At 31.9% G+C, this 72,089-nt stretch overlaps 5 protein-coding genes across 8 annotated transcripts; 4 read left to right on the top strand and 1 right to left on the bottom strand.

Annotated features, from left to right (window-relative positions):
- The first annotated feature begins 23,926 nt into the window (after positions 1 to 23,926).
- Positions 23,927 to 27,771, top strand: LOC140873343 (putative transcription factor bHLH041). Its single transcript, XM_073276438.1, has 7 exons — positions 23,927 to 24,163; positions 24,264 to 24,398; positions 24,534 to 24,654; positions 24,799 to 24,861; positions 24,979 to 25,686; positions 25,817 to 26,239; positions 27,537 to 27,771. The coding sequence occupies exons 1-7, from the start codon at positions 24,036 to 24,038 to the stop codon at positions 27,603 to 27,605; spliced, it is 1,647 nt and encodes a 548-aa protein (XP_073132539.1). The 5' UTR covers positions 23,927 to 24,035; the 3' UTR covers positions 27,606 to 27,771.
- A 4,895-nt stretch (positions 27,772 to 32,666) lies between these two features.
- Positions 32,667 to 38,915, bottom strand: LOC140873167 (DNA repair protein recA homolog 3, mitochondrial). Of its 3 annotated transcripts, XM_073276170.1 has the most exons (9): positions 38,655 to 38,915; positions 38,065 to 38,122; positions 37,047 to 37,264; positions 35,215 to 35,302; positions 34,958 to 35,130; positions 34,707 to 34,853; positions 34,203 to 34,334; positions 33,187 to 33,583; positions 32,667 to 33,072 (listed from the first exon to the last, which is right to left on the bottom strand). In XM_073276170.1, the coding sequence occupies exons 1-8, from the start codon at positions 38,712 to 38,714 to the stop codon at positions 33,191 to 33,193; spliced, it is 1,269 nt and encodes a 422-aa protein (XP_073132271.1). In that variant the 5' UTR covers positions 38,715 to 38,915; the 3' UTR covers positions 32,667 to 33,072; positions 33,187 to 33,190. The 3 variants fall into 3 exon arrangements, with proteins under 3 accessions (XP_073132271.1, XP_073132270.1, XP_073132272.1); XM_073276169.1 differs by having other exon boundaries at positions 32,667 to 33,583; XM_073276171.1 differs by lacking the exon at positions 38,655 to 38,915 and adding an exon at positions 38,383 to 38,405 and having other exon boundaries at positions 32,667 to 33,583.
- Positions 38,916 to 53,705: 14,790 nt separating this feature from the next.
- On the top strand, positions 53,706 to 56,795 carry LOC140873301 (uncharacterized). Of its 2 annotated transcripts, XM_073276394.1 has the most exons (6): positions 53,706 to 53,906; positions 54,283 to 54,342; positions 54,435 to 54,509; positions 54,709 to 55,246; positions 56,356 to 56,424; positions 56,538 to 56,795. In XM_073276394.1, exons 4-6 carry the CDS (start codon positions 55,058 to 55,060, stop codon positions 56,754 to 56,756), a joined length of 477 nt encoding a protein of 158 aa, XP_073132495.1. In that variant the 5' UTR covers positions 53,706 to 53,906; positions 54,283 to 54,342; positions 54,435 to 54,509; positions 54,709 to 55,057; the 3' UTR covers positions 56,757 to 56,795. The 2 variants fall into 2 exon arrangements, with proteins under 2 accessions (XP_073132495.1, XP_073132494.1); XM_073276393.1 differs by lacking the exon at positions 56,538 to 56,795 and having other exon boundaries at positions 54,283 to 54,509.
- A 395-nt stretch (positions 56,796 to 57,190) lies between these two features.
- LOC140873288 (uncharacterized) lies at positions 57,191 to 58,933 on the top strand. The gene is made up of 2 exons (XM_073276376.1): positions 57,191 to 57,351; positions 57,473 to 58,933. The coding sequence occupies exons 1-2, from the start codon at positions 57,241 to 57,243 to the stop codon at positions 58,517 to 58,519; spliced, it is 1,158 nt and encodes a 385-aa protein (XP_073132477.1). The 5' UTR covers positions 57,191 to 57,240; the 3' UTR covers positions 58,520 to 58,933.
- A 1,671-nt stretch (positions 58,934 to 60,604) lies between these two features.
- LOC140873109 (heat stress transcription factor A-2-like) lies at positions 60,605 to 62,652 on the top strand. The gene is made up of 2 exons (XM_073276088.1): positions 60,605 to 61,045; positions 61,897 to 62,652. Exons 1-2 carry the CDS (start codon positions 60,605 to 60,607, stop codon positions 62,650 to 62,652), a joined length of 1,197 nt encoding a protein of 398 aa, XP_073132189.1.
- Positions 62,653 to 72,089: the final 9,437 nt, after the last annotated feature.

The following is a 72,089-nucleotide window of genomic DNA, read 5'->3' as shown; positions in this document are numbered from 1 at the left end:
AACATGCATAGTGGTATTTGTATTATTTTGTAAAGAAAGAGAGAAAAGACCATCAATAATTGTACCATTTCCAACAAGATTGGATTTATAAAATATATTTATTGAATTATTCAAAAACTGAAAGGAATAACCAAATGGTACAAGTCTTGATACAGAAATTAAATTCCTAAAGAAACCAGGAACATAAAATGTCTTTTTCAATTTCAAAATATAACCACTATCCAAAACTAGGCAGCAAGTCCCAATAGCCTCAACAAGCGAAGACATCTTGTTTCCTGAATAGATGTTTTGCTCATTTTCCAGAGGTTTCCTTAGGTTTTGCATACCCTGCAAGGTATTTGTAACATGGATTGTAGAACCAGAATCAATCCACCAAGTGTTATAAATCATATCAACCATATTAGATTCATAACTGAAAAATGAAATTGAAATACCTTTTGTCTCAAGTCATTTCTGGAATTTAGAGCAATCCTTTCTCATGTGCCATTTTTTTTTACAGAAGAAAAACTTGGATTCTTTTTTAATTCCTCCTTGGGGCGGTATTTTACCTTTTCCTTTCTTATTGGCCTGATTCTGATTCTTTTCTTTTATCGTCAGTAGTGCATTTTCACCCGATTCCATTAACAACCTCCCTTCTTCTTGAACACACATGGTCATAAGTTCATTAATTGACCATTTATCTTTATGTGTGTTATAAGAAATTTTAAAAGGACCGTATTGTTGTGGAAGGGTATTCAGAATGTAATGCACCAAGAAAGTTTCAGATATATCCACCTCAAGTATCTTCAGTCGAGCCGCTATATCCCGCATTTTCATGATGTGCTCGCGCACACCTCTCACATTGGTGAGCCTTAATGAAGAGAATTCCATAATTAGGGTGCTGGCAAGTGCCTTATCTAAAGACTGAAATTGTTCATCAATAGCCTTCAGTAATTCTTTGACATTATTATGCTGATCGACAGAACCACGCATACCAGCAGAGATCTTGGTCTTTATGAACATTACGCAGAGTCGATTAGATCGCTCATACTTTTCATAAAGATCAACATCATTCGGAATGCTGTTTTCAGTAATAGCAGATGGTTCGTCTTTTCGAATAGCATAATCAATATCCATCCACCCTAATTGAAGAAGAATTCTTTCTTTTCATATTTTATAATTATCGCCCTTTAATTCAGGAATATCACATTTCATATCAGAAAAACTCGCAGGTTGCATAACTGCATAAAAATATATATGCTTATTAACTTAAAAATTTTGAGGCAAATATCATGTTTAAAAACATGTCATAAAAATCTAGCGACATAAAACTTGCCTGTGGGCTAAAGTTTTAATTCAATTAGATTTTTCTGTAACTTTATAATAAAACTATCAAAAATAATTTTCCTTAACTCCTGTGGGTAAATTAAAAAAAATATATAATTTTGATATTTTATTCTAATTAATCACATAAATATAGTAAATATCCCCGTGGGGTAAAATTTATCATATTTATGCAATTAATTACAATTTATGTCCATTATGTGATCCAAATCAACTTAATGCATAATTTTGCATAATTAAGGGTGCTGAGGCAAAACCATAATTATTTAAAATTATACGGTTCACCGGACAAAAATTTTGGCTTCACTTAATGTTTTATAATAATAATTACTTAGTAACATAATCGACACTTTCTAAGAGTGCTCCCAGTTGATAGGTAGGGCGAGGCCTCTTTAAAAACCTATTTTTTAGACAGAGCAATGTTCATCAGGGAGATCAGTCGCAAGTCAAGGCAGTTTAAACCGGTCTGTAAAGAACTCTCTTAGATCATGTTTTATAATGTTACCTCATATAATTATTATTCAACTCCATAATGTGAATCTTTATGCCAATTTTTTTTATCAAAAATTTTATTCACATTTTTAACATTAATTGTTCATATAAATCATAAATATCATAATAATAATTTAATATGAACATAATGTGAATATAACCAATATTTTACAATATAATTGCATTTAAAAATTCAAAATATAAATGCCAAACATAATATTAATTTTGCATGTTAATCAAATAAATATCCATAATATTTGATATAACATATAACATGCACAATTAAATTCAAACATGTATTGGAAATACCATAACTTGAAAATGAGAGCTAACTCTCAATTTATTAAACTTCAAATTTGAAATTTATATAATATATATATACATATAATTGAACCGATTATGTATATATATGCAATCAATCATTATTATTATTTTTATTAAAAAAATAATAATAATAATAATAATAATAATAATAATAATAAATTGCCCACTTGTCTACATAAAATTAACAATTCAATTGTAGACAACATGACCGATGGCTTCAGAAGAATTGAATGCAATTCAATAATTAATCGGACACTTCATCCATCATTCAGAATTATAATATGAAGCAATCAATACATCGTCTTCTTCATTTCACAATTCGGAATTTACAGAAAGCTTTTCTCCTTCCTCCGAAAACATTCGGACAGAAAAGTTTCAAAATTTTATTTTCTTAAATTTACCAAAAACTTCTGTCCATTTTCGATTCTCAATACATGCTTCAAAAAATATTTGCATATCAAAATTTGAGAATCAATTTTCCGAAGTTTTACCGTACGAAGAATCGAGCAAAATCAAGAACAAATATTCAAGGCAGAGGTATCATGTCTCTGATACCAAATGTTAGAGTTTTCTCAATAATCATGTTTATACAATATATGAACATGATAAATAATATGCGGAAGCAAGATCGAGCGTTACCTCCAGCCATTGAATAATTTGTAAGTGTGCTGCTTTTCTCTCCAATTGAAGTCTTCTAAACACTTCAACTCTCTCGCAGATGGTGTATTTGTGTTGTTATGAGTTGTGTATTTAGGGACCTCAAGAGTCTCGGTATTTATAGGCAAATTCTCATACCATCAATGAGTTCGGGAGCACGAGATTCAAAATATGTGTGTGTCAATGTTCAAGTATGGCGGCATCGGTCGTCACCGCTTTCGTCATCGTATATATCTCGTTTTTAATTATGTACCATATTTTTTTACAAGTGGTTCATGGGATTGTGTAGTTTGTGAGTTTCTTTCTCGGGTAGTGATTGCCCGATCGAGAGAAAATCCCAACGGAACAATACCACGACAGAATTCTGGTGTTGTGCTGGAGACTGGAGTTGGTGAGCTTTTCTCCCGGTGAGTAATGCCCCGGTTGAGGATTGATCTCAATGTAATGCATTATTGCAAGAATTAACCTTGAAATTCATATGACTAGAGCATGATGTCAAAGGTTCATCTTAATAATTTTATATACCTCATAATACATATTAATTATAATTGAAACCTAAAAGGTGCATTCTAAAAACCGTCTTAAATTTCAAAATCTACAACAATGTAATTGAAACAATCTCATATTTGCTTACGAGATTTTCATATGATTCTTAGCTTTTTGATGGTTTATATTATTTTCTTCCTAGGACTAATTATATCAAATAATATTCAACTCCGCCAGCGTACATGTTCGGTTCTTGCCACTCAAAGCAAATACTACAGCTGGCTCTCATTTGAATTACAATTCTTGAACCTATATAAAGGCCGAAGAATGACCTGAGAATACATGTGTACACTTTGTACACTTACAGACAATGAGTTTTCAAACCTGATCAAAGTCTGTCATGTTATGTTAATTTTTACATTTTCATTTCTATTATTTCATATATACCATATTCGTAAAAAACATTAAAACTATTGGGTACTGCTGAATAAAGAATTGACTTTAGTTTGAATAATATAACATATATAGTAAATACGTGCTATGCTATCCCATTATGTAGTAGTAACTTAATATATAAAAAAAATAAAAAGTTGTATCAAATGTTAAAAGAATAACCAATTTTATTGAACTCCTATATATGTTAACCACTCTCTTACCAAATATCCAGCTCGAAATGACTAGGTTAATATGGCCTCTTTAGAGCAGATCATTTTCATATATATCTTATTTATTCCACAGAATAAATTAATGAGAGAACAAGCAAATTGCTGGGTATCTGTTCAAATTATTGTTCAAAGTCTAACATATCTGGTCATTTAGTTGATCCTGAATTACTGGTCAGAGTCCCATGCAAAAGTGCATGTGTTGGTCAGAACTATAAATAGCTACAAACAGATTTGGCAATATATGACTCAATAATACCAAACCACCCAATTAATATAACATTATTCAATTGCCCTACAATGAGATCTTGATGGCCTTTTGTTGTCCACATCGTTGACGTGATTAAGGACTTGGAATAGTATATATTGGATTGGGCGGTTTGGTATATTGAGTCATATATTGCCAAATCTATTTAATTGTTATATGAAATTTGGGAGCAATGTGGTGACCATATTATCACTGTGTTGTGTTGTTGGACCACATAAACATATTTATAATAAAAAAATAGAAGTTATAATTTAATGACGACATTCAGTATTATTTGCTCACTTCACGGGCAATTATATTCTAGTTTTTTTTGAAGAGTATTATATTCTAGTGTTACAATATACTTGTGTCGGTATATTATCCATAGGATGACAATTTCTACAACATAATTGTGATTTAACTTTAGAAGCACCAGAAGACTATATCTATCTATCTATTTATGAATATGTGAGTTTGAATTGTGAATAGTCTCAATTGTCCTTGTCTTAATTATTGTTTAATTTGTATTGCAAAAAGTCAAGGGGGTATTTTGTGTCATTTTCACCAAATTATTAAAGCTAATTTAATTCTTTGTTGTTGCATTGATTATGGTTTTACTATTACTATTATTATTATTATTATTATTATTATTTATTACTACAAAAAATACACATGTTTAAACAATTGTTATCAAATTTGATTGAATTAATAATAACTATTGCTATTATTTAAATATTATTATTAAATAATTTCTAATTGTTCATTTTAAATTGGAGTTAAATTGTTTAATATTTATAATTAATTATGTAGGAAGAAACATGAATTGCATAAATGAATTCGAAACTGGATATGAAATCATATCAATAACGGATTTATCTAAAAATTTAATTTAACTCAAAAAATATCATGCTAATTTTAACTAAATTAATGTTCATTAAAATATTAATATAAAATAAATTTTAATATTTTACTTTATTTTTACATTTTATTCAAACCCCTAAATTTTATAATCTAATCTAGAATGGGATAATTTGAAATGTCTTATCAATTGTCTTTTAAATGCAACAACATTTATTAAAACTTAATCACATTAGCTTATTTTTGTAATACATTTTTCTCAAAATTTTTTTTATTAATAATCACATTAGCTTAATTTTGTAATATATTTTTCCCAAATACTTTTTTTGTAAAATTTTAGTATAAATTATTTAATTATGTTAACATATGCGTTTTTATTATCTCATTGAATATATCTAAAATATACATTTTTGAAATAACTTTTGAATCATGAACATATGTACCATGATAAGATATATTTAAAAAGAAAATACAGTTATTTTTTAAAAATTTCTCGAATGAAAATTATTTCAAATATATTTTTATAGAGCCAAAATATATTTTTCTCTCATAATAAAAATGTATTCATCCCTTGCTACTTGGAGTTTGTGTTAATCTATTAAATTCTTTTGTATTGTCATAGTCTCTCTTCGCTCCGCCCCTCCTTCGGTCGAGTCATGTATTTTCGCTTAATTAATTTTTACATCGAGTAATTATATTAATTTAAATTTTTTACATACATATATTTTAATTTTAATTAATCAATTTTGAACTATCTTCTATTAAATTTTACTTCAAAATTGAAGAGCACAGTCTTTCTTTTAACATTAAATTTTATGCACTTATTATGTTTGAGGAACTGCAAGTTTAATCCATAATTATGTCATTTTTATAATTTTGGTCATTTATATTATCACATTTCAATTTTAGCCCTAAAATTTTTATTTTTGGCAATTTTCGTTCTATTTCATTGGTATTGTTAATGTAACATTGTACACGTCAATCTTCACCAGCACTGTATTTGTTCAATTTCAGTACCAATTTGGAAAAATTAGGGCTGGTAAAATTTAGAAAATTCCCGATCCTACCCGATTCCAAACCCGTTCCCGTCCCGAATTTTTTGTCCCGAAATTTTCCCGACCCGAGTGGTCAGGATTTTTCCCGATCCGATCAATTTTGTGATTGAGATTGGAATTTTGGGATAGAGATTGGGATAGGAAACTCTACCTGACGGGATTCCCGAACCGGCCCAAATATATTACTAATATTTTTAATTAAAAAATAGATTTTTTTAAATAATTTTTAGTTTTAATATTAATTTTTAATAATTACCTACCATATAATTATTTTTTATCTATTATCTTTTTTTAATATTAACATTGAGTTATACTTTTTATGTTGTTTTTTATTATTATAAGAATAATTATATGATTTTATTTTATTAATCAAGTAATTGTCTTAGTTTATTTGTAATATACAAAGAAGATATTTTAGTTTTTAATGGTTATATACAAAAAAAAATTTAATTTATTTGTAATGTACTAAGAAATTGTTTGAGTTTTTTCATACTTTGTTTTTTTAAAAAAAAATATTTTCATAGAATTTTTTTTAAAAAAATATTGTTTGGGATTACTCTTTCCCGACCCGACGGGATCCCGAATGTTTGGGATCTCGAATATTCGGGTCCCGACACATCTTGAGTGCGGGATTAAGAGAAAAAAATATCTTAATTCTTATCGGGACGACAATCGGGTAAGGGGGTGTAAGGCCTAGAAATATTAAATTAATAATTATGGAATTTGAGAATTAAATTCCATATTATGGGATAATATTGATTTGAGAAGGTAAAGAGATTATAGATTTAATTTTCGAGCCGAAAGGATTTAATTTGAGAATTTGTGGCTTTTGAGAATGAAATTCCGAGATTTTTTAAATTAAATGAATAAATATTCGATTTGAATATTTATGAAATTTTAGATTAAATTCCAAGTTTCGGGAATTAATATGAGTTATTTTAAAGGTGAAACCCGATCAGAGACTGATTTGATAATATTGAAGTTTCGAGGACTAGAATGCAAACGGCCGGGATTAATTTATTTAATCCGAATTTAGTTAATTTTAATCCGAATATATTTAATTTTGGAATATTTAGAGTTTTGATTTAAATTCTAATATTCTTAAATTATTTTGGATTGAAATTGAATGAAAAAGAGGGCCGATGACTAAATTGCAATTTATGAAGTTTTTATGGACTAGATTGCAAATTATGCAATACATATCCGATTTTATTACATGTATATCAGATGGATACGTGCGCAAATGAGAAGGAATTCAGAAAAACGAAACAGAGGAGTCGAGTTCTTCATATTTCTTTTGAGTTTGATTATTTCAAACTGCCGTATCTTTTGATCCGCTCGTCCGATTTTAATTCTGAAAAATGTTCTAGAATCCTTGAGACAAGGGCTTCAATCTTGTGTAAGTATTTTGATGTTTCCATGCAGTTTCAAAATCAAATTATTGGAAAAATCAGACGTTGCGTATAAATTTGGATGTTTGACAGTTTATATCTTCCCGTATCGACGTCGAATTGGTTATTTAACATCGTATGCATTTGAATGAATTCTCACAGCATATATCTCGACTTTATACTTCTGATATGAGGATGTATATGATGTTATGTTGACTAGAAATTGGTTATGAAGTGTATGCAATAAATATTGGTTTCGATATTTCGTCGGTTACCGATTTTCAATCGTTACTCGCCGAACTTGAGATTTGACGCTGTTTTGCTAGCCGATTATTGAACTGAACTATTCTTGAAGATGTTAGGATGTTGTATCCATTTGATTCTTCAATTTCATAATTGTATTGATAATGAACAACTCAAGAACTTTGCCTTCGAACCGACGAAGAAATGAGAACGGTTTGAATCATTCTTGTTGAGGATGGAATGATGTTCTTGAGTTGATTTTGAGTTGATTGATCTTGAATAGATGGTGATATGTATTCTTGATTATATTCTCAGCTATTCTTAGATGTGAAGAATTCAAGAATACAGATTCGACTTGAGAATGATTCGATGACGATTTGAAATTATCCTACCTTAAAGCGTAAAGGATGAATTGAGCTGAAGTTGGAAGTTGAATTGTGTGATGATAGTTCAGATATGGAACACCGTCAACTCGAGAATGACATGTATAAGACGACATCGAGATTCAGGACTATGATACTGAAGATTGATGAATCTTGAGTAGTCCGCCAAATCACATATGGATTATGTTTTATTTTGATTAAGAACTTGTTATTGTTCTTGTTGATCCATCACAGGTAGTGGATCTTTATTTGATTATGAAAAGAGATGAGATAAGATATGAATTGATTCTTTGCCAAGGTTGGATAGGACCTTATTTTCTAGTTTGATGAGACGACGATAGATGGATATCCATGTCAAGATCGGATACGAATCTTGATGGCAACGAAGTGATAAGAATCAATTCTTGAGATAGCGCGCTATAGAAATTCGAAGGATAGATTTGAGAGATTTTGATTTTATATCTTGAATCGATATATGCGTTATTTACTCTAATTGTTGAGTCGATTATGATTAGAGTCGATATGATTTATTTAACGCTTTATATGTCGATTATACTGAGAATTATATTCTCACCGGAGTTTATCCGGCTGTTGTCTTGTTTTGTATGTGTGCATGACATCAGGTGGGGCAAGAGCTTGTCATAGATGATGTGATAGCTCACGAGAGAAGATTAGCACGTGAGGACTCGGGTTTTAAGCTGAAGAAGAGTAGTTAGATAGCATCAAATTTAGTGAAGAACTTTAGATTTGAAGTTCGTTTATGACTTGTTGAATAGCTCGTTGATTTGTATTTATACGTTATTCATTCGACGTAAGAATTACATGATTTGATGCTTTAGACTTTGTACATGTATATATGCATGTTCTAGAATTGATAAACCTTGAATTGAGTTGATTTGGTTTGAGATTTTTATGCCTTGAATTGAAGTTGACAGCAATTCAAGTTTGCTGGTTTTTTTTTCGGAACAAGGTACCAGGATCGATCCTGGAAACTTGTAGGATCGATCCTGGCACAAGAATTGATCTAGGCAAAAACTTGCATAAAGTCCCAGGATCGATCCTGGATTTTCCCAAGATCGATCCTGTCCAAAAATTTTAAAAAAAAATAAATTTTTTTGTGCCTTGCTTTGATTATTCTTTTAAATGATTAGATGAATTATGTATTAATCTTTATTTGCCTTACGATGAGATTAGCAACCCGAGGTCCCCACAATAGGTGGTATCAGAGCGTAAGTTTCTTGGATTGAGATAGAAGTTGAGCGGGATAGATTGAGTCGCCTGCATGAATAGTATTGCATGATTATGCATTACTTGATTTGATGATTTGATGATTTAATAAATTGCATGTGAACATGATCTATCTTTGAAATGAAATTATCTGATTTATTGATTTGTAAATTTGAATTTATTCTTGATTTTGTTATAAGATTCTTCGGGTGATGTAAGCACCCAGAATTGAATCGAACAGTGTTCTTTGGGTGACGTAAGCACCCCAGACTGAACAGAACCGTATTGCTCAGTTGAATGAGGTACCTCCGATTGAACAGAACAGTTATCATCAAATGAATAGATGTTATTGCAGGTAGAGGTTGGCTTGGAGAACTTGATCAGTTGATCACATTGTTTTTTTACAATACCGATGAATATCGTATCAGATTGAATGAATACCCACTTTGAAACCTAGCAATCAGCTGATGAATTCTGATGAAGAAATGAAGAGAAGGCAGAGGTATACTGATTGTTGGTAAGTGCTGAGAACAGAATTTTGTTTATATTTCTTTGCCGCAACAGATAGAACTGATGAGAAAGAAAAATATACCCTCTAGAAATTAAATAGTTTGAATTTTGAGGTATGCCTTATGAGAATTTTCAAGCCTATTACGATTCTTTGAATTGTAAATGATGAAAAGCTCAAGATTGAGTGAATTATAGAATGGCTTGAATTCGAAGAATATGTTTGAATAAATGTTGATGACTGAAACATTTTCTGAAAGACATAGCTTTGTCTAAAAGAACTGAAGTTGAATGACGAGGCAGAATGAATGAAATTGTAACGATGCTACAGTGTGTGAGATAAACACAACTTTAGTTACAATTTCTATTCCAGAGCAAGTATGAAGTAATCGATACAAAAATAATTCTATAACTCTAGCGAACCGAGACAGATTAGTCTAGTTCTGAATGTAGAGTATGTTAGAGTTTATTGCACTTCTTGTGATGGGAGATATCTCAGCAATCAGTGTAAAGATATTTGAGGCAGATGTGCTAGAATCTGTTCGAAGAAACATAGATTCTAAGAAGATTCGAATGAAAAGCAGTTCTAGAAGTATACAGAGAATCAGAACGTAATTGCACCTGAAAATGAAATTTCAGGTAACAGATTTATTTTGTTTTGACATGTTTACTATTGGTGCAATAGAAACATAATATCTGAAAGCTTATTATATGATCACCTCTGTATCAGAAAAGAAACTTTGTGAATTGAACTGAAGAATAGAACTATTGCTTCGATGAAATGAAATTGAACATGATGTTATTCATATGTGAAATATTTGGTTACGATGCAAGATAGATGATGAAACTATAACCAAGTACTGATTAGTGATAGTTTCAGATTATTGAATCACTTGATTTTGTGATTTAACCAATTAGTATGCTTTATGCTTTACGAAGTACATGTTTACCTGAATATCTGAGTTGATTGGAATCATGTATTAGGTGAAAATAAAGTAGAACTGGTTCTTGATCAGAACTCGAGTTATTGAGGAGACGTATGAATAGTCTGATCAAAGGAGAACTGAAATAAAATTGATGAATAGAATAAATGATTGAATTAGATCAACAAGAACATGATGTGCATATAAATATGATGATAGTGATGGAATCTCGAATTAGGATTCTGTGATTTCGGTTTGATATATGATGTTTGATTACAGAAATATTTCGAAATCAGTATATTCGATGCACTAGATATTTTCAAGATCTAAATCAGCATTGATAGTTATGCCAATGAGTAGAGATTATAGATATGTTCCAGTAAGATTGTCGACTTTAGTTTAAGGTGTGAACTGGAATTGAATAGCGAATTGATGAGTTTATGAATTGATGAGTTTATGACTTGAATACGGCTTTTGAGGTTATAAGCTAGATGATAGTATGAAAATCAGTTGCAATTGAGTCTTTTCTTTAATTATGCTAAATCGATACATTAAATGGAGATATGATTCTTGAAATAATTGATATTGAGTATTCATGGCGCCTGAATTATTCACTCATTTGGAGTTATGCGATGCAAGTGAGTTGTTTTTACTGTGCCAAGTTTGTTATCCAGAAGTTTTGATTTTTGGATGACCTTGATTGAGGGATTTTCTCAATCTTGATTTATTTCTTTTGATTTTAAGAATTATTGATCCTTTGATGATATTTCAGCGTATTTTAAGATTGTGGCTCGTAACTGATAGAAGAATTTGAATATGATCCATGATTTTTGGGTTAGATGATATGACTGGTTAGTATTTTGGAGATAGAAATGAGGAATGAAATAGGCATCCGATGAATTGATTCCAGATTTCTGTGTAGTCTGGTTTGAATAGTTAGACGAATATATCACCAATAAAAATAATTTTTGATTTGAAATAAGCCAGATCTGTTCAGAAGATGAAAGAAACACAGAAAGTAAACTGAAGCGATGAGAATGCAGTAATGAATGCTAGAATGAGATATGACTTGAAGCCTCCGATCAGAATGAATGAATTCTGTTATGATGGATTAGCTGATTGTGCTTGATAGTTTCGAAAAAGATATATTAGATTTTGAAGAAAATGCACAATAATGAAGTTAAGAGTCATCCGATAATTGTTTTATCAGAAGATAAAGCAAAGAGAGGTAACAGAATTAGTACGTTTTCGAAGTTAACCGTACAAAGAGTTTCTGATGAAGTTGAAAATCGCTTACTAGATTAGTTCAGTGAGAGTTTAGAAACTCTAGAATTGTTATGAGATTATGATTTGAAAGAGTATTTTGTGAAACTACCAAGATGCAGCAGTTTATGTGATGTAAACAGGTGATCGTTATGAACAGATTGATTGAAATTATTGTATACACTGAGTTGTCTGTATGATCAAATCAATGAATCATGATTAGATTCGTTGCAAGATAAACAGTAAGCCAAGAAATAATGTTTCAGATTGAAACATTGGGTTTACTATTACATTGTAATACAGATGATTAGAAGACTTTGAGTACTTTTTGAGGTAAAGGTACAACATATTATCCTTGAATTGGAGGAATAGTCAGAGAAGATGAATCGAAGTTTGAGAATGAATTTTACCTGACATGATACCGATTATCCACAGCTCTGAATACTTTGAACTCTATGAATACAGCATATTATTCTATGATTAATGAATAGTCCAAATAGACTAATCAGATTTTGCAGAATACACTGTACGAAATGTGACTAACAAACAGCTAGCTATTCAGATCTGTGAAGAAGATAGAGATATGATGAAATTACAGGAATGATTAAAATCTATTGTTAGGATTAAGACTTATGATTTATTCGACAGAATGTGGCATCAATTGATTTACTGATGTTCTGAGAGTTGGTTATATGTGATTGCATTATACCATTCTTCGATTGATGGATTATCTGAGTCGATTTTCCAGATGTTGAGAATATTCTCAGAACTTTAATACCTGATTCGGTATTACTTGACTTGATGTGTTGCCACTTGATAATTATAATTCCTGTAACAGCTATCGAGTCGATATTGAGATAGTGCTGTGATGATACGATGAGAAAGAGATCAGATTTCTTTGTGTTGAAATGATATTTCAGAGGTGTCCGAGATCATATAAGATGTGATTTGAGAAACACACAGATTATGAATATGAATCTGTACGGAATGAGAACAGAGAAGAAGAATCAGAGTTAACAATTGAATGATCGATATAACTTTTGAAGCTGAAACTGATTAGTTAAGAGAAAAAGTTATGTATGAAATATAATTCGATTTCAAATCGAGAAAGAGCAGTGTTTGCTATACAGATTTAGAATATGAATGTGAGACACAGATCGTGAAGCGATGAATGAAATGGAAGTGTAGACTTGATCTATGTTTTGCATAAACCTAGAAAAGAAACAAGTCATCACTGAAGCTGAATTTCATTGACTGAGATATCAGACCGAATTGATGATTTGATTAAAAGCTTAATTTCTTTCAGTTTGATATGATGGATCTGATTTTTTCATTTAAATTGTTTGTCAAAGATCCGTTAATCAATGCATATAGATCTAAGAATCGGTTGACGTCTCTGAGGACAATTGATTGTTGTGATATCAACAGATGTAGACTTTAGATCGGTTGATATCTGAAAATTGGTTGACACAATTACGTCTGATATCTTGAAAGTGTTTGATATACTCAAATCGGTTGAGTTTCTTAAAGTAGTTGATGTTTGTATATCGATTGACATACTTATCGGCTTATATGTATATTAGTTGAGTTACTTATGCTTCGGCGGTTGATATACATCTGTTAATACGATGACATGACGGCAATCCTATAAAAATGATATATTGTTTTGTTATCACCAAAAGTTAGGAATTCAACAATATTTGAACTTAAATCTATACGATAATTTTTACTAACTTTAGAATATTAACGTGTGCATCTAATGATTATCATGTGTCACAATAATTTTTTTTGCAAGGAGAAACTAAACTTATTTTATTGAACTTTCTCAATTATAAATTCTTTGAATATTTTTGTCTCCGATCCTCTCAAATAATATCTATCTACTTCTTTTTATGACAATAGTTTTTTTAATCTATTAATTAATCCCTATTGAATTGTCATTTAGATTCACCTAATATGTATGTCAAGTACTTATAATCTTATATAAATAATTTTTAAATTATTATGTACATTTATTTTAATTACATAATTTTTGCAAGTGTTTTCATTCAAATAGAAAATTCTCCCATTATCTATGCTATATAATTAAAACGGAGCAAGAACTTTAGACTAAAGGATATATTTTTTAAAAAAATTATTATACAACATATTTCTAATATAAGCATAATATATTTTAGGGGGAAGTGTAATTTTCATGTAAGTTGGGTTATTTTGATTTTTTTGCATATAACTTAAAGTTTGGATTCCATCATGTAAGTTGTTTTTTTTTTTTTTTGGCTTTTTTGTTATCCGAAATCACTAAATACACTAGAAATTATTTATTTGACAATGATGCTCTCTTAAGTGTCTAATGTGATAAAAATAAAATTTAAGTTACACATTAAAAAATTTACCTAAAGTACATTGATTTTATTACTTTGTGATTTTGGTCTTCCACGTTTCATATTTCATTTTAGTCTTATGCAAAATTTTTAGCTATTTTAGTCCATTTTCGTTGAAAATGTAATTGGTTTACACTGTACATGCTAACTTCACATCAACGATGCATTGATGATGCATTACCACATTCGAGAAAATGACTAAAATCGTCACACACACACACACACAAAAAACAAAATACTAGAACAGAAATCTTACAACATAGAAGACTGAAATCACGAAGTGACTATTTTTAGGGATTAAAAATGCAATTTTCCCAAACAAAATAAGGGAAAAAAACTTTTTCCTTCCTATATTGATGTTTTGAGGATAATTATAATTTTTCTTTACTTTCCTCATTTTTTTAATCTAAATTAATTTAATGTGTGTAATATAAACTTTGTTTCAACACACGTGGCATGTAGGAAACCACTGGTTTCAAATAAACCATATTCTATATACATAGTGTTTCAGATTAAAAAAAAAAAACTAGAAGTTATTGGATAAAAACTAAATTTTGACAAGCCACATAACTTAAGGCCAAAATATGCTAACTTATAAGGATAAAATTGTAAATTTTTCGTACTTCAGTTTTTAAGTTTATTTTTCTTATATTTAATTTTGAAACTTAACAAAGTACCTATAATGAACATTATGATTTTTCAGTTATTGGTTTATATCCTTTTGTTTAGTTTGAAAATAATGTCTATGACCATTGTCGATCAGATATCATTAATTTTTATTATATATTAATATATATATATATATATATATAATTTTAGGTTTATCATGTGCATCGCACGTGCACTTTTCTAGTTGATTTTAAATATAGTACTTACTATGGTTTAACCAGCTATAGGATTAAAATGTTGATTAATAATTAGAAGATATGTCAAAATAGTTGGAAAGACATAAATATGGTGCTTTACAATTTGTCTTGACAAGTTTAAACAATTAATACACCGCTTTATTAAAGCACTAAAGGTCCTTAAACTACCATCATGTTGTTATTAAACCATACATATAATATATATGGAATGGAATTTAAGCTATATTATCCCTCGGTTAATAATTTATGTATAGGTGACTAAACTAATTCACTTTTACTAAATCCATCCGTTGAGGTTTCAACCAAATGTACATCCATTACATACTAATAAGTAATAACCGCAGCCTTTAGCATCTCCGATCAATTATGATTATTATGATATAATAAAAAGACCTAGATGTATCCATTACTTGGGTTCCGTTTGGACATGTACTTTAAAACATTTTTAGTGTTTTATAAGTGAAAAAATCTTAAAGTATGTGTTTGGATAAAAGTTTGGTAAAGTGTTTTTGAAAACTATTTTTTAAAAAGTGTTCTCTAAGTATAGTTTTTAAAAAACATTTGAAAGGTGTTTTTAGATGTTTTTAGCAAGGAACCATTGAAGACAAAGATGAAAAACATGACTTTTGAAATGTTAAAATATTTTTATAGAATAGTTGTCCAAACACATATTTATTCTTAATTAAAACAATTTTAAAAACATTTTATAAAAAGTTTTTAAAAAATACTTTTATAAAAATGTTTTATAAGTGCTTGTCCAAACGAAGCCTTGTTGATTTATATATGGTTTTGGTCAAGGTTGCATGTTATACTATGAAAGTTACAAAAGTCGAAGGCATGTTTCTTCTAGGTTCAGTTACAGAAAAACTCAAACCACAAGAAGTGATTAAAAGTGTAATCTCAGTTATATGAAAGGAAATGTGTTGAATTGGTGAGTCGATACACCACAACCTAGATAGCATCACAATTTCTCGAAGACATCGGCAAATGAGTCACAAAATCCATCGTGATAAACTCTCATTTCTATTCTGGAATCGGCAAACTATGAGGCAATCCTCCAGGTTGTCGATGTTCTTCCTTAACCTGTTGACATACCAAAAATTTTGAAACATACTGATAAACACTGCGCTTCATTATTTTTCACCAGGTTGTGACCGTTCGGATCTTCAATTGGAGCTCCGACGAACGGCCGGCAAATGGAAGAAAAACTGTAAAGCCCTGAAAATATTAAGTTATTAATTACGAAATTAGATATTTAAATTCCGAATTTGCAAAAAAATATTATTTGAGAATTTATGAAAATTAGAGATTTAATTTCTGAGCCGAAAATATTTAATTTGAGAATTTACGGATAATTGAAATTTAAATTTCGGAATTTTTAAATTAAAAGAATAGAATATTTTGAATTGTCTGTTTATGGGTTTGGATATAAAAAAGGATTTAATTAGAAGCAAATAAGTGATAAAGGACCGAATTGTAAATATTGAGAAGTTTAGGGACCAAAGTGAAAATTGTATTTGAGCAAGTGGGGGACACGTGTGTTCATATATATAATATATGAATTGCATGCAATTAGTCATCTACAGCAAAAGTTTCAGCAGAGAAGTCGAGAGAGAGAGCTTCCAAAGCTGATTTCAATATTTCAAATTCAGAATAAAGATGATCCGCCCGGTAGAATTTTAAATAGATCATATATTTGCGATCACGGCTTCTAGTGCTACACTTTGACATAAGTTTGGATAAATTCTACCATGTTCTAAATTTGATATTTTGTTAGAATTAAGATTTGATTGTATAAATATGTTTTAGTATATACGACGATAGCATATCTAAGTTGAATCGTGAAAAGATTTTCGTTCGGGCATATTTATCAATTTTTGAATATTTTATGAATTTATGAAATTTGGTGGACTGGTATTTCGATATTTGGCTGCTGAAATGAGATTGAATTGAGTTGAATTAGCTAAGAATGATTATGAATTTGCTTTTGGAATTAGCGAATTTGAGCCGTTACACCGTCGGTTGTCGTTTGTTGAATTTCTGAAAAATGTATGTGTTGGTTTCGAAATCTTCATGATGGAAAAAAGATGATATGATTCATAGAATGTTGGATTAATCTCAGTTGCAGGATCAAAATGGTAAATATAAATATATAATACCCTTTCTTAGTTGGTTTGCGATAGAAAATGCTAAGAAGAATGAGGACAGCTCGACTTCCAGGTTTCAAAAAATCAACGAAGCTTCTCAGGGTATGATTCTCCTTTCTCATTTATCCACTGAATGTCTGTTTTCTATACGCTTAAAGTTGTTTTACTCGGTATGTTTTAGATTGGTGCGGATGTCTGTTTTCTATAGGCTTAAAAAAAGTTGTTTTACTCAGTATATATGTTATAGATTATCTATTATCTGGCAATTTAAATTAATTGTTCATAATGATGACGTTCAGTATTATTTGCTCACTCCACGGGCAATTATATTTTAGTTTTTTTGAAGAGTATTATATTCTAGTGTTACAATATATTTGTGTCGGTATATTACCTATAGGGTGACAATTTCTACAACATAGTTGTGATTTAACTTTAGAAGCACTAGAAGACTATATTGATTTAAAATGGATATATATTGTATATAAATATATGCAAATATTACAAAATTTTTAATTATGTACAGATTTATAGTTATTGTTTTTTTGAATTTTAGAGGTGGAATTTTCAATTTTTTGAAAAGCAAATATCATGGATGGAATGCTTAAATCATGGAATTGTTTGTAAATATTCCTCAATAATTTAAAATGGATATATATGTGTATATATATATATATGCATATATATATATATATATAAATATATGTATACAAGCTTCTTCTTCAGCAATTTTTAACAAATTCAACAGCCTGCAAAGAAGAGCACTCTTCATCGGATATATATCTTCCCACTATTTATCAAATTAAGCTCCTTTTGCTCCCACTCGAACGTCAAATTGTGGAGATCATGCTAGCTTTTGACTGTTTGATTGCACTTTCATACCATCGCTATCGTGTTGGGCATCACTAAACATGCTTTCATACCTTCGATCCGACATGTTTGTTTCAGAGCCAAATTCAGATCTTGCTTCTAAAGAAACTTCATGTAAGGCATTAATCTTGCTTTTCTCTTCTTGATCATTTCTAGCATTAATCCACTCATAGACAATGGTTTTAAAAAATTGTTGTATTTGACACATATAAGACAACCTTTTTTTAAAAAACCGTTCTCTTTTTAAAATATAGCTAACAACAACGATTTTATTAAAAACTGTTGTTAAAGGCCAAAATACAACGGTTTTGGAATTATTAATTAAGCACACGACTAGATCATGCTCTATTTTAGAGCATAATTTAAAAATGGCGAGTTTAAATTGAGATAATGTATTTTTATTTTGTTAACAATGTTAACCTAACATTTTTGAACTTTTTGTGTAGGAAACAAATTTGCAAAGAAGAACTGATTTTGGGGAGGTATTTTGCATTACACATTGTCACAAAGAACGACACTATTGTGGCTACTAAATCAAAAGCCTTAGATGTAAATATTTGACTTCTGTCACATTTTTAGCTTTCTATAGTTTGTTTACGTCTTGTCAAATTAATGGATGTTTTTTGTTGGATAATTGACTGAGTTGAGATGTAAATATATGTTCCATTAGAATTTTGGATAAATGGAATTTTAGAATTATTTTCGGGTGTTTTTTGTAACTTGTGGTTGTTCTAACTGATTGATGTGCCCATCTTGATGTTGAGGGTGGTGGATTATTGATCCATTTCGTTGTTAGTGTAATATCATCGGAGTAAAAAAGGTGGTGCCTAGCTTCATGTTGGTTGCCAAGTCCTAGGCTCTCGTTCGCGTCTGCGTGACCGCACAATGGGTCCTTATAGCAAGTACTTCGTATTTGTTCTATTTTTACGAAAATTATTAACTCAAGTTGCTATAGATATCCTTTATATCCCATTATACACTAATTTTAAAGCTTTCATTTTTTTCAGGTGAGACAAGGGTCTCAGAATCACCCTTTTTTTCAAACGCGACGTTCTCGTCACGACCTGACATTTTATCCACCCGCACACGGAATCAAGAGGTGACTCCTACGGGCTCAAGAGGTGACTCCTGTTATGTAGCACTTTTGTCCCATATGTTCAAGAGATGACTCCCACGCATGTATCATTTCGTCCCCTCGCATAGCACTAATTATTTCCCGGGGTTTCTGCTGGTGACCGTCTCTAATACCATTCTATCACGTCTCTGGCCTTCACCTATGCTTGCGCAACTACACAATGAACCCCTATAACAACTACTTCGTATTTATATTCGTTTTACGAAAATTATTAACTCAAGCTAAGTTAGTATAGAAGTCTATTATATCTCATTATATAATATTTATATAAATAAAATACTTTTTTTTAAAATGACAATATTACTTCGGTCCCACAAACAGATTACATCATCATTTAAAAAATCATTTAGTTTATTATCCACACAATAATTCTATAATATAAAAACAGTTAGTAAAAAAAAAAAAAAAGCAGTGCAATCAGGCAGTGTGTGCATACGTTTAATGGTACATTATAATTTTTTGGTCCATTATGGTGAATCCAAAGCGAAATTGTTATCCGATCATGATAGAAAAGTGATTATTTTACGAGTATTTTTTTTTTCTATGATGTGGTCAAATACTAGCCACTAGATCATCAAAATATATTCTAACTTTCATAAAAATACGAAAGACCAACATAATATAATGATATTGACAATAAAGGGTGAAACTCTTCAATGTATTGTAAACTAAGATAAAGTCCGGAAAATCCATATTAAGCCAGATGAGTTACTTGCGGTCTGGTCATGTCGACATGACTAGATTGACATAAGTCGATGGTGCACAACATATACCATATCGTGTATTTTAGATGATCCAAACAAAACTTCGCTTAACGGTGAGTCGCCAACTTATTTAATAGGAAATCCATATGATCAATATTCAACCATTTATATTGTCTAGTATATATGTATATATCTTACTCATATATATTGAACACTCGATCTCAAGATTACATGAAATGAAAACATCCAAGCATTTGTTGCCACTGGGTATCCAGTATCTATGGTACTTTCAAAAATCTTAATTTAATTGTTGCCCGTAAAATATTTTGGATAAACATATATCAAATGAAATATAAAACTGTTTTGAGTGATCAATGTTAGATATATCATACATGTCCCAATATAACTATAACTTAGATAATGTTTGGAAAGACTTTTAAAAAGTTTATAATCACTTTTTTAAAGTATTTTTAAAACACTAATGTGGGATTAAATATGAGCTCCGGATCTCAAAATGATCACAAATTTTTTTTCTTATTCGTACTTATTTCATTTTAGAATAAAAATTATTTTGGTACATGAACTATTGATAAAATGTCAAATTTGTAAATGAACTATTGAAAATAATTTAATTTATACATGATCAAACTCAAAAGTCAATTTTACCCTTTACTTAATTTTTTTTAAGTTGAATGTTCTTATTAAATTGATTAATTAAACTACATACATATTTTTGTTTTTTAAATTATTATATTAATTATAACTAATTAATATTCTATAAAAAAAATATTATATATCATGTATACGAAAATATATTCAACGTAAAATTTGTAGATCATAAATGAAACGACACACACATATATATCATTTTTATTTTGATTAATATAAATAATATTATTATAACATAGATAAACAAAAAAAAATATTTTATTATATACTTATAATATATATTATTTTGAATATATAATTTATCAATTGTTATATATGTGTGTGTATGTGCATGTTTGTATTAATTAATATTTACAATATTTCGTACAATAAGAACGATTACTTGTTTATAACATAAAATTTAAATAAACATAAATTTATGCTTATAATTGTATTAATAAAATAATTTTGAAAAATAAAATGTATATCTATTTTAATTTAACAAAAATATTAAACTTTAAAATAATGTAGATAAAGGGTAAAATTGACTTTATAAGTTGATTATGTACCAATTAAATATTTTCAATAGTTTATATACCAATTTGATATTTTATCAATAGTTCGTGTATCAAAATGAATTTTACTCTTTGATTTTATCAATTCAATTATTACGAACATTTCAATTTTATTTTTTTTTTTAAAAAAAAACATCGGTAGATTTACTGGATGCACATAAATGGTAAAAATATGAGAATAAATGAACAATTCTTGTTTATATAGTTTTATATCTAATTATCTTCTCGAGATTAATCTTGATTAATTATAACTAGAGAACCGAGGGGAGACCCCTCCCACTCAAATTTTCAACTCTCTTTGCGGGATGAGTAGATGCTACCCGCAGGATATATAGTGCTTTGAGGGTGACGTGGCAGCGCATGATTGGTTAAAATCAGTGAGCCTCACGTGAGACCCACTAATTTTGACCAATCATGAGGTTACACATCACCCGCAGGGTAATGCCCTGCGGGCGGCATGTACTAAACCCTCTTTGCGGTTGCAGTAACCTCTCCCCTCCAAATACCCACTTCAGATTTGTTTTATAATTTCTTGTATTTAAATATAATAATATAAGAAATAATTTAATAATGATACAAAAAAATTGATATAAGCATAATGCACACCTTAAGCTAAACAGTAATGGTTTTTTAAAAGGAAAAATTGTTTTTTTTGTCCTATTTGTTTGTTATTTTGCGATTTCAGTTCTTTATATTTTCAGATTTCAGTTTTAGTCCGCTATCTATATTTTTTTGGCAATTTTAGTCCTTTTTTCGATGTGACGCTGACGTGACACCAATTCAATGCTGATGTGGAGCTGGCGTTAATTTACAGTGCCACGTAAGCATTTTCGAATAAAAATGACCGAAATTGCCAAAAATCAAAATATGCAGGACTAAAACTGAAATATAAAAACACAAAGGACCAAAATCGCAAAATGACAAACACACAGAACCAAATTTACGGTTTTCCCTTTTTAAAATTTGGTTATGTGTCGATATTCTTTAATACGCACAGTTTTAAGAAACGACTTATTGAAAAGATTGGAATAAAAAAATAAAAAAATAAATGTATATATGCAATATACATCTAAAAAAATGAAAATAATTGCAACGATGATGATTGATATTGCATGTGTTAATTGCTAGGAATATTGCTTCATTTTCTCAACGCATTCACGAATATTGCAAATTGAGTGTGAATGTGTGATCACGACATTTTCCTGATCTTGCAGGTCAATAATATTGAAAAGTTATATATAATTTTTTTTATTTATTGAAAAGTAGTCCCGACCCACTAATATAACTATATTATAGGTGCCAAATACCAATGGTCCATTTATAAATGTATGGATGTGCTCGTTATTTTCTTCTGGTCAAGTGATATGCTACCTATACAGACACTGTTTTAGTGTACATTTAAGGGTGAGATTTATAAATACGTGTGAGTTCTATTATTTTTTCAGTCGACTCCAAATATTGATAAATTTTTACCTTTAACTACATAATTGGGATAGTGTCTGTATAGGTATGATGAATTGTCCCTTCTTGGATATTGAATTTTAATCATATTAATCTAAATTGTGTTTTTTTTAATTATTTACGCAGTGATTTATTTAGTATTTTTATATTTGTATAAGTAAAGTTTCGTCTGTTATTGTTCTGATTATTCAACTCGATTCGGTTCATTTGCACTCTTATTGTCGAATACTAGTGAGCCATTTATAAATATACTGACGCACATATACATGCATCTCTCCATATATATAAAGAATCTTTTCCTTAGACACCATTTTTTCATTTACCGAAATTGCCCTTATGTGATATAAATATTACACTTTTATTTTTATTTGTTTTTTTTCTGAAATTTTTATATTTTTCTAAACTAAATATTATAGATAAGATAAATTGATAAATAATTTTAAATATATTTTTACATTATTTTATAAATGAAAAATAAATAAATTTTAAATTATCAAAAAATAATATTTATACATAACATACAATATTAAATATATTATATGATTTTATACATAGACAATATATGTGTGCGATTATGCTAGTATATGTGGAAAATACAACACATTTTGATACATGTGGAATCCACTATTTTTTCAGTAAATTTCACATATATTAATAAATTTCTACCATTAGATGCATTATTAAGACACCTATTTAATTTGAGACAGTGTTTATTTTCAGGGTGATCATGAGAAATGAATTGAAGTCGTGACTGCAAAGTTTTTAAAATCTGGGTCATCTTACATCAACTTAAAATGACGAAAGAACCCCTGCATCCCCACTTTGACTCGACATTTAATGACTTTGACCTGGAGCCATACTTTTCCACGCTACCATACTTCTCTTTTCCTTTGGCATACTTCTCTCCTATTTTTTCACTAATAATAATAATAATAATGGCAGTCTCGATCTTCTCTTTTTCATCGAAAAATACTTTTCAATTCTCATCTTCACACACCTCTGGCCCGGCCCCTTAATCTAATCTAATCTAATCTAATATATAATTAAAAATGTATTCTCACTGTGTTTTATATACTAAAACCATGGCGTTGAAGTGTATGCACATCTTCATGTGTACATATATATGGCAATTAGATCAAGTTGATCAGTTCGTGGCATCAAATGCATGACAAGACTACAACCTTAAAACCCTAAGTCCTGCTTGCTTCTAATGGACTCCATTTTTCTCCTCAACGACGGAGAAAGGTCCGCTTTCCTTCGACGAATCATTCAATCTGTGGCCGGAAGTTCTTACATCTGCTTGTGGTCTTTATATTCACCCCAGCTGTCTGCATACAAGTAAGTAATAATTAATTAAGAAGGATCATATATTAATATCGAATATATTGTTCGATTATGAGATATTTCTGAACGCACGTACCCCTTGTTTTTCTTACAGTTTCTTGTTGTTCCTGGATGGAATATATCATGAAACAGTAATTAGCAGGCAATTACAGCCGAGCTCGTCGTCAGGAAGCCCGGCCCGGAGGCTTTTCAATGCATATTCTCAGTCGGAGAACTATGTGGTTACCGGGTATGATGTACACATTAGATTACGTACGGTGACATTCATAATTAGCATAGCACGTTGATTTATTAATCGGTCTATATATATGTTATCTGTTTTAGTTAATTATAAATACTATATACATATCTATCGTTTCTTCAGGCGAATTCCAGGGTTTGCTTTTACGAACAATGTTCCTTACTTGGAGTTAAAGGAGCATGAATTTCAAACAATGGCTTCAAGTAAAGTACAGCTCGATTTTTATCAAGAAGCTGGAATTAAGGTTTGTATATATATATATTCATTCACTAGATTATCAAAAGCATAACATTTTTGTGTTGAAAGAGTAATTTTCCAAACCTAGCTAGCTATTACTGCATATATAATTTAATTCAGTTCTGATTAATCTATTTGTATGTACGTATAGACTATAGTATTCATGAGTTGTGCCCTGGGAGAGATTGAACTGGGAATGCGCAACGAACCTCCGGTACGTAAGAAAAAACAAGTAAAAATTCTTGGTGAATCTATATATCAATTACAATATTTAAGTGCATGAAATTAAGTAATTAAAAACAATATAATGTTTTTTTTCTTCTTATATCAGATTGGACTACAAATGGAGATGAATAATATATTCTCGGCCATGAATTTCTCTCAACAAGCAGCAGCATCAACACTAGCCCCTCAACAAGCTACGGATCAAAGCCGACCCTCATCGTCATCATCATCCTTACGCTCATTATCATTCGATAGCCCGGATCAATATTCACCTCTAATGTACAATATTTCCACCACTTCTTTAGTTCAAGCTGAACCACAAAGATCAGAAGCAATTGTTCAAGAATCCCTCACTGAAAATGTGCTAAAATCGGTACCATTTTCATCGTCTCATCACCAAGCCATGCAAGATGCAAGCCAAATTCAAAATTTTCCAATTACCATAGAGAGTGCAGAAGCTGCCATGACAAAAGCCATTCTTGCTGTTTTATCTTCCTCTTCGACTACTTCCCCAACTCCGAATATTATTGCACCAAGTTTGAAAATCAGTCCCGTAAAACAAAAAGCAACTCCGTTTCAAAGGTATCAAATGGCTTTAGCCCCCGTCGCAGCTCGTAACCGTAAGCGTAACATGTTTAGAAGAGCTGTTGTTTTCTACAGAAACTTGCATTTGGGAAGGAGGCAGGAGTTGGCCATTCAAGATAATCGGCCTACCCCTGCTCAGTTGCACCACATGATAAACGAAAGGAAACGTCGCGAAAAGTTGAACGAAAGCTTTCAACTTCTAAGATCATTACTCCCTGTAGGATCAAAGGTACGTATGCCTGCTAGCTGGCACAAATTCAAAAGTTAATTAATCAAGTTACCTTTTCTTATCCGAATTTCGGATTCCTTAATTCTCCGAATATGAACATAATTAAAAAGGGATTTCTCGATCTCTACAGAAGGATAAAGCTTCTGTTCTTAGCAGCACTACGGAGTATCTAAGCTCATTGAAATCCAAAGTGGAAGAACTCAGCAAAAGAAACCAGATATTGGAGGGACGGGTTTCGAATCGAAAAGAACCTATAATTCAAGAATCTGTGGAGGTGCCTTCTTCTTCGACATCTTCTTCTAGATCTTCAGTTCAAGAAAGGGTAAATGTCGAAATGCATCGTGTTCCAGAATCGACTTCAGAAGCAAGATTATTAATCTTGGATTTGAGGGTTACAGTACGAGGAGAATGGAGAATGTTGGATTTGGTTAGCGGGATTCTGGAGTTTCTGAAACAGCAAAGGAATCTTATAAGCTTGTTATCTGTTGAGTCAAACACAAGAATGGCGGAATCAGATTCAGTGCATGGCTTGATATTGAGACTCAGAATTGAGGTACGTCTCTATATTAAATAATATTTGTGATTTTTGGTGGCTTATTTTCATGGCTTATAATTTATAAATGTGATGCATGCATTATATTCATGAAGTAGCTTTGATATATAATAGTCATGATTAATGTGTTTTAGTAAATACACATAAAAATTACATACATATATTTGTATGATCATATGATTTTGAAATAATCAAGTTGGTTTATTTTAAATTTCTATATTAACAAAACTGTTTTTAGTTTATAAAAATTTTAGAATAATTAATACACTAAAAGTAAGTAATAGTGTAACAGTACTGATCTAGGCGAACCTTTAAGATTTGCCTAACATATATAAATATCTCAAATATTCACATGCAATAAATAAATAATTAAATCATAGGCACGTTCTTTAATTTTAGCATATGAAAATACGCGGCAATAGATATTTGGCTTAGATTTACGAGGCAGTGATTAATCGGGGAATAATCGAATTCATATATCCAGCTCGAAAAATATTGGGTAATACTGCATGTACAAGAAGTGTTAAACATTGGGTTACACATAACACTTAAATTTACATGATTATCCCTGCACTTTAACTAAAATTATTTTGTTCAATAGTTTACACATATTAATATTTTGTTAATACAATAAAACATATATTAAATAAATAAAACTTGAGGGTTTATTTTTCAATAGCTTATTCTAATATTCAAATATTTTGAGTTGAACTCGAACTCAAATCTTAATACTAACCAGATTTGAGCCAAAAATATTATAACTTTTTGACTCGATCAAATCAAATTCGAGCTCGAATAAATCTGATTTGAGTCGAATTAGATTTAGAGCCATATATTAGGGTAGATTGATCAGTTCTTTTGATAAAGTTACATCGCGTTTCGAGAATGTTGCATATATATGTATCCATTAAGTTGCAGCTCCACGAAATAGACTAGAAACTCCGGCAAAAAGATAAGATTTTAGTCTATTTTGATAAATACAATACCTTTGAAAAGTGTACATGTAAGTTTAAAAAAAAAACCCTAGCTATTGCACCCAATTATTTACAAACCCAATGGGCAATCCGCAATTGTACACCACATGATGATATAAACTATAAAGTACCCTTAGCCGCCGGCAGGACTCTTGAGAAAAATTTATATATATGTCAATCAAGAAAGATAGAATGCGAGAAAGAAATAACTTGGAACTTCTGAATTATATGACACATTTTATGTACAATATTCTTCTTTATTCAATCATTTGACTGTTGAAATAAAATGAGTCATTTATATATAATTTCTTGTCTTTAATTAGGGAGATGAATTTGACGAATCTACTTTCCAAGAAGCCGTGAGAAGGGTTGTTGATGACTCAACCAATTGACAAATACCCCACAAAGATTCAATTTTTAGGTATATTTCCATCAATATATATATATATATCACAATTTTGATAGCCATTATAAAGGAATGTTTTTTTATAGGCATGCATTATATATATAACTGATGATATTTAGTGAGTTAATTGGTATACTAGAATTAAAATATCAGATTTATGGAGACTTTAATTTTGATTCATAATTTGAGTACGAGATTATTTGAATTTGTGATTTGTATTGGTTTGTAAACATCGTACTTTATCGAAATTTATCTAGCTACTTGTAAGGTTCATACTTCATATATACTAATCTTGCCTTTTTTTATATAGTTTATTTCTCTCTATATATTTAATAAATGGGATTATATCACTGATTATTTTAAAACCCTCACAATAGATTATCGAATTTTATCATAATTAGACTAAAAATAAAAAAAATAGACAAAAAAGATTTTGGAGTTTGGACAAATATTGTAGTATCTTGGACAAGCGATTCGTGCATAAACAAACAAAAATATAAAAAGTTTCCAAATTAATTTAAAATAAAAATTTATTTAAGTTTTTTTTAAAATTTATATAACAAAATTGTACTAATAAATTTATGATATAGATCTTTTTTATTATTAATTAATTAACTTTAAATCAAATTAAGGTAAATTTAACATTGTGGATCATGATACTAAAGAGTTTCAAGTTTAATAATATAATATGGATAGTATAAACCATAACTGAAGGGAAAAAAAAAACTACTGACACGTGAAATGTATATTGTCAAAATCACACCTAAATTATAGTTATAAAAACTTCAATGACGATAATTTTACATTTCTATTAATTATTGCATTTAGGACATGTAATTTCAGTTTTTTTTAAAAAAAAAAAACTAAATGTGATATTAACTGAAGCAGCAAATGTTTAAACTTTAAAATTAATCGCCATACATATTGTTCATCTTATTTAATTTCATTTTTCTGTTACATAAATTAATTAACTATATTAATTAAGATTATTGGAAAGTTATTTTCTTTACTGTTGAATTAGTTGATTTAAATAAATAAATAAATAATAATAATAATAATAATAATAATTATTATTATTATTATTATTATTATTATTATTAACCGTATGTGTTTACTTCATTAGTTTGAAATTAAATTGGGAAAATTGTAACCTTTATCATTTATATTTCTCTCTTAGCATTTTTAGTTCTTAACATATATAGACAAAATCGGGTCAACTGTTGGATTTTTTTCGAAGTGTTGGAACTATATATGTGAGTGATATATCAACATCAAATTAGTACAACGTCGAATAAAATGACCAAAATTACGGGAGATTAAAAAAAAAAAGAGATAATGAACTACACATAAATTAAATTTGACAACATGAGATAGATTATATATTGGTATGACCGTATGAGTTCTTTCCGAATCACTCAATTTATCTATAGATATCTTAAAATGGTCATCTCGTATGTAACTTATTCAAATTTGAGCATTTATATTTATCATTAATTTTTGTTTGATTCACTTATGTTTAGGTAGCCACCAACTTTTTGTGAATTCGAATAAGAATCTACGTACATCTGTTTTTGTCAATTTCCAATTTTGAAATTTCTCTGGGTAAATCAAATTCTTTTGTTGCCTATCTTGACCGACAATAAGTCTATGGGCACCAACTAGAAATCACATCAAATGAAAGTGACAGAAGAAGATCCTGGTTTTGTCAATGTTACATGGGAAGTAATATTCTTATGTAATTTTAACACAAAATATTTAAATAAAAAATTTATATAAAAACAACCAATATGAAACTCATCACGATATTTTTTTTTTCAAATCAAATATTCATATGAACATGTTGTAGTATCGAACGCTTGTTATTTTATCAAAAATTATAGTTGGTGATAATATGGTGCAACTTTCAAATCTTTTAAATCGCACAACAACTCAAACGACGTTGTTCGATCGCTCTACTCACAAGAAACAATCATTGTACCCCCAAAAATATTTCTCTCAATAATTGCACTCCTTGCAATCAACGGGACATTGACTCTGATACCAATTGTAAAACCGAACGCTTGTCGTTTTACCAAAAATTATAGATTGCGATAATGATGTAACTCAAATATTTTAAGTCATACAGCAACCCAAACGGCATGGTTCGATCGCTCTATTCAACAGTGTAAATTAGATCGAGATTGTTACTCCCAACACAACATAAAAAAACCAAAATCCTTGTTTCAAAAAAAAAAAAAAAAAAAACCTACTCGATGATAGTCAAATGTCAAACACAAACAATATTTCTTGTGAAATCTTTGTTGATATATATACCTTCGACTTCGAAAGTCGCTTTCATGATTAATTTACGTTTTATCGTGGCATCTAATAAAAATCAATCAACCTTACCAATTGGGTTTCTAATTTGAAGTAGTTTATTTTTGCCTATCTATCATTTAGACGCTTCTATGTATTCTATTTTACTTTATTGGTTCGGAAAAGTCGAAAAGAACATTGATGGTCAAAGCTGTTGTTATTTTCAAATCATTTCTTGTGGGTTTAGTGATGATGTCGATGTAATACGAACGTTCGCAGAAACAAAGAGAAGATATTTCTCAAGTTTTTTAGGAGCAAATTTACATTACTTAAATTTGTGTTGAACTTCTTTTTTTTTAAGATATTTCTCAAGTTTTTTAGGAGCAAAATTACATTACTTAAATTTGTGTTGAACTTCTTTTTTTTTTTTTTTTTTAAAAAAATCTGGTTGAATGGAATTGATCGGAAAATGTGAAGGCCCGTAAATTCACAAATATTAAATAAGTGGGTGTTTGGCTGAGCTTATGAGTTTTTTCAATTTGTTTGGCAATAATTTGCTCAAACAGCTATAAACGGTCAAAATAAACTGTTTGACAACTTATAAGCTGTTTTTAAAAAAATTAGGATGACCATACTTTTTTAAAAAAAATCTTATTTTAAAATCTTACTTCTTCAAAATAGCATTTTATATTTTCATAAATCTCCACCATGTCCTTCGCTTATTAAATATTAAATATTTTTTAAAATAAAATTTCCAAAGAATATTAATTTTTATAAATTTAATATGAAATATTTTCATATAGGTTTAATATTTATGATAAAAATTTAAAAATATTTTCATATAGGTTTAATATTTATGATAAAAATTTAAAAATATTTTTAAATAAAATTTATAGTATTATACTTTTTTGGTAATTTTGACTAGGGGTGATCACGGTGCAGTTTGGCGGTTTTTCATAAGAAATTCAAACCGAATTTCCAATTGCGGTTCGGTTATATTTTATTTTTTTATTGCGGTTTTATATGTAAAATCGTTTTCGACGGTTTTAAGCGGTTGCGATCGGTTCGCGGTTTTTTTAATGATAGGTAAAATGAAAAAAAAAAAACTATTCAAATTATTAGAATAATGAATGAAAACTATAATAAACAAAATAAAACTAAATAAAATAACAATCAAACGACAAAATAAAGTTAATCAATGTTTAGGCAATGTTGAAGATTAATATTTATATAGAGAAGTAGTAAATAGATTATGAAAAGAGAAAGAGGGAAAATTTTTTTGAAGAAGTGTTGGGAGAGAAGAGAGTGGAGAGGCATATGATCGAATCTATTATGTATAATGTATATACAATGTGCTATAAATATAACTCTAGCTAAATACCACTATACACGGCGGTGCGGTGCGTGGCGGTTTGGGCCAAAAATTATAACCGAACTATGGCGGCGAGGCGGTTTCCATTTTTTTTTAAAATCGCGGTTATTTAAAAAAATGAGATACGACGGTGCGGTGCGGTGCGGGTTGGTCGGTTCGGGCGGTTTTTGAAAAAAAATGTGATCACCCCTAATTTTGACAATAAAAAGATCTTTTAATGTTAAAGACATCAATATCTTTAATTCGTTTAAAATAAGTTTGTTCAAACACTTTAACAACTTATTTTTAAAATAAATCATGACATCTTATAAATTATTTTTAATAAATTTAGTCAAACAACCTCTAAATTTTGATATTTTTGGATGTGACATAACGAGCTTAAAACATATACTAAATCCAATTTTTCATGGTTAATTAAGAAATAAGTAAAATTAAAGACAGAAATATGAGAAATTTGAAAACAAGGATTCCCACCGAGAAGATTATAATCTCAAATATATAGGACTTTATTTATTATTCTGAATAAGATAGGACTTTGGTTCTTGATTATAAATTCTACATATATCTCTAATCTATTGTAATTTTATGAAAATGCTATGGCCGTCTATTATAATTTCAAAAATATACTTAATAATTAATATTCTATCTTCGCCGATAGTTATTTCTCCTCATTTATAAATTACGAAAGTAAGTCTCACTTTTCAATCACCACTCCACTCGTCAAGATTTCTTTTGGCCCGCCACTCGTCAAGATTTTAAAATAACTATTTCTTGAAACTTACAAATTTTATTAATATAAAAAAAATTCACACAAAAATAGTCATTTTTGTGAAACCGAGATTTCATTGAAGATACGAATCATGTTCATCCATTTCATGAATATATATCCATAAAATCATTTCAAAAAAAAAAATACACAACACTTTTTCAATCACTGATCCTCAATATTTTAAAATTTCTTTATCAAAGTTTCAGAAAGGAATTCTTGTACAAGTTGGTGATGCCCACTTCTAGAAGTTTGGCCGTCTCTCAGTTAGATATTAAACCTCATATTTCTCTATGAAATCAAATAACCAAAAAGAAGAATCTGCGAGCAAAAAAAAAAAGAAAAAAGAAAGAAAGAAAAGAAAAGGAAAAGGAAAAGTGTGTTGGTGTGTGGCTGAAAGCAAATGGACTAATCGCCTTAGATTGGAGGAAGCAGATAAGTGCACATTCACACCTGATTTTGAATCAAGAACCACCTTTCTTATACATAAAATTCGCTCATTACCTATAAAAGTCCACATCATGGAAAAGATGTGACATTTTTATAAAAATGGTTTCATTTCTTCTCTCTAGAAGTCATTGGATTGTTCAATTTGAGGAGTTCGCATAGAGACAGAAGAACAATGCTACATATCATTTGCCGATTTCAACAGGAAAAAAGTTGGACAATAAACAGCCAACATCAATATGGCATTCTTAAATGAATTGCCATCGATAACTTTCTTAACCACTAACATTGCCGAATATACAACAGAACATTTTTAACAAACAAAAATCAGCAGAACATCAGCAACAGATGATTGGAAGAAAATCATACAACCATACAATCAACCGGTCACCTGCTCGTCTAATTTTGTGGACGAATAAAACTTCTGCCAAGAGACCTGAAACGCCCACGTATCCGGGATTTTACTGTCACCGTGCAGGTCAAGACTTCAACACCCAATGACGAGGAACACTGAAGGTAAATGGGTTGCAAGACTTGTCCCAAAATTCCTACCGATCTAGCTTGCTGATGTGTCTATCCATGTATATAAAAGGATTAGACGGCAAAAGCAGATCTTGCACAGCAATATAAGCATATTTCATATTAAACAGCTCATTATTTGATCTTCTTGATCAAGAATAAGCTTACAATTTTATGCCTCAACCGCAGTAACGATTTCTTCATCGGTCGTATCAGATGCAGCAGCATCTTCAGTGATCTCTCCATCTATAGCTCCAATTATAGAATCATTTTTGGCATCTGGTTCGACGTCAATAAGTTTCTCCTTAAGCAACTTCATGAGTTCTTCCCGCTCACTTTCGTTTTCAGACAGGTAACTCTTCAAAGCTTCCTTGCCATGAAAATTTTTACCGTTCATGTTAAAGAATGAACCAGATTTAGTAACAAACTTGTGTTTGCATCCTAAGTCTATCAGCTCCGATTCACGACTAATTCCTTTGCCAAATTCGAGCTCAAACTCGGCAGTTCTAAATGGAGGCGCATGCTTGTTCTTTACAATCTTCACATGAACTTGGCTTCCTATAGCCTATAGAAGAAAGAGATCATTAAAAATACACCTGTAATTGAATCATTACAAAATGCTCTTTAACTCTTATTGGTCTAAGATAGCATGTTACCTAGAACAAACTCGAACTTTAATGACCTAAACAGTGTCTTGCAAGGAACATTATTTTTACCCAAACAATAAAGTGCATGAACATAGCAAAAGTTGAGAAACAAAAAGACGAGAAGAAAAGGCCAAATAAGCTCATTCTCGAGCAACATCAAATGACAAAATTGATGAAAATGCTATTATCTGATAGTGTTCAAGAGGAAGGTATCCAATTTATCACATAATTTTACGAGTATTGTCTGTTTAGAAACATGGGATTTCAATGTGGAACTTTCAGTAAAGAAAATTCGAAGTGCAATTTCACTTAAGAAGCGATGTTCCACAGACCGAATAACACAATGGTTTACAATTAAAATAACTGGTTCAGAAACAGAATAGAAGTTTTATAATGCTATGTGTATTGCAAAAGGTACAGAAAAATAGAGCAATTAACCAAGATAAAAGTGAGGACGAGGTAATCATTCCATTTATTAAGATGCGAGATATTCGTTACTCTATAAGCTTGGGCAATGGGTATGCGTAAGCTGCATACCTCTTCTCCCTTCTTGACAAGCCCCGTTCTCTTAATATTTAGACGTACTGAAGCATAAAACTTCAAAGCATTTCCACCACAAGTAACTTCAGTGGGGCCGCCAAATCCAAAGGTAGACAGCTTGGATCGTACCTAAAATTGCATATAATTAATTGGGGATGCAGAAAGAACGAAATTGAAGGGAAAGGACAATTAGAAGGAGAGGGGATTGAGCTACCCTTATCTAACTCATGGCACAAAATAAAATTAGAAAGTGGACGAGAAATTAAAAAGCAAAGTATTGTAAGCTCATGAAAAGAAGGAAAATTAAAATGCATGACAAACAAAGATCATAAATTAGAAAAGGAGTATTCATGGGAAGATATGAAGAATGCAATAAGATGCACAGAAAATGTGGTTGAAAAATATTTTCTGCATTATTAATAGTACACATTTGAGTAAAAATGGATACAGATATGAATAATAAAAAAAAAGTTGAACACAATAAAAATTTCTAGCCCTTGCCTGATTTGTAAAAATTAATATCGTCTGTGAAAGTGACAAAGAATGGCTCAATTTGCGAAGTGCCTGGCTCATAAGTCTAGCTTGCATTGCCATGTGTGCATCCCCCATTTCACCATCAAGTTCACCTTTAGGAACCAGGGCAGCTACCTACAAATGAAATCAGGAAAAATAAGTGGCATCACAAAAGATTGTCAATGGCCTTGCGAAATATTTCAATGACATCGTAAGCAGGAACCACATGTCTTACTTACACTATCCACAACAACAACATCGACTGAACCACTTCGGATTAGGGTATCCACAAGACTGAGAGCTTGCTCACCACAATCTGGTTGTGACAGAAGCAAGTTGTTAGTGTTTACTCCAATTGCCTCCGCTAATGCTGGATCAAGCGCATGTTCAGCATCCACAAAGACACAATAACCTAGAAATGGACAAAAAAGGTAGAGAACAAAAATTGTCAATAAAACAAGTGTTACGGAAGTTAAAACGAGGCAAAATGACCAACCTCCTTGTTTTTGTGCCTCAGCAATCACATGAAGAGCAAGAGTTGTTTTCCCAGAAGCCTCTGGACCATATATCTCCACAACACGCCCCTATTAACCCTCATAAACTTCATTTATATAAATTTAAATATGAAAATAGCTAACAAAAATTGATCTCGCACTTTTAGCAGTCCTGTGAATGTATGGTGTCCTAATATATGTCCACTGACAAAATGTACAAGAAGGTTTACACTCACGTTATGTAGCACATAAGTAAAATTATATATATCAATAACATCTCTTCAAGGGTAAATGGGTAATCGATAGCTTACACACAAAGACACCGTTTGGTTTGAGTGATGAGATAAGTAATACATAGATAAGTAATATAATGTAATTAAAAATAAATACGAAATAATAGTTAATACATTATTTGATTTGATGGATAGATTATAATTTATTTGATTTAATTGATATAAAATTAATAATTAATAAATTGAAAAATAATATGACGAGAATAACGTGAAATTGGATGGGATAAGTTATACATAGATTAATAATACACCAAACCCAACAATGCCAAAGGGTCTAGACAAACCCAACAAATTTGAAATATAGTTTATACTTTAAGGCTCCGCTTGATACATGTGATGGGATTATTAATGTAAAGATAAGTTATGAGATATGTATATTTTAGTAATAATATTTGAAATAATAAAAAATATACATCAATTTGTTTGGTTGGTTTTTTATGCGAAGGATTAAGAGTTGGATAAGAAAATTGTATCCAAATTGCCCTTGGTCATCGTCCGATCACACTCTCACTTCAGAGAAAACATAATCACAAATCTCTTCACACTACTAGTCCTCCTCTTTCGACACCCACAAACACACAGTTGCATCATCGGGTAATTTGAAATTGAATGAATACATTATATCATAGTTTTGTCCGACTGAAATCTCCTTCGTCGTCCCATCTCAATTATTAAACAAATCTTCGTTTGAACACCACAAAATTAAAACAAAAATCAATCTAAATAATAGTTTCAGAAAACTAGCTGCCTAAAGTTAACAAAAAGAATGAAAGCCCACCCGATTCAAAAAAATTAAGATGCTCAAGTGGATAAATCACCGTTTCAAGAAATCTATCCGGGAGGTGTGTTTTTTGGGAAGGTGACGCCTTTTATTTCGAACCAAAAAAAAAGTGGACAAAGATTTACACTTTACCTTCAAGAAATCGCTCCAGATCTGTTGAAAGAGCTAGAAGAAGATTTCGGTAAAAGCTTGAAAGTGAGGTGGGTTGGTATAGTAGGGCACAAAAAAGGGATAAATTGGTAATTGAGCATTATTCTCCCGAGTACTGTACAAATGAGGACTCATAATACTTGCTCTCACGTGGGTTTCATATTCCATCTTTTTCAAGCCCATACAGTGAATTGTGCCGGGCCCATGGTTATCCAAGAATGTGCTAAAATCAATTCAAACGTTGGACTACTTGCTAATCATTTAGTTATCAACCTTACCAAACGCTGCCTAATAAAAATCTGAATGAAATGGAGAAAAAAATTCTGAAAACAAAAGCACGTAGAAGATAGTTGATTGGACCCTCGTTAAACACAAAAGATTACAATATGAAATTTTACCAAATTTTAACCTTCCCTTGGCAGTGTAGAAAGGAGTGCTGACCACATTCAAAGGTTTCGTTTAGTTAACTTACACCCATTCCAAGCTGCATGATAATAAGATCTAAAACCAGGACTCCTAAACAAGGAGGATAGGGCAGTATGCAGATAATACAGTTTGTAGTTCTTTTAAACAAATTTTTCGGGAATGGACATATTTTCGATGATAATACCTTTGGAAGTCCACCGATTCCCAGTGCGATATCCAAGGCAAAAGATCCTGTGGACACCACAGGAGTATGCCTAGGAGAGGCAGACCGCCCGAGCCACATAATGGATCCTTTTCCAAATGACGTGGTGATCTGATCCAAAGCAAGCTTCAGGGCTAAATCTTTTTTGGACATATTCTCTTCACCAGAATCACTATTATCTGACTTTGATTTTTTTTTACCTTCATGCATACAGAGCAGAATCAACTTACTTGGAAATCTTATGCAAACAGAGTAACACAAGAAAACCCTTGCAAGAGGACCAAAAAGAACTGTAGGAACCCAACACAAAAGCTTGCTAATAGAGAGAATACAATGGGCTTATTTCCTTAAAAAAAACCATAAGTCACATAATCATCACTGCTAACCAAATACTGTCCAATAATATGGTAAAACCATGATTGATCTTGTAAAGCTCAAGACAGATATCCATCGGCTCTATATGATTGTGAATAAGAGTGTATTGTGTACTAGAATAACAATCCTAAAACATCAAGATATCAAATCAGGGTATGGAAGAAAGACGCATTATCTATCATCCAACTACAAATGTTCAAGGAACAGATGAAAATGTACAAGAAGAAGAAATTTCACTAAGCATACTCCATGACAAAGTTTACATTGTGTCGTATAACGAAAGACCAATGGCATCTTCATCTTTTGGGAAAACTGCATGTAAAGTGCGAACAATGAATTTCATCCAACTTCTCTGCTTAGTTAGGTAACTCAGACAACTGAGAACATAATCGGCGAGTTAAAATGCAGGTATACACACATTCACATATACGTGGACATATCAATTGGTTATCAACTATTCATGTAATTACTTCAGCCATTAATCCACTCTACGCTTATTTGACGGTGTTCCTTGTATATAAACATAAATCTGAAGTAAGTAAACACGGAAACACTAACAGTAACATTAACAACTTTGATGCTAATGCAATTGTTGTTAAGTGTCGAGTACAAAAAATTCTAGTACCTTTTGTAGAAAAGTTGCATATATGAGTGGATGTTTCCAATATTTTGTTCCTATATTCCTGCAAAATGGATAATAAGAATTTAAGCATGCAACAGGCATTACCTTTCTTCCCGGAAACTGAAAGGACAATCCCGAGGAACTTCTTAACCACAAAATAAACCAGCAGGCCACCCCTCCCGCAAATCCCCAGCCCCACAGACATAAGAAGAGCAAGCAGCACTTCGGTGTTCCGAAAAACAGGTCATAGAATATAGACTCTTCTACGCTGATACAACAAACCTATAGTTCAAATTGCAACTTCATAACATAAGATCAAACCTGTCTTTTCATTTCTAAGCAAGCAATTCCAGGAAATGGGAGAAAAAAACACAAACACGAGCACAGAGTAAAACAACCCCCTTTCTAACATATCTCCTCAAGCAAAGTACCGATTTTGAAAGCGAAAACATTTTACATGACCAAATGGGTCCCTGTCAAAAACAGAATTCTCATTTCTAACCGAGAATCCAGCGTCATCTCGAAAAGAAACAGAATGAAGTGAGAAAAACACAAAGCTTGTAATTAATAATAATAATAATAATTAAAAAAACCTGTAATTGCGGAAACATGCATCGCCTAAGACTATAAGCGTTTCGAAGACACCTCGCCATTTCGGATTCAAGCTCAATCAAACAAATGATAGGGGAAAAAAATCCTTTCTCTTTTGTGTTAACCCGCTCTCTACAATCACCCTATAATTCCACTACGAGAGAGTGAAAGTGGAAGAGGAGAGGGTTTATTAGGGTTTTTGAGGGGGTTTTCCCTCCATTTTTAACTCCTCGTTTATGGAGACGATGGATCGTGTGATTTGTAGGTACACGTGCGAAGCTTTTCGTTTATCAATAAGCCCTTTTTTCTTTTTTCTTTTTTTTGAAACACATAAGCCCACTTATTATATATTATATTATATATATATATAATATAATATATATCATAATCTCTCCTTAACAATTTTGTGATTTTAAATTAAACAATTGAGCTGATTTATTTGTACATTCCGAATAATATCATATTTCATTTAAAGTTTTAATTTAAAACTTTTTTGGACACTTATGAAATTAAAATTTTGATTATATGATGCGAATGAGATAGGTCAAACTCACTCATATTTTCGTGTAATCCAAAAACCACATTTAAAAGTTACTTACATTAGTAACTTTGCAAACCTTGATATATTCTTGTTACTTTTCTTTCTATGAAATTTTGATGATATTTGGGGCATGAAATGTTTTTCTCGTGTAAACTTCTTATTACTGAAACTGCAACAGGATATGACCAGAATTGAAATTCTTTTATCTTATTTTGATTGGCTACTGTGCGATTTGTTTTGTTTTCACTGACAATTTGCTAATAGAGTAGTAGTCCTGAAACATTAAGAAGTGTTTAATATTTCATCTTGGTGGTTGGACTCTTTAATTAGCTTCGGTACAAGGGCATCCGCATTGGTAGAGATTAATCTGCATTATTCCACCTTCCACCTCTTCAAAAAACGTGGGTTTCACATGCCACATACTCATTACATTTATACCTTCTCATTATTAATACACACTCATATTTTTTTAATATCAACATTCATTATTTATGAGTCCCACTGTTCATTCATTATTAAATAAATAAATTTCTAATTTTGTTTATAATTTTAAAATTGTATATTTTTTGTTTTGATTAAAAAAATAATATATTTTAAAAATATGAAATAACCGTTGGGACTCTAGATATTACTATTTAAATAAATTGTAATTATTTAAAATAATCTTTAGTGTTAAATATTTATTTTTTAAAAAAAAAATAATGAAAGAGTTGTTATTTACTTTACAAACGGATACACGTATACATACTACATACATTTATATTGAAGCAACCAACGGTTTTTTTACTTTATTTTTTTTATTACATTTTTTTAATTGCAAAATATGGAAGAGTGTGAATGGGATATAGCTTTCCTCTCTCTTCCAGATTAATGCAAATGAATTTTTGGGCTGACTTAATAATTTATGCACCCACATTGGTGCAATAATATTAATAGGTGTTAATTAATAATCACCTATTAATGCACCTATGTGGATGTTCTAAGTTAATTCAATAGCTTCACTAATTTGCATGTAAGAAATTCAAATTTTATCTCTCAAGTTAATAGGGAGATGTTATATGGTATTTAATTTCCTTTATTTTACTAGCTCTTCTTAAATGTAGATTATTTGGAGTTTCATAAATAGTAACTACTGCACCAATGAGAGCCCAGAGACAAACCCCATTCTCTTCTTTGTTCCTCACTTCCTCCATCACAGCACTTGAATAAAGCAAAGAAAGTGAGAATAATAAAACCCAGTCACTGGAACGGGAGGAAGGGCGCAAGTTTTCTCTCGTCAAATGTGATTTGTTATAAATAGTTGAAATTTTGCACTGCATGGGCTTCAAATTATAAGCCTGTATTATTGAGATATAATATAAACTATTTGCAATCATCTCAAGATTGGAGATCCTAATGCAGTAAGGAGATGGCGCGCAGAACAAATAATTAAAATCGAGAAGAATAGTTCTTCGGCCAATGAAAGAAATGCTGAGAAAAAGGTTTGTAAAGGAATATATATAAATGTGATTTGCATGTATTAACTTAATTAGCTTTGATACACGTTTCCTAATCTATAATTTAGCTCAAAATGTTACTTGCAGAAAAGAAAGCGAGCAGAAAAGAAAATGAAGTTTGGTATTAAAAGATTAAAGCTGCAAACAGTTTCAAATTAAAGCCAAAAAAGATAATGTGTTGGCGTCACTATTTGCAGGGGAAGTGTCACGAGGTTGTATTTTGTCCTCAACCTATGATACTGGTTGGCGTTGTAGGGGTCATATCTTAGTTGTTCATATATATATACTTGATCTTGTTCCTTCATTTTCATGCTAGGATAGGAAATGCGACACTTACGTACATGCACTCAATAGACGAGAAAATAATTGCTCAAAGCTGGCTCTTTATGTTGTTCATTGTGGTTTGTACAGGGTGAGAAGTGCAAATTCTCCCATGATACACCCTTCTTGACAAAATCTAAGGTATGAATTTGCAACTACTGTATTTTTGTAATATACATATTATGAAAATTAATAGCGGTATATATCCTAATCAGTGAGGCAAAGAATAAGTTGGATAGTAGTTTTCAGCCACACTGCGTGAATTTTCGTAACGAAACCACATTCAAACGTTCTTGAATAAAATAAAGGATGTAGGCTGGAATGAAGTAAACGAAAAAACTAGTCTGGATGCTGAACGAATCCACATTCTAAGTGTTTCTTGACCTATTCATGTGCAAAGCCGAAGTAACAACAGTAAATGAAATGTTTTTCTTGGCTCGGAATTGTAGAAGTTAAAGGTTTGACGGTGAATTTGTCTAAAACAAAAAAATAAAAACATCTTGAATAGTTCAATTCAAAGTTCAAAACAAACATAACAATCAATTTAGTCTTCATATCAGCCTACATTTCTTGAGGACATTACTTTACCATTGTCTTCTCAACCAATGAGCTCAGAGGTTTCTCCGGCAAGCAAAAAACAAGATAAGACTGATTTTGAATTAAAATCAAGAACATCAAAGAATATTGACTCTGATCTTATGCAGAAGCTCTCTTGCAACCTTGAGAATGTTGCTTCTCAGATTGAATCGATTGGTGTTGTATATAATAATTGTTGGGATGCGATTAAGGAAGTCCCAAATTTGGATAATCGCACTCGATTCACAGTACTTGACTTGATTAATAACAGAGCAAAGAAAATGGCTTTCTTAAAAATGACAATTAAAGAACGATCGGATTGGATAAATTATAAATTGGAATGATCGAATGCTTTTGGGGTAAGGGACATAAGTTAATAATAAACACTACTACATTTGAATTTTTTCTCATATTTATTTGGATTGTTTTTTTAGTTATTGAACTAGTATATAATTTTAAGATTTTGACTTATATATATAATTTTGGACTGTTTATCGAACAATTTTTTTTTTTGATTATGCATGTGATTTTTCCCCCCATGAATTCATAGGGATTTTTTTATTTAATATTTTTTTTTATGTAAGTTCATTTAAATGTCAAATATCAATTCACATGACACAAATGAAGAAATGGGAGAAGACAAATCAGAAGAAGAACTACAAGAATTCATTGAGTATTTGTTGATGCAAATTTTTGAAATATTTTTTGTGTTAAATGGTTATATGACTAGCATGTGTCATGATCGTATCCAGCACCCGTTAACTAAAAGATCAATAACTGCAAGTGGATACGATTATATTTATAGAATATTAAAAGAAGATCCAAACTTTAGAGAAATATATAGGATGTACCCCAATATTTTTTTAAAGTTGTGCAACATTCTTATGGGGAAAACACACTTACAAGACACACGCTATATCTGTGTTGAAGAAATTCTTGCCATGTTTTTACTTATTGTTGGTCAAAATACTCGATATTGCATGATTCGTAAAATATTTGGCCGATCACGATACAACGCTAGCCAAAATTTCCACAAGGTGTTGAAAGCATTAAACAACATTGCCATTGATATGATGGTGAAGCCTGGATCAACAGTACCAGAACGAATAAGAGAGAGCACAAGATTTTACCCTTACTTCAAAGTAACAACATTTTTCAATTATTGTGTTTTACTATTATTTTTGTTGTTGTTACAAGTATTAATATATTTGATATTATTATTTTATTGCGGGATTGCCTTGGAGCTATTGATGGTACTCATATTCCCGCGACAGTAACAGTTACTGCAATCGTCATGGAATAATTTCTCAAAATGTTTTAGCAGCTTGTAACTTCGATTTGGAATTCATATATGTACTAAGTGTATGGGAGGGATCTCACATGATTCACATGTGTTGACAAATGTTTTATCAAGAAATAATGGACTGAAAGTGTCACAATGTATGTTTTTGTTTAATATATTTTACTAAATTATTTATATTTTTATATTTTTTAAAGGGATTATATATGTCATTCATAGTTATACAAATATGGTTTGATATGTAAATAATTTTTAGTGGATGGTGGATATCCAAATCGGTGTCAATTCTTGGCTCCTTTTCGAAGTGTACGTTATTATCTTTAAGAATTCACAGGACAAGGTCGTCACCCTGAAGATGCAAAAGAGTTGTTCAATCCCACACTTCATTGAGAAACGTTATTGAGAGAATATTTGGCATATTCAAATTGTGGTTCAAAATATTCAAGACGACTCCTCCATTTAAATACAAGTCTCGGACATATCTTGTTTTGGCTTATGTTGGGTTACATAATTTTCTTTGCAAGGAATTTCATTCCGATGAGTTTTCGATTGAAGTAGATAATGAAGTTTCATCATCTTCATCAGAACAAGTTTATGAAAACAACTTTGATCGATTACTTGATACTCAAGAACAATAACAAGCAAATGCTAATGCATGGAGGGATACCATAGCCAATAAAATGTGGAACGATGTTGATCATGTAGTCAATAATGATTAAAGTTTTTCATAAAAGATTGTTAGAATTTAAATATCATAATTTTTTTGGTATTTTGACTGATCATTTATCTACAATTATTTTATAAAATTATTTATCAAGTATTAATTATTGATACAAGTGTTATTATATATCAGTGAAAAAAATATTACTCATTGACAATATATTTGGAATTGACATGACAAAAAAATTATGAATTTAAATTAGTAGTTTATTAATTGATTTTTAAGTTTAATAAAATGAATATATAAACTTAAAAATGTGCAATAAAATTTTATATGAAAAATATTAGGCATTAAAATTCAAGAAGAATCTATTTACAAAAGTCTACAAAAATCTTGAAAGAAGTCAAGAAGAGTCTATAAAAGTCATTAAAAGTCCATGAAATCCACAAAAGTCCATGACTTTAAAAAATCGTTAAAAGTCATTAAAAGTCTAGAATGAATGCACCTCTTTTAAATTCTTTACTGCTTTTTCATCCAAGTCCATTCTACTACCGCCCTCAACACACCCACAACACATCAAGAAAACCCAAAAATGTGTGAAACAAAAATCGTGGAACAAATAAGTTTCTAATAATGCATGTCGCCTTGTTGACGGGCCCCAAAAATAGTTTCCAACAAATTTAAGCGTGGCTATCGTCTTCCTTGATTCAAACTTCAGTTCTGAGAAGGTCCAAACTATCGATCGTCCCTCTTTGAGGTGGGAGGGATATCAAGAGAGACGAGAGACAAGCTTAAATTCGTTGGAAACTCTTTTCGGCGCCCGGTCAACAAGGTGACATGCATTATTAGAAACTTGATTGTTCCAGGTCTTTTGTTTCACACATTTGTGGGTTTTTTGTGGGTTTTTCTTGATGTGTTGTGAGTGTGTTGAGGGTGGTAGAAGAATGGACTTGGATGAAAGAGTAGTAAAGAATTTTGACTATCATTTCGTGAATATAGATTTATGATTTTCGGACCGGATGATGGAATTTTTTTTAAAAAAAACTTTAACCTAGCAACCATTTTGAAGTGTCATTCAAATTGTTGCATCAATTTTTGATTAAAAAAAACAGACTTTTCTAGACTAAGAATATATATAGATTCAAGGATAGTGTTAAAAACAGAGTCGAAAATTTCAAAGCAGAGGGAGATAACTCATAGCGACGGGTTAATGACATAATACTTTGAAAATAATTTTTGATGGGTTTTATCCATTTTAAATTTAAATTGCAGATAGTTCGAGTCTTGGATTTGTTTGATGTAGACGCATTTAATACATACTTAATTTCAAGGTATTGGGTTGACATGCTTTTTATATATTCCTAAGATGAAAACTAAATTGATTGTTATGTTTGTTCTGAAATTTGAATTGAACTATTCAAGATGTTTTTATTTTTTTGTTTTAGACAAATTCACCGTCAAACTTTTAACTTCTACAATTCCGAGCCAAGAAAAACATTTTATTTATTGTTGTTACTTCGGTTTTGCACATGAATAAGTCAAGAAACACTTAGAATGCGGATTCGTTCAGCATCCGGAATAGTTTCTTTCGTTTGCTTCATTCTAGCTTGCATCCTTTATTCAATAACTTCTGATTGTGGTTCCGTTACAAAGCTTTATGCGGCATGTGGCTGAAAACCACTATCCAACTTATTCTTTGCCACACTAATTTGGATATATACCGCTATTAATTGTCATGATATATGTATATTACAAAAACACAGTAGTTGCAAAGTCATATCTTAGATTTTGTCAAGAAGGGTGTTGTATCATGGGAGAATTTGCACTTCTCACCATGTATAAACCACAATGAACAATATAAAGAGCCAGTTTTCTAATATATAATACAAAAGTAATATATACATATATCATGATTTGCAAGGGAAAGTGTCACGAGGTTGTATTTTGTCCTCAACCTATGATACTGGTTGGCGTCATATAGGGATGACAATTTTCCGCGCGGGTTCGGTTACCCGCAGGAAAAACCCGATACGGGACGGGTTTGGGGGAGTATTTTCGGATATGGGTTCGGTAACATATTGGGGCGGGTATGGGGATGATATCCTCATCCCCGAACCCGCCCCGATATAATAATAATAATAATATTATTATTATTATTATTATTATTATTTTAATTATAAAATTTTATTAAATCTAAAATATTATTAAAAAATTAAAATTAAAAGTATTATTATTATTTTGTTTATATATATTTTTATACATTATATATAAAAATCCGTTTATGATAGCGTAGTTTTTTATAACATACAAATATTATTTGAATCTCATTCATGTTACGTACACATATAAAGTATTTATATTATTTATTTTGATAAATTTATAAACAATATATAATCTTAATAAATTTTTGATACATAGTATTTTTTTTAAATAATAATTTTGATGTATAGAAATATTTTGTATTTAAAATATTTTTATTAATTTTAAAATTAAATATTATAATAAAAAATTTGAACAAAAATATTTTAGGTATTTTATTTAAAAATTGAATAATAATTATTATATTCTTATATAATAAATTTTACTAATTCATATATATATATATATTATAATAAAATTTATTTATAATCTAGATTAAAATATATATATTTTTGGATATGAGTATGGGTATGGGGATGGGGACTTGATCCCAGCTGGGATGGGTATGAGAAATACCCGATAAAAACTAATGGGGATTGGGGCGGGTATGGGGATCAGATTTGAATTCGAAGACGGGGATGAGGAAGGCATCCCCGTCCCCGATCCGCCCCATTGTCATACCTAGCGTCGTAGGGTTCATATCTTAGTTTTTCATATATATATATATATATATATATATATATATATATATATATAGTTCTTTTATGGTGCCCAACACTATATGGCCGATTCATGCCCATCATGTACAAGTCAACTCATCGATTTTACCGGTCAACTCATCTATTGTACATGGTGGGCATGAAGTGGACATATAGTGTTGGGCACCATAAAAGAACTCTATATATATATACTTGGTCATGTTCATTCATTTTCATGCTAGGATAGGAAATGCGACACTTACGTACATGCACTCAATAGACGAGAAAATAATTGCTCAAAACTGGCTCTTTATATTGTTTATTGTGGTTTGTACATGGTAAGAAGTGCAAATTCTCCCATTATACAACACCCTTCTTGACAAAATCTAAGGTATGACTTTGCAACTACTGCTTTTTTTGTAATATACATATATCATGAAAATTAATAGCGGTATATATCCAAATCAGTGTGGCAAAGAATAAGTTGGATAGTAGTTTTCAGCTATATACTACGTGAAGTTTCGTAATAGAACCACATTAAGAAGTTCTTGAATAAAGGATGTAGGTTAGAATGAAGCAAACGAAAGAAACTAGTTCGGATACTAAACGAATCCACGTTCTAAGTGTTTCTTGACATATTCATGTGCAAAACAAAAGTAACAATAGTAAATGAAATGTTTTTCTTGGCTCGAAATTGTAGAAGTTACAAGTTTGACAGTGAATTTGTCTAAAACAAAATAAAAATAAAAACATCTTGAATAGTTCAATTCAAAGTTCAGAACAAACATAACAATCAATTTAGTTTTCATCTCAGGAATATCTGAAGAGAATACAACCTCAATACTTTGATATTAAGTGTGTGTTAAATGCCTCCATATCAAACAACTCCAAGACTCGAACTATCTGCAATTTAAATTTAAAATGGATAACACCCAATAAAAATTATTTTCATAGTATTAGGTCATCGTTATGTGTTCTCCCCCTCGGCCTTGATATTTTCGACTCTGTTTTAACACTATCCTTGAATCTATATATATTCTTAGTCTAGAAAAGTCTTTTTTTTTTAGCAAAAATTGATGCAGCAATTCGAATGACACTTCACAATGGTTGTTGGGTTAAAGTTTCTCTAATAAAAAATTCCATCATCCGGACCGAAAATCACAAATCTATATTCACAAAATGACAATCTATATTCTAAACTACTCTTCCATCCAAGTCCATTCTTCTACCGCCCTCAACACACCCACAACACATCAAGAAAACCCACAAATGTGTGAAACAACAGCCATGGAACAAATAAGATTCTAATAATTCATGTCGCCTTGTTGACGGGCCCCAAAAAGAGTTTCCAGCAAATTTAAGCCTGTCTCTCGTCTCCCTTGATTCAAACTTCTGTTCTGAGAAGGTCCAAACTATTGATCGTCCCTCTTTGAGGTGGGAGGGATATCAAGAGAGACGAGAGACAAGCTTAAATTCGTTGGAAACTCTTTTTGGCTCACAGTCAACAAGGTGACATGCATTATTAGAAACTTATTTGTTCCAGGTCTTTTGTTTCACACATTTGTAGGTTTTTTGTGGGTTTTCTTGATGTGTTGTGAGTGTGTTGAGGGCGGTAGAAGAATGGACTTGGATGAAAGAGTAGTAAATAATTTAGACTGTCATTTCGTGAATATAGATTTGTGATTTTCGGACCGGATGATGGGATTTTTTATTAAAAAAAACTTTAACCTAGCAACCATTGTGAAATGTCATTCGAATTGCTGCATCAATTTTTGCTAAAAAAACAAACTTTTCTAGACTAAAAATATATATAGTTTCAAGGATAGTGTTAAAAACAGAGTCGAAAATATCAAAGCAGAGGGGTAGAACTCATAGCGACGGGTTAATGACCTAATACTTTGAAAATAAAATTTTACTGGGTTTTATCCATTTTAAATTTAAATTGCAGATAGTTCGAGTCTTGGATTTGTTTGATGTAGATGCATTTAATACATACTTAATTTCAAGGTATTGGGTTGGTATGCTCTTCATATATTCCTGAGATGAAAACTAAATTGATTGTTATGTTTGTTCTGAAATTTGAATTGAACTATTCAAGATGTTTTTATTTAATTATTTTAGACAAATTCACCGTCAAACTTTTAACTTCTACAATTCCGAGCCAAGAAAAACATGTCATTTACTGTTCTTACTTCGGTTTTGCACATGAATAGGTCAAGAAACACTTAGAATGCGGATTCGTTCAACATTCGGACTAGTTTCTTTCGTTTGCTTCATTCTAGCTTACATCCTTTATTCAATTACTTCTGAATGTGATTCTGTTACGAAACTTCATGCAGCATGTGGCTGAAAACTACTATCCAACTTATTATTTGCCACATTAATTTGGATATATACCGCTATTAATTGTCATGATATATGTATATTACAAAAACACAGTAGTTGCAAAGTCATATCTTAGATTTTGTCAAGAAGGGTGTTGTATCATGGGAGAATTTGCACTTCTCACCCTGTACAAACCACAATGAACAATATAACGAGTCAGTTTCCTAATCTAATAACAATGTAATATATACATATATCATGATTTGCAAGGGAAAGTGCCACGAGGTTGTATTTTGTCCTCAACCTATGATACTGGATGACGTCGTATTGAGATGACAATTTTTCCCACGGGTTCGGATACCCGCAGGAAAAATCCAAAACTGGACATGTTTGGGGGAAAATTTTCGTATATGGGTTCGGTAACATATTGGGGCGGGTATGGGGCCATCCCCGAACCCGCCACGATATAATAATAATAAAATTATTATTATTATTATTATTATTATTATTATTTTAATTATAAAATTTATTAAATCCTAAATATTATTAAAAAATTAAAATTAAAAGTATTATTATTATTTTGTTTGTATATATATTTTTACATATTTACAATATTATAATTGATAAACCCATTAGAGTAACTAACTTTGGTTATTTTAATAGATTTCCAAATTTATCCTTATAATTCTTTCAAATATATTCAATAATTAAAAGGTAAAAATGTAATTTGGGATTAAAAAACTCCCACGTCTTATCTCCACTATCCCACTATCTTAATTTTTAATTATTATTTTTATAAAATTATATTATGTGCACATGCAATGCATGTGCTTAGTGTACTAGTTATATAATACATCCGTTTATAATAACGTAGTTTTTTATAACATAAAAATATTATTTGAATCTCATTCATCTTACGTACACATATAAAGTATTTATATTAGTCTAAATATATATATATATATATATATACACATTATTTATTTTGATAAATTTATAAACAATATATAATTTTAATAAATTTTTGATACATATTATTTTTTTAAAATAATAATTTTGATGTATAGAAATATTTTGTATTTAAATTATTTTTATTAATTTTAAAATTTAATATTATAATAAAAATTTTGACCCAAAATATTTTAGGTATTTTATTAAAAAATTGAATAATAATTTTTATATTCTTATATAATAAAATTTACTAATTCATATATATATATATATATATATATATATATATTATAATAAAATTTATTTATTATATAGATAAATATATATATTTTCGGGTATGAGTTTGTGTATGGGGATGGGGACTTGATCCCAGCGGGTATGGGAAATCCCCAATAAAAACTATTGGGGATCGTGGCGGGTATGTGGATCGGATTTGAATTCGGGGACGGCGATAGGAATGGGGAAGGCATCCCCGTCCCCGACCCGCCCCATTGCCAACCCTAGCGTCGTAGGGGTCATATCTTAGTTGTTCATATATATATACTTGACCATGTTCATTCATTTTCATGCTAGGATAGGAAATGCGACACTTATGTACATGCACTCAATAGACGAGAAAATAATTGCTCAAAACTCGCTCTTTATATTGTTTATTGTGGTTTGTACATGGTGAGAAGTGCAAATTCTCCCATGATACAACACCCTTCTTGACAAAATCTAAGGTATGATTTTGCAACTACTGTGTTTTTGTAATATACATATATCATGAAAATTAATAGCGATATATATCCAAATCAGTGTGGCAAAGAATAAGTTGGATAGTAGTTTCCAACTATATATTGCGTGAAGTTTCGTAATGGAACCACATTTAGAAGTTCTTGAATAAAAGATGTAGGCTAGAATGAAGCAAACGAAAGAAACTAGTCCGGATGCTGAACCAATCCACGTTCTAAGTGTTTCTTGACATATTCATGTGCAAAACCAAAGTAACAACAGTAAATGAAATGTTTTTCTTGGCTCGAAATTGTAGAAGTTAAAAGTTTGACGATGAATTTGTCTAAAACAAAAAAAATATAAAAACATCTTGAATAGTTCAATTCAAAGTTCAGAACAAACATAACAATCAATTTAGTTTTCATCTCAGGAATATCTGAAGAGCATACCAACCCAATACTTTGATATTAAGTGTGTGTAAAATGTCTCCACATCAAAAAACTCCAAAACTCGAACTATCTGCAATTTAAATTTAAAAATGGATAACACCCAATAAAAATTATTTTCAAAGCATTAGGTCATTAACCCATCGTTATGTGTTCTCCCCATCGGCCTTGATATTTTCGACTCTGTTTTAACACTATCCTTGAATCTATATATATTCTTAGTCTAGAAAAGTCTTTTTTTTAGAAAAAATTTATGCAGCAATTCGAATGACACTTCACAATGGTTGTTGGGTTAAAGTTTATCTAATAAAAAATTTCATCATTCGGATCGAAAATCACAAATCTATATTCACAAAATGACAATCTAAATTCTTAACTACTCTTCCATCCAAGTCCATTTTTCTACTGCCCTTAACACACCCACAACACATCAAGAAAACCCACAAATGTGTGAAACAAAAGTCGTGGAACAAATAAGTTTCTAATAATTCATGTCGCCTTGTTGATGGGCCCCAAAAAGAGCAAATTTAAGTCTGTCTCTCGTCTCTCTTGATTCAAACTTCTGTTCTGAGAAGGTCCAAACTATCGATCGTCCCTCTTTGAGGTGGGAGGGATATCAATAAAGACGAAAGACAAGCTCCGAACTCTTTTCCGATTTTTTAAATGAAAAAAGGATAAACAAAATACATATAAACATAAAAAATGAGGAAATATTTAGCTTATATGGTATTGGTATGTATGTATCATGGTATTGGTATGTATGTATCGTTCTATTTCAATGCAAATAATTTTTATATTTTTCTTTTCGTAATCAGATGAAAAGAATAAAGATTCAAATCTTCGTTGGAAACTCTTTTTGGCTCCCGGACAACAAGGTGACATGCATTATAAGAAACTTATTTGTTCCAGGTTTTTTGTTTCACACATTTGTGGGGTTTTTGTGGGTTTTCTTGATGTGTTGTGAGTGTGTTGAGGGCGGTAGAAGAATGGACTTGGATGGAAGAGTAGTAAATAATTTAGACTGTCATTTTGTGAATATAGATTTGTGATTTTCGAACCGAATGATGGAATTTTTTATTAAAAAAAACTTTAACCTAGCAACCATTATGAAATGTCATTCGAATTGCTGCATCAATTTTTGCTAAAAAAACAAACTTTTCTAGACTAAAAATATATATAGATTCAAGGATAGTGTTAAAAACAGAGTCGAAAATATCAAAGCAGAGGGGTAGAACTCATAGCGACGGGTTAATGACCTAATACTTTGAAATAAATTTTTGCTGGGTTTTATCCATTTTAAATTTAAATTGCAGATAGTTCGAGTCTTGGATTTGTTTGATGTGGATGCATTTAATACATACTTAATTTCAAGGTATTGGGTATGCTCTTCATATATTCCTGAGATGAAAACTAAATTGATTGTTATGTTTGTTCTGAAATTTGAATTGAACTATTCAAGATATTTTTATTTAATTGTTTTAGACAAATTCACTGTCAAACTTTTAACTTCTACAATTCCGAGCCAAGAAAAACATTTCATTTACTGTTGTTACTTCGATTTTGCACATGAATAGGTCAAGAAACACTTAGAATGCAGATTCATTCAGCATCCAAACTAGTTTCTTTCGTTTGCTTCATTCTAGATTGCATCCTTTATTCAATAACTTCTGAATGTGGTTTTGTTACGAAACTTCATGCAGCATGTGGCTGAAAACTACTATCCAACTTATTCTTTGCCACACTAATTTGGATATATACCGCTATTAATTGTCATGATATATGTATATTACAAAAACACAGTAGTTGCAAAGTCATATCTTAGATTTTGTCAAGAAGGGTGTTGTATCATGGGAGAATTTGCACTTCTCACCCTGTACAAACCACAATGAACAATATAAAGAGTCAGTTTCCTAATCTATAATACAAATGTAATATATACATATATCATGATTTGCAAGGGGAAGTGCCACGAGGTTGTATTTTGTCCTCAACCTATGATACTGGTTGGCGTAGTATAGAGATGACAATTTTTTCCACGGGTTCGGATACCCGCAGGAAAAATCCAAAACGGAACGGATTTGGGGGAGAATTTTCGTATATGGGTTCGGTAACATATTGGGGCGGGTATGGGGATGCTATCCCCATCCCCGAACCCGCCACGATATAATAATAATAAAATTATTATTATTATTTTAATTATAAAATTTTATTAAATCTAAAATATTATTAAAAAATTAAAATTAAAAGTATTATTATTATTTTGTTTATATATATTTTTACATTATATATAATAAATCCATTAATGATAGCGTACTTTTTTATAACATAAAAATATTATTTGAATCTCATTCATCTTATGTACACATATAAAGTATTTATATTAGTCTAAATATATATATATACATATATATATATATATTATTTATTTTGATAAATTTATAAACAATATATAATCTTAATAAATTTTTGATACATATTATTTTTTAAAAATAAGAATTTTGATGTATAGAAATTAAAATATTTTTATTAATTTTAAAATTTAATATTATAATAAAAAATTTGACCCAAAATATTTTAGTTATTTTATTAAAAAATTGAATAATAATTTTTATATTCTTATGTAATAAAATTTACTAATTCATATATATATATATATATATTATAATAAAATTTATTTATAATATAGATAAATATATATATTTTCGGGTATGAGTATGTGTATGGGGATGAGGACTTGATCCCAGCGGGTATGGGAAATCAACGATAAAAACTAATGGGGATCGGGGAGGATATGGGGATCGGATTTGAATTCGGGAATGGGGATGGGGAAGACATCCCCGTCCCCGACCCGCCCCATTGTCATCCCTAGCGTCGTAAGACATCATCCCAATCGCCGAACATCAAAGCTCGAAATTCAAACGGCGGCGTTCTAATGGAGGATCCGAGGCAGCTTCAAACCCTAAATATGTCTGAAGCAACCGCCCTGTCGTTCCCGCCTCGTCTCCGAAGGCCAATACGCAGCCAGACGTACCTCAATCTCATCCAACTTATCTCTCACTGCTACACCGACAGTTCTCAACTTCACGGTGATGCGATATTTCTTTCGGGCATTCAATTTGTGTTACTTCGCTTTTGATACTTGACGTGTTTTAAATTTAGCGGATTGAAGTAAATTAGGGGGAAAAGAAGCATTTGCTCGTTTTCATCTGTATATGTGTTCCTTCGATTGGAGACAAGTGATCGTGTATGCGATTTTTGCGCTTTTTTAAACTAGGAGGAGTTCTGAAATGTTGCGTTGAAGCATATTAATAGCCCTGATTTATTTTAAACTAGGAGGACTTGAGTTTATCTGTACATCAAATGGTTGAATTATTTCGAAATTTGGGGCATTTTTTCATGCTGCATGGACTTTCTTGGTGAAATTTTAGTAGTAATATGATTCCTGCTTTTTGTTGTGCGAAGGTTCTAGCGAAGGTGTTGGTTTAAGACGAGGGAGTGATGAAAATACCCAAATTAATCATGGTGAGTTGAAGTCAGCTGAATTATTAGTTCCTAATGACATGTTAGTTCAAGGAAATGGGATCTATAAGAGCGTGGCAAATGTTGGCTTTCAGGATGGAGATTTGGTCGATGGACGTGCAACAGTAACAGAATTGGGTGGTGCGAAGGTAGTAACAAATAGAGAGGAGGTAATCACACAAGCAGATAGTATGAGTTGTGGGGATTTCTTGATTGGTGGAAACCTGCATGTCGATTGTGTTGTTCAAAATGCCACAGAGCAAGAAAATCTGGATATTGTTCATGTTGGTTCAATGGGACAGCTGACAGTGGACGAGGAATTCTCTATTGATGATTTTTCTGAAGTTCTTGACTCTTGTTTCGGTGCAGATATGGTTTCTAAATCACCAAAATCGGGAAACAACAGCAAAAAGAACATCTCTGCACTGGAGGTCAATACTTCTAAAGAATTTGAGCATCAAGTGCAGCTGAAAGAGATGGAATTGGAGAAGCTTGTGTCTACATCAGGGGTGGATGAAGAGATCGAAGAAGGGGAAATATATGTTGAAGCTGGAGTCTGTGATATGTCAATTGATCCGTTATCTAATGATGCGCATCTTTGGGAAGGATATCCATACATACTTCTGAGAACAATGGGTATAAAGAAGACTTCACTTGCAAGAGTGATGACAGGAGGTTCCCGCGACATGATACTCGTGTGGACAAGGAAAATGATTGTATGAAGATGGAACATAGAGCATCATCCAGGCCATCACTAGATATTCAGGCCCTAAGCTCTGTTGATGGTGATGATATGGAAACTCAAGGATTTGATACTGTACCCACTTTTTTCGAAACTTTACCTCTGTCTGGCATAATCCTCCAAAAGCATATCCATGATAATCCAATTTCTGCTACCACCAAAAAGGTATGATATGTTTCTTATGCATGTTCCTTGTTTTGCTTGATATAATTTTTAGATTCTTGATGCAACAGTGTGGTTGCATCTTCAAATCATTGTTGTTGTATTGTAGTTATTCTTACACGAGTCATCATAATCCTAATGCAAGATCGTGGGACTTTTAGTGGAAAGAGTTTTGTTGGCCTTACTCTTGGGGGTAAATTTACACCAATTTAGTTTACATGACAATTTTTATATCATTGACCCAGTAGATTTTCCAGTCAATATAAGCAGTTTTTGTAGGAATTTAGTGTTATGCATTTTTAACTTACATTAGTAACTTTGCATACCTTGATTTATTCTTGTTACCTTCCTTTATCTGAAATTTCGATGATACTTGGGGCATGAAATGTTTTTCTCATGTAAACTTCTTGTTACTGCAACATGATATGGCCAGAATTGATATTCTTTCATCTTATTTTGATTTGCTACTGTATGCAATTTGTTTTGTTTTCGCTGACAGTTTGCTATAGAGTAGTCCTGAAATGATTCAGAGTTGTTCACTATTTCATCCTGGTGGTTGGACTCTTCTTTTGCTTCGGTTTAAGTTAATATTATTATTATTTTTTTTAAAATAAGTTAATTTAATACTTATGAACTTGACTTTGCATGGAAGAAATACAAATTTTATCTCTCATGTTAATAGGGAGATGTTATATGGTATTTCCTCTATTTACTCTTCTTACATGTAGCTTGTTTGGAGTTTCATAAAAAGTAAATATTGCACCAATGAGAGCACAGAGACAAACACCAGTCTCTTCTTTGTTCCTCACTTCCTCCATTACAGCACTTGAATAAAACAAAGAAATGTATCGTTAGAGTGAGAAAAATAAAACCTAATCACTGGAATGGGAGGAAGGACAAGTTTCTCTCGTGACAAGTTTCTCTCGTCATTTGTGTCCGACGAGATCCTTGAAACTGTTGTCAAATGTGATTTGTTATAAGCAGTTGAAAATGTAAGGCAATAGAGAACTTTCAGCACTGCATGGACTTTGAATTATAAGCCATCATTGAGATATAATATAAACAATTTGCAATCATCTCAAGATTGATGACATTTGGAGATCCTAATGCAGGAAGGAGATGGCAGAACCAATAAAAGGAAGAATGGTTCTTCAGCCAAGGAAAGAAATGCTGAGAAAAAGGTTTGTAAAAGGAATATATACAACTATGACAATTACAAATGTGATTTTCATGTATTAGCTTAGCTTTGATATGTGTTTCCTAATCTATAATTAGCCCAAAATGTTACTTGCAGAAAAGAAAACGAGCAGAAAAGAACAGGAAGCTTGGTATTAAAAGATTAAAGCTGCAAACAGTTTCACAGCCAAAAAAGATAATGTATTGTCGTCACTATTTGCAAGGGAAGTGCCATGAGGTTGTATTTTATCCTCAACCTATGATATTGGATGCGTCGTATGAGTCATATCTTAGTTGTTTATATATACTTGATCCTGCAACTACATTCCCATGCTAGGAAATACGACACTCACATGCACTCATATTGTTCATTGTGGTTTGTACAGGGTGAGAAGTGCAAATTCTCCCATGATACAACACCCTTGACAAAATCTAAGATATGACTTTGCAACTGCTATGTTTTTGTAATATACATATCTGCATGAATCTCGGCAAAGTCTTGTATCATGCTGGGGTTCAAGAGCATGCATCCTTATCTTTCACGCTGGTCCGCGAGGGACAAGATTGAAGTCAAATATGAATATGTGATTGAGGGGTGCATTATGAAGTTCAATTCTGCAGTACCTTGATTTTCTGATGGGGAAACCAACATGTATTCCTAAAATTGTTTTAAAAATTTATGCACCTGAACCAAAATGTGTACTCATGGTTTAATATCTATTGTATGGATCAAGTCCTTCAGAGATTGATGGTTTATATCTTTTAAAGAATGCCTATCTTATATCTTACAGCCCTGCGGTCATTTTGCCCGTAGCTCTTGCATGAAAGGAGATGACTGCCCATATGATCATCAACTATCCAAGTATCCATGCAACAATTATACGTCAACAGGATTTTGTAATAGAGGTGCTGACTGCTTATTTTCACACAAGGTAATATTTTCTTTTGTAGATTCTAGTTAGTTAAGGTGCCGTCACTTTTCTCTTGCTTTCTACTACAGTAAGTCGATGTTTAGATATGTTTTACCAAGTTTTTTAATTAACATTATCTCAGATACTGGAAACCCAGATTCTATCCGTGCCACATAATGCCTTGAAGCCTGAGTTGAAATCTGAGCAGCCTAAAGGGCCAGAAAAAGCAGGCTCTTTCACGGCATCAATAGTCACTAGGCCTGAAATGAAGTTTTTGCCTCAACTATATAACTCAAACTCCAGTAATTCCTCAGATATTCTCACATCCCATCAGAAAAACGATGCTAAATTTTCCTCTCCAGGGAAATCTGGTAATAGCTCAGCAAAATTTGTGGCTAAGCCTTTCTCGAGGACCGTTGCACATGCTCCTAAAGGAGTTTGCTTCCTTACCGATATCTCGCTTGGTCAAAACAGTAAGCTCAAACTGGATGAATCAGTTCGGAAATCCGGGGATGCTGTTGAGGTTCTCCATGAAGCAAACCCAAAAGTATCAAGCAGCACTAATAAGTTGAACAAGACGCCTGAGGAATTGGCTTCAAGGAGACCCCGAGGAGTAAATTTCTTATCTTTTGCTCAATCCTCCATAGATGGTTCCAGTTTCAAGACATTCTCTAACTTCTTTTCGGATAGATTTAAAGAAGCTGGACAGATGGTTATGGCTGAGTTGGCTGACGGTAAACAAACTCGTCCGTTGCCCAAGAGTGGCGATTCTTTTGAAGATCATGATCAGACAAGCCGAAATGCGACAGATTTGTCGTGGAACTTGAATGGTGAGGCAAATAGAACATCTGCGACTATACCGTTGCATATAAATTCCGTGTCACAGGACAAAAATCAACCAGATGATTCATCCTTGGGGGGACCGAATAATAATAAAAATGGCACTTTTTTGTCATCAACTGAAGAGAAACCAACTACACCCTGTAAGTTTCCTGTTAAAACACACCTACTTCCGTTCAGTGGCCCATGTGATCAATCAGCATCAGCGGGACATCCCCAAACTATATCCAGCAATTTTAGGATGTCGCTGTCAAATTCACCAAGTTTGGTGCAGAGGGCCGTCCAGTCAACATTAGCGTTCGCAGCGAAGTTTGAGGCTGAAACTAAGTCAAGGCACACTCTTATATGAAGCTGGAAAAATCTCACGTTGATCACTTTAAGTTCTTGAAGTTTGGGGGTGACCTTCATCCTTGAAACTGGTTTTCATCAATCCCCAGGTTCGAATGAGGGATTGTGGAATCGTCTGTGGAGAATGTCTTGGAGCAATTTAGTGTCGAAGGAAAGGATAAATCTGAGGCAGGTTGTATGTTAGGCATATTTTATGCAAGCTCGAATTTTAGCGACTGGGCTTGGGATCAGCACGAAGTTTGAAGCGATTATGAGGTCAAGTTTAATTTTGAATTGATTGTTCATTTTTCCAGTTTGATTTGTTATGTGAATCTGCAAAATAAGTTATCCTGGAGTTAGGCTCGAATCAGGGATTGAGACTATAGTTTTATTAGAATTTATTTAAATTCTGTGTGAAAATGTTTTTCTGCACATATGCATGTACAACTTGACAATATAACAAATCGCAAAATTACAAATACACAAAACCGAACATGATTTTTTCAAACAATGTGGGTCAACTCATGTTATCATGTAATACGTTCGGCATGTATACTTTGAAGATTAAATAAGAAAAATTTAGATGTGAAAGATTATAAAAATATTCGCGTCAACCTCTTTCGAATTACAAAGGTGCATTTTGCAAAATCAAATACGAATATTTATATGAGTAGGTCTGTTTGTTAGAAGTACCGACTTATCTAGATTTGCAATGCAAAGTAATTTTGACAGAAGTAATAGTTTGTTCAATAGAGTGGTGAGATAGTCATATGTCGACCTAATTTAGATTTATAATCAAAAGTAATTTTGACATTAAAAAATAATATATATTTTTTGATTAGATTGAATCGAAAATTCATATCACATATTGATCTGAAGCCACATCATAGGGATGATAATGGGATGGGGCGGGGACGGGATGTCTTCCACATCTTCGTTTTCAAATACAAAACTCATTCACATTATGCTTCGGGGATTTTTATCATACTCAAAAATTTTTTTCATACACGCCCTGTTTCGGTTTTTTTCCGCGGGTTCTCAAACCGAGAAAATTGTCATCCCTATTGTTACATGATTTTATATATATATATATATATATATATATATATATATATATCTCCTCTATATTATTAAGTTTGAGGCATGAATAATAACTATTTTTGGTAAGTTACGTCATACCATTTTTTATCTCCTAAATACCCTTACCTATACCATAATTTTTTAAAAATAAAATAAATAATCAAAAGTTAATAACAAAAAACATAACATTAAATATAAATTATCCAGTTTTTATTATATTTCATATACAAGTTTGTAATACACGAAAAAAAATTAATTTATATGCACGCATCGTGTGCATATGCTTACTAGTATATATTAAGAAGGAACATTTTAATTGATCTCTTGGTATGCTCAACTTTAATTGCAAAAAAAAAAAAAAAATCTCATAAAAATGCAAATTACGAAAAATGCATATCATATTAAATTCAAACACCTTAAAAAATAAATGTTATATCATATATTCAACACATTATATTTATATATTATATTACAGATGCAATTCGCGTACGATATCGATCGTATGTATGTATATTATATGTGTGTGTGTCTGATTAATCAACTAAACATGTAAAAATAAATGTTATATCAAATACATACAACACATTATACGATATGGCATATATATATTTTTGATTAATCAAGTAATCAACTAGACATGTAAAAATATTTGATTTTGTGCAGGGATTTGTGTGATGGTATTTTCGTATCAATGGCTGAAATTTGGTAAAAACACACTCAGTCAACGCGCGTGTTCAACATTCTTCATATTGAGAGTAAAAACGTGCAAATATTTTGAAAAGTTAAGGGATTTGATGCTTATTAAATGTTCACAAAGAAAGAACCATATTTTTTTAACATTTTATATGGGTTGTTTTTGTAAATAACTCGGAAAAAAAACAAGAAAAAGAAAAATAAAGATTTTCATTGGGCACCGTATTTCTCTCTCATTCCTGCCATGGCGCCACCTGTAAACCAAGCCATATCACAAGTCATATAATCGGCGTGGTAAAGTGATCAGTATATCAAAGTCGCGTGTTATGCAACTATGGGGCCTGAAACAGCAACAAATGAGCTTAATGTGGAGCGAAACGAAGAAAATGGTGGAGTGATGAAGGTGCCCAACGAGAATGAACCGTTTGCTGGTGTCGTAGGAAAGCCATACATATCTCTTGCAGAAGATGCCGACGTTGGTGGTGGTTTTTTTGGCCGCTGTGGCGGTGATGGTGATGGTGATGGTGATGGTGTGGAGGCTCCAGGAAAGGAGATGCCGAGGCCAATAGAAAGGCTTGGAGAAATGGGGCCACCGCCATTTTTGACGAAAACGTATGAGATTGTGAATGACCCCAATACTGATTCTATAGTATCATGGAGAAGTACGGGGTCTAGTTTTGTTGTCTGGGATCCTCACAGGTTGTCCACTGATTTGCTCCCTAAACACTTCAAGCACAACAATTTCTCTAGCTTTGTTCGTCAACTAAACACTTATGTAAGCATCAGTGGTTGGATTATTTTGGTTTTTTATTTATCGTGACATTACAGTTTCTACGGGTGATTTCTTGCATAGTTTCTTCCCAATCCATGTGTTTTAGTTCTGTTTCTTGCTTGCTTGGGACAGATTTATTATCGGGTTTCCATCTTTCTTGAAGTTAAGGGCCGATGGAAATACTTTCGTGTACGATATTTGAGTAAAAAAATTGGCAATTTGTTGTATTTTTCTTAAAGGACGATTAGCCCTGTTCTTACATTTTTCACTTGAAGTGAAGAATTTTATGATCATAAGGCATGTATCTCTGTTCTGGTTATGATAGTGATTTGTATTATGATGGTTTTTTATATTATTTTGAGATAGCTAGTGTCTATGCAGTAGTCTTGATTTCTCGCCACAGTATTCAGATTTGTTTTGAGTGGGAAAGTGAAGGATCGGCTATGGATTTGCTGTGAAAGAGTTTCTATGGAAAATAATTCCATATTATCCAGTATTGGCATTTTCTAGCTTGGAGTCTGTTCATTTCTTCCAATTGAAGCTTTTTTCTCTTTTCTAATGCACGGTTTGATAATGCTTTTATAGAAAAAATTCATTTTGATGTTAATTTGCCTTATGCTCGACATTCATTGTGTAGATTATGTCTGGTTCGGACTATAGAAGGCTTCTGCTATTTTTTTCCTTTGTTTTGTATCGCTGTAAACCAAAGTGCTGCTTATTTTTTGTGTTGGATCATGTGTTCGTTTTATATTTTTTGATTGACATTTCGCTTCACTGAAGAATGTTCTATGTTCTTTATGTTGTTTGTAAATGTCAAAATTGATTGGAACTTGTTGAAACATGATAATTTGCAGCAATTTAGAAAGATTAATTTAGGCAGATGGGAATTTGCCAATGAAAACTTTCAGCAAGGGAAGAAGCATTTGCTAAAGAACATCAAAAGAAGAAAGTACGATCCTCAAATCAGACAAGGAGCTGTGTATAACTCGTTGGATTCAACCAAGAATAGCATGGAGGCAGATCTTGAGACACTGAGGTCCGAACAAAATGCTACCAATGAAGAGATAATGATGCTTAGGCAACAGCAAGAGAATGCACAAAAACATCTGGCTTCTCTTAAACACCGTCTCGACATCACCAAAATGAAGCGAAAACATATGATCAATTTCTTGATGGAGTCCCTAAAGGACCAAATGTTTCTGCAGAACTTCACTGAAAAAATAAAGAAGAAAAGGGCACCACTAGAGGTCTTGAAGAAGAGGAGGTACTTAAATTCTTGTGACTCAGGTGGTGGTAACTTATTTGAATCCATGAAAATCATCGATGCTCATGATATCGATGATGCTAGTCTTGATGAAAAGACAGTATTATCTTCTGATGATTCTGGCAGCTGTTTATTGAATCATAAGGCTGAAGCTTTCTCCGGAACAAGTAGCTTAGGGGAGTGCCCTGAAAAATACTTCTTTTTGGAGAACCTCATGGAGGAGGAGATCATATATCAGAAGGAAGACGAAATGGTAGGGCTGACGAAGAAACAATCTGATCTTATTCTAGAGTTGGAGGATTTAATGGCAAAACCCTCCCCTCCATGTCCAGCATCCATAGCATAGTTTCAAGGTAAAAATCTTATTCTCTCAATGACTAGGCCTCGTCCTAGCCGCTATATACTCTTTTTTCTCTTTAATAATGAAGGGTGAAAATCTTTACATAACGGTACCCTTGCTATTTATTATCGTTTTCTATACCAAATGAAACCTTTTTGTTATGTAGGAGGTGGAAATAGGGAAGGCCATCCCGGACTGGTTGAAAAATTATTTTCTTGTTTAGAAGAATCAACATATGATGCATGGAAGAAGTGAAAACGCATTGTGTATTCTTATCTTCTTTCTCCAACACTTTTTTTTGCCTAGAAGCATAGCTCCTAGATTTCTAGTTTCTTGCGACTTTTCCATTTGATGATATAAGTTCAAGTTCGAAAGGATTTATGAGACTGGTTAATGCATTCTCTTGCCAGTTGCCATCGGTATCAGATTATCATCACCCTCTCTGGGGTGAATGTCGATTGGCTCTCTGTCAGGCATCTTATGGATCGGATTATATATGGGATATGGAACTGGAACAATCCTCTAGAATATCGGCTTGAATTGGTTCAATTTTTTTTTTTTGACGGTTGAATTGGTTTCGAATTAATCGAACTAACTAAGAGTGTAACTCAATCCAAAATCGAAACTGAATTGAACCGATTGCAATTTGAAACTGAACTAGAATCAATATATCTCCATTCTAATTCAATATATTTCAATAGATGTCAAAATGAGTTAGACATATCTGGTTTATCCGTCCCACCACATGAAATATGTGGGTTGGGTTGAGTTGGGTTGGTAATTTTCCAACCCACCAAATGGCGCGCCGACCAGTCCGTTCCGCCCCGCCTCTCTTCATCTAACGGTGAGTTGCGGTAAGTTGTTGGTTAGCCCGTCTTGTCACTTAAAATAGATGAGTTGAGTTAGTATTTTTCCAATCTGCTTAAAAAGGTGGCCCAACGTGCCTCGTGGTGCGCTTTGAATGGTAAGTTATATCGAGTTGTGAGTCGATCGGTTCCAATACTTTGTTTTGATACCTTTAATCATTATTATATATCGAAAGAAAGTTTTATCAAACAACGAATAATACATCACAGTTTAAACATTAAAGTAATATATCCAACTCTTCGTTTCTCAATTCTTAATTTATTTATCAATTTCTATTTTGTATATCTTATAAAATTGGTTTCGTGACCGAATTAATTAATTAAATGGTTCTGGATCCATTTTCAAGTATCCAATTTGATTCAATATTGGTGTCGAATCCGATTCAATCCAGAACCAATTGTATTGGTTTCTGATGGAATAAAAATGGATGCAAGTATATTAGTGATAGTAAGTGAGAATATGTGGATATGTAATATAATTATGGAAAAATTATTTTTTTGGTCCTCTATATTTGTCACTTTGCGATTTCAGTCTTTTATATTTTCGGATTTCAGTTTTAGTCTGTTATCTTTATTTTTTTGGCAATTTTAGTCTTTTTTCCGATGTGGTGCTGATGTGGCACAAATTCAGTGCTGATGTGGAGCTGACGTGTACAGTGTCACGTAAACATTTTTTTAATAAAAAGGACCAAAATTGCAAAAAATCAAAACATATAGGACTAAAACTGAAATATGAAAACATAAAAGACCGAAATCGCAAAGTGACAAATATACATGACTAAATTTGCAATTTTCTGTATAACTGTTGATATGTAATAACTTGATTTGTAAACCATCATGGATTTAGAATGGAAATATATGTGGGTTGAGTTGGAGACACAAATACATAAAATATGTGGGTCGGTGTAAATCATCATGGACTATCGACATTACTTGGTTTGGTCTACTTTTTAATGAGGATACAGAGACATTTGTATGGTTGTTTAGGATAGGCTAGAATGCATGGAATTTCAGACTCCTCAAGGAATAATCACTGACCAAGACAAGGCAATGCAGAATGCCATAGAAACAATATTTCCTAACACAAAACATAGATGGTGTTTGTGGCATATACTTAAGAAATTACCTAAAAAATTTGAATACCATTGTCAAAAGGCTTTCATACTCTCTTCTGTACACGAATTGGTATATGAATCACAAACTGCAAATGAGTTCGAACATGGTTGTTTTCTATGCTTGAAATGTATGGATTGCAAAATAATGATTGGTTGATCGGGATTTTTAGGGAGAGAAGTCGTTGGGTTCCATGTTTTCTCAAAACTTCATTTTGGGCAGGAACGTCAATAACTCAATGGAGTGAGGGTATAAATGCTTGTTTTGACGAGTATGTGCATTCAAAAACATCTTTAAAGCAGTTCGTGGAGCAATATGAGCGAGCTCTAAGGAGTAAAGTTGAGAAAGAGTTTCAAAAAGATTTTAAGTCTTTATCCCAGATGGTCCCTTGCATTACTCGATTCGATATGAAGAGGCAATTTCAAATTGCTTATACCATTGTAAAATTTAAAGAATTTCAACAAGAATTGACAGAAAAGATGTATTGTGACATTGAATCCATTGAGGATGAGTCTTTGGTACGAAATATGTGGTCACAGAAGATTTTACGGTGCGTGAGAGAATTAAGGAAAAAAAGTTTGAAATTGTGTTTGAGAGAGATAAATGCACATTTTCTTGTAGTTGTCACCTATTTGAGTTCAGGGGAATAATTTGTAGACATCCTATCACAGTTTTGATCCATAATAAGTTGTCTGTGGTTCCTGATAAATATATACTTCGACGTTGGAGGAAGAATGTGAGTAGATTATATATGAGGGTCAAGATAAATTATAATGGATGGATAATTACTCCTGGTCAGTTAAATTATGAGAAGTTATGTGAAGCATTTACAAATGTTGCAGATTTGGTTGCAAATAATGATGATGAAACTCGAAGGCTACTCGAGTGGATTAAAAGTAAAGTAAGTGATCTTGGTATATCAAAGTTGCGATCAGGCTATGACCATATTTTGGTATCACCACTAAGCAAGAAAGTACAGTCTGATCATGTTGATGATGCGACTCAAGCTTCTACTTGCAAAGTTCTTGATTTAAAGTACACTAAAACAAAAGGAGCCCCTAAGAAGCTTCGAAAAAAAGGTCCATTGGAGAAGTATTATAAGAAATCGAAGGTACAAGATATTACTAATACTTCTTTATAAAGTATCAATACCTAAAATTCTATTAATACATATGTTGGTTTGCAGGTCATTGTGAAAGCAAGCAAAGGAAAAAACTCTCAACCAGAAAATATTGAATACAATAACGTGTTCATTCAACCACTTGATCACTTTTACAAATAGGACTTGTATAGAATTATGTAGATGAAAGCATAAAAGCTTGTATAGATGCGAGAAGCTTCTGGAGAGTTAATCTTCACCGTCAAATCAAATAAATCTTGGTCATTATGGTAGAAAACCACTACTATAAAAAGCGGATACATCATTTGTAATCACCAAATTGAAAGCAATACAAAGTTTTTTTAAAGCATTCTTGTGTTTTCATTGAATTGACCAACCATGTCATAACCATATAATTTTCAGCATCCCAAGTGGTATATAACGTATCATCAACAACATGAATCTTCTTGTGTAACGCCCGAAAATTCGTTTACGTAAACCAGGATGCATAACTAGGAAATTGATTATTTAAAAAATATATTAATAGGGGTTAAATGATATTTTATGTGAATTATGTGAATTGTTTATATGTTTTAAATTTAATTATGTCATTTAACCCAATTATTTTCAAAGTTAAAATTTTTTAAGTAAAAATCGATTTACGAGCGCATAGACGGGACCGTGGACGGACGTGAAAAATATATAAAAATAGTCACAATTATTTTTACCGAGATAACCTATTTAAAATCAATAACTTAAATTTATATAAAATTATTAATTTATCCAGTGAATACAAAAAAAAAACAACCAAAAATGAAAAAAAAGATAGCAACATGAACAATATATAAAAAGGTTATATTGTGTGTGTTAAAGTCAAAGGAGGCCATAATTGTATTTTTAAGTAAATGGGGGAGTTGCAACTAAAAATATATTTGTTATAGGAAGTTAATTGCACATATTCGTTATAAGAAGTTACAAGCAAAAACTGTTTGACATTTCTATAAATGTGCACCTATTAGAATCTACAAAGAGGCAACAAAATAAAATAAAATAAATAAATAATATCTCTAAACCTACAAATATGGACTAGAACTATTCCTACTCCTACTCCGAAAATGATGGCCATAGTAATAATGATAATACCAATGAAGCAGAGAGTCGTCTACTCGTGTAGATATGGACGAAAGACTTGCTAAGAGGCGGAGAACCTCACGACCGGGTCTTGCTCCCCTCCCGACAGTACTCTCCATTTATTTTTTTACTAGGCTCTTTTCTTGTGATTTATTTGGGGATTTTTTTTTATTACAGAAGCCCGTTACTACTACTTCTGTTAGATTAGATGCCCTGCAAGCCAACTGTTGGATAGAGATTTTATTGACTCAAGTGTAATAAAAAATATTTATTTTAATATAATTATTATTTATTCAATTTTGGCATTTGCTTTATCTGCATACTCATACAAACTGCATAGATAAAGATCTTAAATATATAATAAATAAATATGAGGTTGAACATGTGATGACAATCATGAAACATGTATTTTAATTATTATATATTCTAAATTAAGTTCCTAGTCGATTGGGCCATCCAAAATAAGGATAAGGATCGCTCGAGCTCGAGACTAGAATATGTGATGTTGTGTACCACGTTTCATTGGTATGTACATAGAAATGTTCAATCATATAGATTGGTGCTCATGCGATGAGTTCACTGAACTACCCTCCCTTCGGACTTCCCAAGTGATTATCATTCATCAAGTGGATAAGTCCGTGGTTATGGTTGTACACCATTAGTCCTTACGACCCGATACAACACTGAGGCTCTACATGCTAGGATTGTGTTTTGACTCGTTTACCGACTCTAGGAGGGTCATCAGGTGGCGAGATTGGGTACAGTTGCGACACATGTTGGAGTCAATGCATTGTAGTCGAGAATTCACCGCTCACATATGAGTGTGGATATCCTATGTGATCTTATGAGATAATAGTGTATGGAATCTCTGACCAGAGTATGAAATGTGCATTAAGGTAAAGTGGTTCCCTAGTTGCACATGCGATGTCACTACGAATTCTCAATGATGCATCACATCATTATCAAACTTCGCATGCAACCCTCGATAAACCAATGGTTACAAATTTGATTGGGATATATGAGATGAAGGGACCGTACTGCACGATAACCATAATCGATTGGTTTTTGCAGGCACTATCAGTGATACCTAGGAAATCATGAGGCGATGCTACTAGACACTCTTACCATGATTCGATGGGTCCAATCAAAAATTAATTCTGGCATTCTTATGATCAAGGTGTTGATGCATAGAATGGGGTGATTTAGGGTAAGCCCATATAAAGGACAATGTCCTGAATTACAAAGAGTTGGGAACCCACGGTTAGCTGTATCCCTAAACCATTGAGGGTCACACAAGCACTGATTTCTCTGCTCCCATTGAGATAATAAATTCAAAGAGGTGAATTTATAATAAATAAGTTTGATATGATCAAACGATAAGATTATAAATGAGTTTATAAGAGCTTGTAGATATTTTAGTGCACTTGCTTATTTTCATTGGAAGTGTTCCAAAATTAGCAGTTGTTCTTCAGTGATTTCGTAAATCAAATGTGCATCATAATGACAAACGAGTTAAAGTTGTCACATTGATGATATTGAATCATTGATCGGGATTATGATGATATCACTTATTGGACGCATGATTTATGGACTTGTAAGAGTATAAGTTCATCATGCAAAATAATTAAAATCTTAAATATATTTAATTAATTAATCACTGACCAAGACAGGGCAATGCAGAATGCCATAGAAACAATATTTCCTAACACTAAACATAGGTGGTGTTTGTGGCATATACTTAAGAAATTACCTCAAATTTGGATACCATTGTCAAAAGGCTTTCATACTCTCTTTTGTACACGGATTGGTATATGAATCACAAACTGCAAATGAGTTCGAACATGGTTGGTTTTCTATGCTTGAAATGTATGAATATCAAAATAATGATTGGTTGATCGGGAATTTTAGGGAGAGAAGTCGTTGGGTTCCATGTTTTCTCAAAACTTCATTTTGGGCAGGAATGTCAACAACTCAACGGAGTGAGGGTATAAAGGCTTTTTTTTACGGGCATGTGCATTCAAAAACATCTTTAAAGTAGTTCGTGGAGCAATATGAGCGAGCTCTGAGGAGTAAAGTTGAGAACGAGTTTCAAGCACATTTTAAGTCTTTGTCCCAGATGGTCCCTTGCATTAATCGATTCAATATGGAGAGTGTAACGACCCACTGTATCAAGACGGGTCTTTTCAGCGTGCTTATGTCCTCACTCACATGCACCCTGAGAAACTTCCCAGGGGGTCACCCATCCTATAATTGCCCCAAGTCAAGCACGCTTAACTTTGAAGTTCTTATGTGATGAGCTTCCGAAAATAAGATGCACCTTCTTGATATGAGCAGTACATATGAAATCTTTTAAACCCTCCTCAACTATGTAGTCTCATACCTACACAGTCTCAGAATCCCCTCTCATTCCGGCACGGGATCGGTTCATTCATGTGGTGTGGGGATGGCCTGGGCTCGAATGGCTCGAGTGGCTCGAGCCAAACGAGCCCAGGAGGGCGTTTGGTTCAGTCGGCCGAGAAGGGATGCGCAGGTAGGGTTTGTTGGAAGAGGGATGGGGCTCGGTCCTGTGGGGTGCATGGGCCGGGGTCAGGGGCTAGGTTGGGTCCGCCCAGACTGGGCTAAGTCTGGGCGGCGGGGCTCCGGCCAGGGGTGGCCGGAGCAGGGCGGCAGCAGCCCTGGAAGGGCTGCTGCTCGCGGCTGCGGTTGCAAGGGAAGGAGGGGCTCGGGTTTTAGGGTTTGAAGGGTCCGGGTCGGGTGGTTAGGTCCGGGTCGGGTCAGTAAAGTCTTGGGTCAAGTTAGTTGGGTCCGGGTCCGGGTTAAGTTAGTTGGGCTCGGGTATTTTTATTTTTAAGTTTTAAGTTTAATTAAAGGTTTAATGGGCCTAATTAAATCTTAAAATATTATTGGGCTCCATTTAATTATTTTGGGTTGAATTTAATTATTTGGGGTTAAATTATTTTAATTAAGTGAGCCCACTAAATTTTATGGGCTTTAGGGCCCATAAAAGTTATTGGGCCAGTCTTTGGGCTTTTGGGCCCATTGGGCCAGTTTGAGTTGTTATTGGGCCTAGAAGGTTTTATGGGCTTTAAATTATTTTCATTGGGCTTAGAACAATTCTAATGGGCTTAAGTATGTTATTGGACCAGTCTCAGTGTTAATGGGCCAGATTTAAGTAATTGGGCTTGAGAGTAGGGCCAGCAGTCCAGTACAATCCATGAGAAATTTCATGTGTCCTGATTATATATTTAATTATTTTTATGCATTGAAGTTATTTTAATATGTATATGTTAGTATGAAATCAAATTAAATATATATGAAGGACACACATTTTTATTTAAGTACATGCATTCATGAAATAATATTTTATGCATGATTTAATATTTAAGGTTGAGCAAAAAAAAATATTTTATGTTGGAAGTTGAAGTAGTGCGACAATTTAAGGGGGATTCGTCCCCATATGATTGAAGGGCAGTTTACTGTCAATTTAAGAGGTGATTCGTCACCGCCACGTACGTTGGTTTCCACGCTGATCAGTATTTAATGTATGATTTAAGGTTACACTACGGATACAACCATGCGATGTTAGAAAATAATTGCTCAACAATAATTATGTATTATGTTATTTAAGTTAAGTAAAGTTATGTTACGTTATGAAATTTTCAAGCATGCTCATTCATGTATATGTATGTATTAGTATTTAATTGTTTTAAATTATTTTAAACCCTTGTTATGTTAGCATGTTGGGCCTCTAGGCTCACTACACTGGTATGGTGCAGGTGAGTTCGTTGAGTATGAGGTTGTACCCACCGGAGGCGAGGATGTATGAGCGGACATGCAGTGACCCCATGACCGTGATAGATGTCTGAGTCACATGCATGTTTTGATTATGTCAACACGTTACATATTCTATATTATTTTTCAGTGGTTGTGAGTTTTGAATATTTTATGAAATATTTTCAGTGCATGCAGATTTTAATCATTTTATTTATGCAGTATTTTTAATTAAATGTTTGTCTCAGATATTTATTTTATTTTAAAGAATGCATTTTTATTTAAGTATTTAATTAATTATTTATTTATTTATTTTTAAATCTTTTTATTCTGTGCATATATGTATGGGCATATATGTACATATTTTATTTAGTAAATATAAAAGAAAAAAATTTTCCGCATATTTATTTATTAATTATAGAGTTAGGGTCGTTTCAGAGAGGCAATTTCAAAGTGCTTATACCATTGTAAAATTTAAAGAATTTCAACAAGAATTGACAGAATAGATGTATTGTGACACTGAATCCACTGAGGATGTGTCTTTTGGTACAAAATATGTGGTCACAGAAGATTATACGGTGCGTGAGAGAATTAAGGAAAAAAGTTTGAAATTGTGTTTGAGAGAGATAAATGCACATTTTCTTGTAGTTGTCACCTTTTTGAGTTCAGGAGAATAATTTGTAGACATGCTATCACAGTTTTGATCCGTAATAAGTTGTATGTGGTTCCTGAGAAATATATACTTTGACTTTGGAGGAAGAATGTGAGTAGATTGTATAAGAGGGTCAAGATCAATTATAATGGATGGATAACTACTCCTGGTCAGTTAAATTATGAGAAGTTGTCTGAAGCATTTACAAATGTTGCAGATTTGGTTGCAGATAATGATGATGAAACTCGAAGGCTACTCGAGTGGATTGAAAGTAAAGTAATTGATCTTGCTATATCAAAGTTGCGATTAGGCTATGACCATAATTTGGTATCACCACTAAGCAATAAAGTACAGTCTGATCATGTTGATGATGCAACTCAAGCTTCTACTTGCAAAGTTCTTGATCCAAAGTACACTAAACAAAAGGAGCCCCTAAGAAGCTTCGAAAAAAAGTCCATTGGAGAAGTGTTCTAAGAAATCGAAGGTACAATATATTACTAATACTTCTTTATAAAGTATCAATACCTAAAATTCTATTAATACATAAGTTGGTTTTGCAGGTATCTGTGAAAGCAAGCAAAGGAAAAAACTCTTAAACCAAAAAATATTGAATACAATAACATGTTCATTCAACCACTTGATCAAAATTCTGTGATGCCTCCGCTCTCTTTCTCACAACAATTAATGGTATGATACTATGTTTTTCGTGTCTGATGCTTCTAATCATATCTATGTTTGTTTCTTAAATTTGCATAATAATTATAGGGTGTTCATCACCATCCTTGGAATATCGATTACGGAGCACATTTAG

The sequence above is a fragment of the Henckelia pumila genome, unplaced genomic scaffold, assembly GCF_033568475.1.
Source record: "Henckelia pumila isolate YLH828 unplaced genomic scaffold, ASM3356847v2 CTG_525:::fragment_3, whole genome shotgun sequence".
Classification (NCBI taxonomy): domain Eukaryota; kingdom Viridiplantae; phylum Streptophyta; class Magnoliopsida; order Lamiales; family Gesneriaceae; genus Henckelia; species Henckelia pumila.
This window is presented reverse-complemented; position numbering and strand designations above follow the sequence as displayed.

What these genes read in the sequence shown, in the direction of transcription:
- LOC140873343 (XM_073276438.1), top strand. Translation starts at nt 24,036, where the DNA reads ATGGACTCCATTTTTCTCCTCAACGACGGAGAAAGGTCCGCTTTCCTT. An exon ending in GAGAACTATGTGGTTACCGG is followed by an intron (nt 24,399 to 24,533) that starts GTATGATGTACA and finishes TCGTTTCTTCAG; the next exon opens with GCGAATTCCAGGGTTTGCTT. An exon ending in TATTGAGACTCAGAATTGAG is followed by an intron (nt 26,240 to 27,536) that starts GTACGTCTCTAT and finishes GTCTTTAATTAG; the next exon opens with GGAGATGAATTTGACGAATC.
- LOC140873167 (XM_073276169.1), bottom strand. Translation starts at nt 38,714, where the DNA reads ATGGCGAGGTGTCTTCGAAACGCTTATAGTCTTAGGCGATGCATGTTT. An exon ending in GCATGTTTCCGCAATTACAG is followed by an intron (nt 38,123 to 38,654) that starts GTTTTTTTAATT and finishes TCCATTTTGCAG; the next exon opens with GAATATAGGAACAAAATATT. An exon ending in ATGCAACTTTTCTACAAAAG is followed by an intron (nt 37,265 to 38,064) that starts GTACTAGAATTT and finishes GTATGCATGAAG; the next exon opens with GTAAAAAAAAATCAAAGTCA.
- LOC140873301 (XM_073276393.1), top strand. Translation starts at nt 53,753, where the DNA reads ATGGAGGATCCGAGGCAGCTTCAAACCCTAAATATGTCTGAAGCAACC. An exon ending in CGACAGTTCTCAACTTCACG is followed by an intron (nt 53,907 to 54,282) that starts GTGATGCGATAT and finishes TGTTGTGCGAAG; the next exon opens with GTTCTAGCGAAGGTGTTGGT. An exon ending in TAGTAACAAATAGAGAGGAG is followed by an intron (nt 54,510 to 54,708) that starts GTAATCACACAA and finishes GTTTCGGTGCAG; the next exon opens with ATATGGTTTCTAAATCACCA.
- LOC140873288 (XM_073276376.1), top strand. Translation starts at nt 57,241, where the DNA reads ATGAAAGGAGATGACTGCCCATATGATCATCAACTATCCAAGTATCCA. An exon ending in ACTGCTTATTTTCACACAAG is followed by an intron (nt 57,352 to 57,472) that starts GTAATATTTTCT and finishes ACATTATCTCAG; the next exon opens with ATACTGGAAACCCAGATTCT.
- LOC140873109 (XM_073276088.1), top strand. Translation starts at nt 60,605, where the DNA reads ATGGGGCCTGAAACAGCAACAAATGAGCTTAATGTGGAGCGAAACGAA. An exon ending in TTCGTCAACTAAACACTTAT is followed by an intron (nt 61,046 to 61,896) that starts GTAAGCATCAGT and finishes GATAATTTGCAG; the next exon opens with CAATTTAGAAAGATTAATTT.